The sequence below is a fragment of the Papio anubis genome, chromosome 5, assembly GCF_008728515.1.
Source record: "Papio anubis isolate 15944 chromosome 5, Panubis1.0, whole genome shotgun sequence".
NCBI classification, from domain to species: Eukaryota; Metazoa; Chordata; class Mammalia; order Primates; family Cercopithecidae; genus Papio; species Papio anubis.
In genome coordinates this window covers 60,906,968-60,977,353 of record NC_044980.1, presented here as the reverse complement: position 1 = coordinate 60,977,353, position 70,386 = coordinate 60,906,968, and the positions used below count along the sequence as shown (strand labels likewise).

General features: G+C 36.5%; 1 protein-coding gene across 10 annotated transcripts; it reads right to left on the bottom strand.

Annotated features, from left to right (window-relative positions):
- Positions 1 to 15,420: 15,420 nt before the first annotated feature.
- Positions 15,421 to 54,657, bottom strand: SREK1 (splicing regulatory glutamic acid and lysine rich protein 1). 10 transcript variants are annotated; one of them, XM_009208531.4, is made up of 13 exons: positions 53,971 to 54,657; positions 45,233 to 45,366; positions 39,715 to 39,838; positions 39,313 to 39,428; positions 36,697 to 36,861; positions 36,378 to 36,556; positions 35,052 to 35,182; positions 34,078 to 34,192; positions 28,642 to 28,761; positions 27,546 to 27,914; positions 23,472 to 23,567; positions 21,365 to 21,509; positions 15,421 to 20,316 (listed from the first exon to the last, which is right to left on the bottom strand). In XM_009208531.4, exons 4-13 carry the CDS (start codon positions 39,373 to 39,375, stop codon positions 20,167 to 20,169), a joined length of 1,533 nt encoding a protein of 510 aa, XP_009206795.1. In that variant the 5' UTR covers positions 39,376 to 39,428; positions 39,715 to 39,838; positions 45,233 to 45,366; positions 53,971 to 54,657; the 3' UTR covers positions 15,421 to 20,166. The 10 variants fall into 10 exon arrangements, with proteins under 10 accessions (XP_009206795.1, XP_009206796.1, XP_021795094.1 ...); XM_009208532.4 differs by having other exon boundaries at positions 21,365 to 21,506; XM_021939402.2 differs by having other exon boundaries at positions 36,487 to 36,556; positions 53,971 to 54,203.
- Between the last annotated feature and the right edge of the window lie 15,729 nt (positions 54,658 to 70,386).

The following is a 70,386-nucleotide window of genomic DNA, read 5'->3' as shown; positions in this document are numbered from 1 at the left end:
CCCTTCCCTCTGCTTGGGAATAGGAGAAAGTAAAGAGGACTATGTCTTCCAACTTGGATACCAGCTCAGCCACAGTAGGATAGACACCAGGCAGAGTTGTGAGGGCCCCATCCCAGGCCCTATCTCCTAAATGACATTTCCAGATACACCCTAGGCCAGAAGAGAACCCGCTGCCTTGAAGGGAAAGACACAGTCCTGGCAGGATTCATCACCTGCTAACTAAAGAGCTCTTGGGCCCTGAATACTCAGCAGTGTTGTGAGCCTTGGGTGAGACTCTGAGATATGCTGGCTTCAGGTGTGACCCAGCACATTCACAGCTGTGGTGGCTACAAGGAGAAGCTCCTTCTGCTTGAGAAAAGCAGAGAGAAGAGTAAAGGGGACTTTGTCTTGCAGCTTAGATACCAGTTTGGTCACAGTAGGGTAGAGCACCAAGCAGCCTCTTGGGATCCCCGATTCCAAGCCTCGGCTCTTAGACAGCATTTCTAGACCTACCCTGGGCCAGAAGGGAGCCAACTGCCCTGAAGGGAGAGATTCAGGATTGGTAGCCTTCACCACAAACTGGCTAAAGTGCCCTTGATCCTTAAGTGGACATTGTCACTGGCACTACTCCTTGTGGGCCTGTGATGATGGTTGACATGGGGAAAGACTCCTCTGCCTGGGGAAAGGAGAGGGAAGAGTGGGAAGGACTTTGTTGTATGGTTTCAGTGCCAGTTCAGCCACAGTAGAATAGAGGACCACATAGATTTCTAAGGTTTCTGAGTCCTGGTCGTGGCTCCCTGACACTATCTGTGGACCCACCCAGGGCCTGAGGGAACTTGCTGCCCTAAAGAGAAGGGCAAAAACATGGCTGGCTTTACCACCTGCTGACTGTAGAACCCTAGGGCCTTGAGCAAATGCAGGCAGTAGCCAGGCAGTAGTTACAGCAGGCCTTGAGCAAGACCCCATGCTGTGCTGGCTTCAGGTCTGACTCAGCACAGTCCCAGTAGTGGTGGCCACAGAGGTGCTTGTGTCACCCCTCCCCCAGCTCCAGGCAGCTCAGCACAGAGAGAAAAAGACTCCATTTCTTTGGTAGAAAGTAAGGGAACAAGAGTCTCTGCTTGGTAATCCAGAGAATTCTTCCATATCTTTTCCAAAACCACCAAGGCAGAACCCCTACAAGTCTCCAAGAACCATAGCATTACTGTGCTTGAGGTGTGCCCTACCAAAGATATGGCTTAGATAACACCACCAAAGTCCCTTCAAATACCTGGAAGGCCTTCTCAAGAAGAACAGGTGCAAACAAGCTCAGACTGCAAAGATACAATAAATACCTAACTCTTCAATGGCCAAACACTGATGAACATTCATAAGTATCAGGACCATCTGGGAAAACATGACCTTGCCAAATAAACTAAATAAAGCACAAGGAACCAATCCTGGGGAAACAGAGATATGTGTTTATTCAGACAGATAATTCAAAATAGCTGTTCTGAGGAAACTCAAAGCAATTTGAGACAACACAGAGAAGGAATTCAGAATCCTATCAGATACATTTAACAAAGGGGTTGAAATAATTAAAAAAGAATCAAGCAGAAATTCTGGAGTTGAAAAATGCAAGTAACACACCAAAGAATGCATCAGAATTCTTAACAGCAGAATTAAGCAGAACAAAGAATTAGTTAGCTTGAAGACATGCTTCTTGAAAATACACAGAGGAGACAAAAAAGAATACAACAGAATGAAGCACACCTATGAGATCTAGGAAATATCCTTGAAAGGGCAAATCTAAGAGTTATTAGCCTTAAAGTGGAGGTAGAGAGAGATAGGAGTAGAAAGTTTATCCAAAGGGATAATAAAAGAGAACTTCCCAAACCTAAAGAAGGATATCAACATTCAAGTACAAGAAGGTTTTAGAACACCAAGCAGATTTAACCTAAAGAAGACCTACCTCAGCCAGGCGTAGTGGCTCATGCCTGTAATCCCAGCACTTTGGGAGGCCAAGGCAAGCAGATCATGAGGTCAGGAGATCAAGACCATCCTGGCTAACACGGTGAAACCCCATCTCTACTAAAAATACAAAAAATTAGCCGGGCGTTGTGGCAGGTGCCTGTAGTCCAAGTTACTCGGGAGGCTGAGGCAAGAGAATGGCGTGAACCCGGGAGGCAGAGCTTGCAGTGAGCAGAGATTGTACCACTGCACTCCAGCCTGGTCGACAGAGCGAGACTCTGTCTCAAAAAAATAGAAGATCTATCTCAAGGCATTTAATAATCAAACTTCCAAAAGTCAAGGATAAAGAAAGGATCCTAAAAGCATTCAGAGAAAATAAAAAAAAATAACATACAATGGAGCTCCAATACATCTGCCCCAGACTTTTCAGTGGAAAACTTACAGGCCAGGAGAGAGCAATATAACATATTTAAAGTGCTGAAGGAAAAACAAAAATGTTATTCTAGAATAGTATATTCAGTGAAAATATCCTTCAAACATGAAGGAGAAACAAAGACTTTCCAAGACAAACAAAAGCTGAGGAATTTAATCAACATCAGACCTGCCTTATAAGAAATGCTAAAGGGAGTTCAATCTGAAAGAAAAGAATGTTAATGAGCAATAAGAAATCATCTGAAGGTACGAAAGTCATAATAGTAAGTACACAGAAAAACATAGAATATTATAACGTTATAATTGTGGTGTGTAAACAACTCATATCTTAAGGATAAAAATGAAAAGATGAACCAATCAAAAACAATAACTACAACAACTTTTTAAGACATAGGCAGTATAATAAGATATAAATAGAAACAACAAAAGTTAAAAAAGGGGGAGATGAAGTTAAAGTGTAGTTTTTATTAGTTTTCTTTTTGCTTGTTTATGCAACCAGCATCAAGTTGTCATCACTTTAAAACAATGAGTTATAAGATAGTATTTGCAAGTTTCATGGTAACATCAAATCTAAAAACATACAACGAATGCACAAAAAAGTAAAAAGCACCAGAGAAACTCACCTTCACTAAAATGAAGACAAGAAAGAAGGAAGGGAAGACCACAAAACAACCAGAAAGCAAAATCAAAAGACATAAAGTGGCTGAATGGATAGAAAACATGACCTAACAATCTGTTGCCTACAAGAAACACACTTCACCAATAAAGACATATATACTGAATAAAAATGGATGGAAAAAGATATTCCACACAAATGGAAACCAAAAAAGAACAGGAATAGCTATACCTATATCAGACAAAATAGATTTCAAGACAAAAGCTATAATAAGAGACATAGAAGGTCATTATACAGTGATAAAGGGGTCAATTCAGCAAGGGGATACAATGATTATAAATATATATGCACCCAATTTGGGAGCACCCAGTTTAGCAAATATCATTAGAGCTAAAGAGAGAGATAGACCCAAAACAATAATAGCTGGATACTTCAATACCCCACTTTCAGCATTGGACAGATCATCCGGTCAGAAAATCAACACAGAAATCTTGGACTTAATCTGCTCTATAGACCAAATGAACCTAATAGTTATTTACTTAACATTTCATCCAATAGCTGCAGAATACACACTCTTCTTCTTAGCACATGGATCATTCTCAAGGATAGAACATATGTTAGGCCACAAAACAAATCTTAAAACATTCAAAAATTGAAATAATATCAAGTACCTTCTCTGACCACAGTGGAACAAAACTAGAAATCAATAACAAGAGGAATTCTGGAAACTATACAAATACATGGAAATTAAACAATATGCTCCTGAATGACCAGTGAGTCAATGAAGATATTAAGAAGCAAATTGGAAAATTTATTGAAACAAATGAAACACAACATACCAAAACCTATGGGATACAGTAAAAGCAGTACTAAGAAGGAAGTTTATACCTGTAAGTGCCTATATCAAGAAAGCAGAAAAACTTCAAATAAATGATCTAACAGTCTTAAAGTACTAGAAAACCAAGAACAAATCAAACCCAAAGTTGGTAGAAGAAAAGAAATAATAAAGATCAAAGCAGATATAAATGAGATTGAAATAAAATAATACAAAATATCAATGAAACAAAAAGTTGAGTTTTTGAAAAGATAAATAAAATGAACAAATCTTTAGTCAGGCTAAGAAAAAAAAAGAGAATAACCAAATAAATAAAATCAAAGATGAAAAAGGAGACGTTATAACTGATACCACATAAACTCAAAGGATCATTAGAGGCTACTATAAGCAACAACATGCCAATAAATTGAAAAACCCAGAATAAATTGATAAATTCCTAGACACATACAATCTACCAAGATTGAACCATGAAGAAATCCAAACCCCAAACAGACCAATAACAAATAATGTGATTGAAGTCATAATAAAAAGTCTCCCAGCAAAGAATAGCCTGGAACCCAAAGGTTTTCCTGCTGAATTTTACCAAACATTTAAAGAACTAACACCAATCCTACTCAAACTATTCCAAAAAATAAAGGAGGAAGAAACACTTCCAAATTAATTCTATGAGACCAGTATTACCTTGATACCAAAACCAGACAAAGATACATAAAAAAAGAAACCACAGGCCAATGTCCCTGACAAACACTGATACAAAAATCTTTAATAAAATACTAGCAAACCAAATTCAGCAACACATTAAAAAGATCATTCATCATGACCAAGTGGGGTTTATTCCAGGGATGCAAGAATGGTTTGAAATATGCAAATCAATGTAATACATTATATCAACAGAATGAAGACAAAAACTATACGATCATTTCAATTGATGTTCAAGATGCATGTGATAACAAATTCAACATCCTTTTATGATAAAACAAAAAAAAACTCAAAAAGCTAAGTATAGAAATAACATACCTCAACATAATAAAAGCCATGTACAGCAGACCCACAGCTAGTATCATACTGAATGGGGGAAAACAGAAAAGCCTTTCCTTTACAATCTGGAACATAACAACGATGCCCACTTTCACCATTGGTATTCAACATAGTACTGGAAGTTCTAGCTAGAGCAATCAGACAAAGGAAAGAAATAAAGGGCATCTAAATTCAAAAAGAAGAAGTGCAATTGTCTTTTCTTTGTAAATGATATGACCTTATGTTTGAAAAAACTTAGACTCCACTGAAAAATTATTAAAACTGATAGACAAATTCAGTAAAGTTGCAGAATACAAAATCAACATTCAAAAATCAGTAACATTTCTATATGCCAATAGTGAACAATCTGAAAAAAATCAAGAAAGTAATCCCATTTATAATAGCTATAAATAAAATAAAATACATAGGAATTAACCAAAGAAATGAAAGATCTCTACAATGAAAGCTACAAAACATTGATCAAAGAAATTGAAGACACACAAAAAGATGAAAAGATACCCCATGTTCATGGATTGGAAGAATGAATATTGTTAAAATGTCCATGCTGCCCAAAGCAATCTACAGATTTAATGTAATCCCTATCAAAATACCAATGACAGTCTTCATAGAAACAGAAAAAAATAAAAATAAAAAAAAAAATCCTAAAGCTTATATGGAACCACAAAAGACACAGAATAGCCAAAGCTATCCTGAGCAAAAAAAAAAAACAAAACTGGAGGAATCATATTACCTGACTTCAAATTACACTACAGACCTATAGTAACCAAAATAGCATGGTACTGGCATAAAGACAGACACATAGACCAATGGAACAGAATAGGGAACCCAGAAACAAATCTATACATCTACAGTGAATTCATTTTTGACAAAGGTGCCTAAAACATACATTGGGGAAAGGCTAGGCCCTTCAATAAATGGTGCTAGGAAAATTGGATAAGAATAAAACTAGACCGCTACCTCTCACCATACACAAAAATCAAAACAAATTAAAAACTTAAATCTAAAACCTCAAACTACGAAACTACTAAAAGAAAACACTGGAGAACCTCTCCAGGACATTGGAGTGGGCGAAGATTTATTGAGTAATACCCCACAAGCACAGGCAACCAAAGCAAAGACAGACAAATGTAATTATCAAGTTAAAAAGCATCTGCCTGGCAAACAAAACAATCAACAAAGTGAACAGACTACCTACAGAATGGGAGAAGATATTTGCAAATTATCCATCTGACAAGGGATTAATAACCAGAATATACAAGGAGCTCAAACAACTCTATAGGAAAAAGAAATCTAATAATCCAATTTAAAAATGGGTGGAAGAGCTGAACAGACATTTCTCAAAAGAAGATATACAAATGACAAACGGGTGTATGAAAAGGTGCTCAACATTTTGCTTTCTGTTCCCAGCAATAAGGACTATTTGAATCATCTGGATTTGGTTAATTTACTATCCTAAATCTTTATTTGAAATAGACCCTGTGTGTTACATTTGACACAGCTGCCCACAACTGACTTTTAGCGTTCTCTGGATGCATCTTCATCTAGTTCTCCATGGTTCTCTCTAAAAATTCCCAGATTCCTATTCCTACCCATCCATTTAATGCAAATGTCTACAGGGTCTTTTCCTCGGACAGTTTCTCACATGCACTCTTGGTGAGCTCATCTACTTGCCTGATTTTAACTATCATTGTTTGAAGATTACTCCCAAATCTGTATCTCTAGCCCAGACCTCTCTCCTGAGCTCCAGGTCTATATCTACCACAACCTTCTGGAGTCTCCACTTAGATGTAGCAAGGTACCCCAAGTTCAGTACATCTAAACCCCATAGCCAGGTGTGGTGGGACATGCTTGTAGTCCCAGCTACTTGGGAGGCTGAAGCAAAAGGATCACTTGAGCCCCAGAGTTCAAAGCTGCCGGGAGCTAGGATCATGCCACTGCCCTTCTGCCTGGGTGACAGAGCAAGAACCTGTCAATGAATGAGTGAATGAATGACCCTACTTCTTGCCCTGGATTTCCCTACCTCACTGAGTGGCCCCATCATCCACCCACATACCGTCACTATAAATCTCAAGAGTCACCTGAGTCCTCCCACTTCCTCACTTGTGGTAGGCAGAATTCTAAGAATGACCCCCCAGTGACCCTTGCCTTTGTATATTCTCCTCTCTTTGAATTACGAATATGATTAGTTGCCATTCCCATGATTATGTTATGTTACATGGCACAAAGGGAAATTTTTTTAGATGTAATTAATGTTACTAAATCAGTTGACTTTGGGTTAATCATAGAAGAGATTATCCAGTTGGGACCAATTAAATCACATGACCCCATTAAAAGAGAATTTTCTCTGGCCAGTGGCAGAAAAGGAAGTCAGACAGATTCTAAGCATGAGAAGAATCTGATGTAAGCTGTTGGCTCGAAGATGGAAGAGGGGAATTTGAGAAGAAGGTGAGTAACCTTTAGAAGCTGAAAACAGTTCTCAGCTGACAACTAGGAAGGATGTGGGAATTGAAATCTGTCCCAAACCTAAATGGGCATGGAACTGGATTCATCCCCAGAGCCTCCAGATAAGAGCCTACCTTATCTGACATCTTGACTTCAGCCTTGTGGGATCTTAAGCAGAGAACCCAGGCAAGCCTTCTTTAACTCTGACCTACAGAACTGTGATGTAATTTTGGCCGGGCGCGGTGGCTCAAGCCTGTAATCCCAGCACTTTGGGAGGCTGAGGCGGGTGGATCACGAGGTCAGGAGATCGAGACCATCCTGGCTAACATTGTGAAACCCCGTCTCTACTAAAAATACAAAAAACTAGCCGGGCATGGTGGCGGGCGCCTGTAGTCCCAGCTACTCGGGAGGCTGAGGCAGGAGAATGGCATGAACCCAGAAGGCAGAGCTTGCAGTGAGCCGAGATCGCACCACTGCACTCCAGCCTGGGCGACACAGCGAGACTCCGTCTCAAAAAATAAATAAATTAATTAATTAATTTAAAAAAATAAAAAAAAAAGAAAGGAAAGTACTCAACATCACTGATCATCAGAGAAATGCAGATCAAACCTACAATGAGATTTCATCTCGCCCCAGTTAAAATGGCTTTTATCCAAAAGACAGGCAGTTACAAATGCTGGTGAGGATGTGGAGAAACGGGAACCCTCATACACTGTTGGTGGAAGTTTAAATTAGTACCATCACTAGGGAGAACAGTGTGGAGGTTCCTCAAAAAACTAAAAATAGTAGCTCATACTCCAGCCTGGGCGACTGAGCAAGACTCCGTCTCAAAAAAAAAAAAAAAAAAGTAGCTCATGCCTATAACCCCAGTACTTTACGAGGCCAAGGCAGGTGGATCGCCTGAGGTCAGGAGCTTGAGACTAGCCTGCTTAACATGTCAAAACCCTGTCTTTACCAAAAACACAAAAATTAGTCAGGTGTGGTAGCACTTGCCTATAGTCCCAGCTACTTGACAGGCTGAGGGAGGAGAATCAATTGAACCTGGGAGGAGGAGGTTGCAGTGAGCCGAGATCATGCCACTGCACTCGAGTCTAGGTGACAGAGCAAGACTCCATCTAGAAAAGAAAGAAAGAAAAAAAAAACCCTAAAAATAGAGCTACCATATTATCCAGCAATCCCACTGCTAGGTATGTACCCAAAAGAAAAGAAATCAGTATATTGAAGAGACATCTGCATTCCCATGTTTATTGCAGCATTATTCACAATAGCCAAGATTTGGAAACAACCTAAGTGTCCATCAAGAGACTAATGGATAAAGAAAATGTGGTACATATACACAATGGAGTACTATTCATCCATAAAAAAGAATGAGATCCTGTCATTTGTAACATAGAAGGAACTGGAGGTCATTATGTTAAGTGAACTAAGTCAGGCATAGAACGACAAGCTTCCGGTCGGGTGTGGTGGCTCACATCTATAATCCCAGCACTTTGGGAGGCTGAGGCAGGTGGATCACCTGAGTTCAGGAGTTCAAGACCAGCCTGGCCAACATGGTGAAACCCCATCTCTACTAAAAATACAAAAATTAGCTGGGCATGGTGGCAGTGCCTGTAATCCCAGCTACTCAGGAGGCTGAGGCAGAAGAATTGCTTCAACCTGGGAGGCAGAGGTTGCAGTTAGCTGAGATTGCACCACTGCACTCCAACCTGGGCGACAGAGTGAGACTCCATCTCAAAAAAAAAGAAAGAAAGAAAGACAAGCTTCACATGTTCTCACTTATTTGTGGAAGCTAAAAATAAAAGCAATTGAACTCATGAAGATAGAAGGATGGTTACCAGAGGCTGGGAAGGGTAATCAGGTGGGTAGAGGGGAAATGTGGGGATGGTTAATGGGTACAAAAAAAAAATAGAAAGAATGAATAAGATCTAGTATTTGATAGCACAAGTCACTATAGTCAATAATAATTTAATTGTACATTTTTAAATAAGTAAAAGAGTATATCTGAATTGTTTGTAACACAAAGGATAAATGCTTGAGGGGATAGATACCCCATTTACTCTGATGTGATTATTACACATTGTATGCCTACATCAAAACATCTCATATACCCCATAAATATATACACCTACTATGAACCCCACAAATATTAAAAATTAAAAAGGAACCAAACTAAAAGAAATAAACAATCCACAATCCAGTTGGAAATTTCAAGACTTTGAATTGATAGAAAAAGCAGACTGAAAATTATTAAGTATATAGAAGATTTGAACACCACTATCAAGCAACATGACCTAATTGGCATTATAGATTACTTCACTCAACAAAAGCAAGACACATTCAAGTGCATGCAAAACACCACAGTGGATTAAAACTGTGGACCGTAAAAACTGTCTCAGACAATTTCAAAGGAATTAAATCATACAAACGATGTGTCCTAACCATGATGAAATCAGTTACAGAAAGATCTTAGAAAATTCTCAAATATTTGCACACTAATTAATACACATTTCAATAACCCATGGATCAAAGACAAAAATCTAAGGGAAAATTATGAAGTATTTTGAACTCAATGAAAATGAAAATACAACATAGCAAAATTTGTCAGAATACAGCTAAAGCAGTGCTTTGAAGGAAATGTATAGCACTAAATACTGTATTAGAAAAGAAAGGTCTGAAGTCAATGACTCCAGTTCACACTTTAAACTAGAAAAAGAGGGCAAACTAAATCCAAAAGAAGAAAAAGAAAATAAATAATAAAGAGCAGAAATCAGTGAACTACAAAAGAAAAATTGATGACAGTGAAATCTGATTATTTGAGAAAATAAATTGATCAACCTCTAGCTAGATTGATCAGAATAAAAAGAGGAAGACACAAGTTAACAATATTACAAGTGAGAGAGGACATCAGTATAGATCTTACTTGTATTAAAAGGTAATAAGGAAGTATCATGAATAACTTCATGGCAATAAAGTTGACAACTTAGATAAAATAGACAAATTTCATTAAAGATACACAACATCAATGCTCATTTAAGAATAAATAAACAAGGGCCAAGCATGTGGATGTGTGCATGTAGTTCCAGCTACTCAGGAGGCAGAAGGAGGAGGATCTCTTGAGCTCAGGAGTTTGAGACCAGCCTGGGCCACATAGTGAGAACCCAACTCTAAAACAAAACAAAACAGAACAAATAAACCCTAAGAATAAATAGCATGAATAACTCTAAATCTAGTTTTAACATTGAATTTGTAGTGTGAAAGGCTATTCCAGGCACAGGTTGGCTTTTTTGAGGTATTCTTCCTAACAATTTGACACAAATTCCTTCAGAAAAGTGAAGAGAAGGGTATTACTTTCCAACTCATTCTATTAGGCAAGCATGACCCATATAGAAAAAAACTCAGACCAATTTAAATACATTTAATCAAGTATCAACATACGTTGAAATGAATTTGAAAAAGGTCTGGGGTTGGAAGACCAATTCGTAGGCTACAGAAACAGACTAAAAGGAAAATGGCAATTCTAATACTACAGTTACTTTTCTGCTAGAGTGATTCTACTCCATGTAACTAAAATCATACAAGGGCATACTTAAGATATTCCAGAGGAAATGCAGAATTGGGAGGACTTAGCAGATGTGACTGAGGGTGGGGACAAGATGGAAGTTGCAGGCATTCTCAGGAATATTAGGGGTTCAGTTCCAGGCCACCATAATAAAGTGAGTATCACAATAAAGCAAGTCACATAAATTCTTTGGTTTCCCAGTGCATATAAAAGTTATGTTTTATAACTATGGCCTATTGAGTGTGCAATACCACTATATCTAAAAAAGTATACATACCTTAATTTAAAATGCTGCTAAAAAATGCTAGTGATTGTCTAAGCCTTCAGTGGGTCATAATCTTTTTGCTAGTAGAGGGTCTTGCCTTGATGTTGATAACTGCTAATAAATCAGGGTAGTGATTGGTGAAGGCTGAGGTAGCTGTAGCAATTTCTTAAAATAATAAAGTTTGCCACACTGATTGACTCTTCCTTTCACAGATTTCGCTGTAGCATGTGAAGCTGTCTGATAGCATTTTACCCATGTAGTACTTTTAAGATCAGAGTCAATCCTTTCAAACCCTGCCACTGCTTTATCAATTAAGTTTAATTAATATTCTAAATCCTTTGTGGTCATTTCAACAATATTCATAGCATCTTCACCAGGAGTAGCTTACATCTCAAGGAGCCAATTTCTTTGCTCATCCATAAGAGGCAACTCTTCATCTCTTCAAGTTTTATCATGAGATTGCAGCAATTCAGTCACATCTTCAGGCTCCACTTCTAATTCTAGTTCTCATGCTATTTCTACATCTGCAGTGAAGTCCCTCACTGAAGTCTTAAGCCCCTCAAAGTCATCCATGTGGGTTGGAAGCAGCTTCTTCCAAGCTCCTGTTGATGTTTTTGTTTTTATTTTTATTTTTTGAGACCGTTTCCCTCTATTGCCCAGGCTGGAGTGTAATGGCGCAATCACAGCTCACTGCAACCTCCGCCTCCCAAGCTCAAGCAATTCTCATGCCTTAGCCTCCTGGGTAGCTGGGATTACAGGCATGCACCCGCCATGTCTGGCTAATTTTTGTATTTTAGTAGAGATGGGCTTTTGTCATGTTGGCCAGACTGGTCTCAAACTCCTGACCTCAACTGATACACCCACCTCAGCCTCCCAATATGCTAGGATTACAGGCGTGAGCCACCCGGCGTGGCCTCATGTTGATGCTTTATTCTCCTCCCATGAATCACAAATGTTAATGGCATCTGGAATGGTAACTCTTTCCTAGGTTTCCAATGTACTTTGCCCAGATCCATCGGAGGAATCGCAATCTATGACAGCTATAGCCTTATGAAATGTATTTCTTAAATAATAAGACTAAAAAGTCAAAATTACTCCTTGATCCATGGGCTACAGAATGAATATTGTTTGTATAGGCATGAAAGCATTTAATCTCCTTGTACATTTCCATCAGAGCTCTTGGGCAACCAGGAGATTGTCAAGGAACAGTAATATTCTGAAGGGAATTTTGGTTTTTTTTTTTTTTTTTTTTTTTTTGAGCAATAGGTCTCAAAACTGTATTTAAAATAGTAAATAAAGCTGTAAACAGATGTGTTGCTATCTAGGCCTTGTTCCGTTTATAAAGCACAGGCAGAATAGATTCAGCACAATTCTTAAGGACTCTAGGATTTTCAGAATGATAAATTAGCGTTGGCTTCAAGTCACCAGCTGCACTAGCTCCTAATAGGAGTCAGCCTGTGCTTTGAAGCTCTGAAGCCAGGCATTAACTTCTCTCTAGCTATGGAAGTCCCAGGTGGCATCTTCTTCCAATATAAGGCTGTTTCATCTACATTGAAAATCTGTTGTTTCATGTAGCCACCTTAATCAATGACCTTAGCTTCTAGAAAATCTACTTCTAGATAACTTGCTGCAGCTTCTTACATCAGCACTTGCTGCTTCACCTTACACTTGTTAGAGATAGCTTCTTTCCTTTAACCTCATGAACTAACTTCTGCTGGCTTCCAACTTTTCTTCTGCAGCTTCTTCACCTCTCAGCCCTCACAGAATTGAAGAGAGTTGAGGCTTTGCTCTAGATTAGCCTTTGGCTTAAACAAATATTGTGGCTGGTTTGATCTTCTATCCAGACCACCGAAAACAGCAATACAGCTGTTTTGCTTTCTTATCATTCATGTGTTCACCAAAGTAGTACTTCTAATTTCCTTTAACTTCTTTAAATTCAAACTCGGCTTTCATGCCTGGCTAACTGCATTGTACAAGAGGCTTAGCTTTCAGCCTGTCTGGGCTTTCCACATTCTTTCCTCAGTAAGCTTTATCATTTTTAGCTTTCAAGTGAGACACGAAATTTTGTCCTTTCCTTGAAAACTTAGAGGCCATGATAACATTATCAATTGGCTTAATTTTGATAATGCTGTGTTTCAGGGAATAGGAGACCTGAGGAGGCAAAGACAGAACTGCCGGTCAGTGGAGCAGTCAGAACACAAACATTTCTCAATTATTTTGCTATCTTATATGGGTACGGTTTGTGGACTCCCAAATCAATTACAATAGTAAGATCAAAGATCAATGACCACAGATCACCGTAAGAAAAAGTCTGAAACACTGCAAGAATTACCAAAACGTGACAGAGACACCAAGTCAGCACACACTATTGGAAAAACAGTGCCCACAGACTTGTCAGATGCAGGGTTGTCACAAACCTTTAATTTGTAAAAATACAGTATCTGCAAAGTGCCATAAGATGAAGTATGTGGCTGGGCCCAGTGACTCATGCCTTTAATCCCAGTATGAGGCCAACGTGGGTGTATCACCAGAGGTCAGGAGTTCGAAACCAGCCTGGTCAACTTGGCGAAACCCCATCTCTACTAAAAATACAAAAATTAGCCGGGCATGGTGGTGCACGCCTGTAATCCCAGCCACTCGGAACACTGAGGCAGGAGAATCGCTTGAGCCTAAGAGGTGGAGGTTGCCGTTAGCCGAGATTGCACCACTGCACACTGCACTCTATCCTTGGAAAGAGAGTGAGACTGCATCTCAAAAAAACAAAAATAAAAAAATAAAAAACTGTATGCCTGTAACGATGGCAATGTGGAATTAGAAAAATGGTAGTGCTGGTGAAAGACAATAAACAGTATAGGCATACACTTGGGATTGGAAATTCAATGTTTTATTTGGAATGAGATGAGTTTAGAGTTCTAGCAAGATACCCAGTACTGTAATAGCTGATATTCAGTGAGTTCTTAGTGTCAGATAGTTGAAAAGGTGACTGAAGCTCAGGAGAGAGGGAAACATGGTACTGAAGGTCATGCCTATATAATTTATTTCATTTACCACCTCTCATCATCAATTGTGGCTATTACTACATTAAATACAGTAGTATACTTTTTAAAAGAGACTTTTCTGCAAATCTTAGCATGTCCTTCCCAAGGTAAGAAAATGATAATTATAAAAACTAAATTACTATAATGGTACTCCTTAATTATGATTTGGTAGAAGTCTGCTGTTCAAAGCAGCTCCTATTCCAACCTGGCATTGCTTTTAAGAAGTCCTGTGGAGAAGGCCACACACACAAACCCAAACCCACTACCAGCAAGGGGTGCATTTTAAAGGCCTCTGCTCTCCCACCCCTACACATGCAGTTTAACACATCTGAAAACCAAAATGGCAGCTGGGCACGGTAGCTCACATCTGTAATCCCAGCACTTTGGGAGGCCAAGGTGGGAGGCTCACTTGAGGCCGTAAGTTTGAGACTAGCCTGGCCAACATGGTAAAACCCCATTTCCACTAAAAATACAAAAATTAGCTGGGCGTGGTGGTGGGCGCCTGTAGTTCCAGCTACTCAGGAGGCTGAGGAACGAGAATTGCTTGAGCCTGGAAGGTGCAGGTTGCAGTGAGCTGAGACAGCACCACTGCATTCCAGCCTGGGCAACAGAGGAAGATTCTGCCTCAAAAAAAAAAAAAAAGAAAGAAAGAAAGAAAGAAAAGAAAAAGAAAAGAAAAAAAGAGAAAAGAAAACCAAAATGGCTCATGTCCTTTAGCCACAGAAGGCAGCTAAGATAGCTGGCCTATGTAGATAAATCAATATACATAGCCTCAACATCTCTAGGCCAGCTAAGCCAACAGGTCAGGCAGGATTCTAAATTTATCTAACGTAATTTTTTTTTTAGACTAATAGGCTAATAGGCTGTCTTACCTAAGTGACCACCCTGAGCACACAGCTCTTTCACCAAATGGAGAGTTACACCTGTTATAAATGGGAGAAGGCATTCCACCTGCTGTTAAAAGACAAAGTGATAGTTTTCATTGTACAAATATCCTAGCAAGAAGCTGAATTTGTGGGGGCTGGGGGGGAAGGGAAATTCAGAGAGCAGCTATCACTTACTTGGGTACTGCAAAATGTTTAATATGAAAGCCTTGACTAGAGTTAACTGCCACAGAACACGAAGATTGCCCAGTATGCAAAACCTTCCATTTTTGGTAGTAATCTTGAACCCTGGAAAAGCCTATTATCCCCTTTCAGTTACAGAAATAAGATGTAAATATGCAAATAACTGTTCCAGAAATAGTTGAAATTACTACTCAACAGTGGCAAGATTTTAAGATTTTCATTTTATTAAAAATATAGCAACATAATAGCAGCATCATTTGATAAATCTTTACTAGTACCATTTAAAAGTAGTCCTACTCACAAATAAACACCACCTATGCAGCATGTTTATGTTTACATTCCAAACTCTTCCCTTGATAATCTAACACTGTTCTATTAACCTAATCATTAAGGAGGTAATTTTTTAAGCATTAAGTTGATCTACACAGCTACACAGTATACTCAAATTTCATACTTAAATCTACTGTAGAAATCAGAAATTCTTTAGTTTATTCCCCAACAGTGTGTTACCTACCAGTACCCTCAAAATGGTTGAAATCAACCTATTCTTTCAGTGCGATTTTTATGAATTTATACTTACATATATAGTTATGAAATTATGTCTAGCAAATAAAAATAAACCAAGAATACAAGGTAGTACTCCTCCATACCAATCCTGGAAAAATAAAATTTAGAGGTAAAATATGTGAAATCTCCCAAAAGTTGGCAATTTTCAAAATTAAAATGTTAACTAGATATAAATTTAAAAATCAGGCAACAGACTTAGAACCTTTTATAAACATTATATTAAGAAATGTTATATCTGATATAAGCTAATTGTAACAAACTGCTAGAAACTATAAAAGTACTTTAGAATGGAAGAAAGCTAGTTAGTAGTTACTAAATCCAACTGACTGAATATAACCAAAGTCATAAATGGCTTAGCGTTCACTTTTAAAATCATGTATTGCCAGGTGCAGTGCCTCACACCTGTAATCTCAGCACTTTGGAAGGCTGAGGCAGACGGATTGTTTGAGCCCAGGAGTTTGAGACCAGTCTAGGCAGCATGGCAAGACCCTGTCTCTACAAAAAAATTCTACAATTAGCTGGGCATGGTGGCACATGTCTGTGGTCCCAGCTACTCAAGAGGCTTAGATGAGAGGATCATCCATGCCCAGAAAGGTCAAGATTGCAGTGAGCCATGATCATGTCACTGCACTCCAGCCTGGGTGACAGTGAGACCCTGTCTCAAAAAGAAAAGTAGTAATAAAAACGTATTACTCTTCACGCAAAACCACCAATAAAAGTGTACTAAAAACAAACTCACCCACAAACCCAAGACTAAGTAGGGAAGTCAATTTTATTTTAAAATTTTATTACATTTATACTAAACTCCTGCTTCCAGAAATATAATTTAGCTCTTTCAAGAGCACTAGCTTTTAAAATTTGAAAATAAACAATCTAATTTTAAGTGAAAATTACATTAGTAAATAAACATGAGAAAATAATATGTATGTAGTAAAAATAAATTTAAACACAAGAAACACATGGGCACTGCACATTTACTTCGTAGGAATGGCTCTACTTCATAATGCACCCAGTTAAAATCAGATACTGTCTTCCAATGAAAACATAAATGATTCACTGAAATCATAAGTTATTCAATGCCATCCCTCCAAAGGGATTCATTTTAATTGCTAATTCAACAATAATTAAATCATGCTCTTTATTTCTAATAAGATTGAAAAAAAACTTAAAGGCCTATTACTCTACATTATAACTCTTGAATCTACACAGTATCTTCACTTGAGAGGGGAGTTTGATCAGGGTTCTAAGTTTTAAAATAAAGATAGCAACATAGACATAGGAATGACTGAAGGTCTTGAAAATTAATACTATCACAAAATAAATTCTCTTGGACCACCCCCCTGCCCCCCGCCGGCAAAAAAAAAAAAAAACCTTTTCATTATAAATGCCAGTGTTTATTTTTAATTGAGCATGTCAAAATTTAAGCCTCTGGCACTGCCAAAGATCAACATAGTAGGTACTGAACCTCTTGAAGAAAAGAACTTGAAACACAGAGATCACAAGCTGACTAGTGTTTGCAATTATAAGCTAATTAGATAGAAAATAACTAAGACAGTAACTGCAGAACTTCAGGATTTGAAAGTTTTGACACAAAACCGATGCACTAGCTTATGAACTGATGCACCATCTTATGATACTAGTTCAGTATACGTTGCTGAAAGGCAACAGAATTTGTCTACAATGATAAATAGCAACTACAACTTAAGGAACAGAGTGTACTCTACGTAATCAAGCTAAAAAAAAAAATTACAGAAAGTATCAAGTATAAAATGTCTGTCTTCTTGGCCTTACCTCAAGTTTATCTGACAACATCTACCTGGGATTTAAAAAAAAGAAGTCTTAAAGAAAAAAACAAAATACCCTGAAAGAAAATATACGAATGAAAATATGAGCTCTTTTAAGTCAACAGAGAAAGTATGTCTCAAACAGATACACACGTGCGCATACGCACACATGGACACACACACATCCCTCTAGACCTTAGAATGCCTTGCTTCCATAAGCCCAAATAAGAAAATGTTAAACCCCAATAACAATCTGATTTGTTTCTCCAGATCTCTTGTATTCCTACTCATTCTTAGCTTTTACAAATCAGTGTTTCAAGATTATAGTAAGATTATTTTAAAGCTGAATAAATATCAGCAAAGAAAATAATTAGCAGCAGGAACCAAATTAAATGTTAATTACCGACATAAAAAAACATGTAATAGGTCCAGAGTACAAGAAAACACTCATACCTTAAATGACTTGTTTCATAGACACCACACAAACACACACTCTCCACGTCACAACAATCTCAATGCCAACTAAAACAAGCAGGATAAAACTAAAATGCTTTTTTGAAATGCATAAACAAATATTTTCCTCTAAAATACTTAGCTTTATTAAAGAAATGGTACTAAAAATAACAGATTCCAACAACATTTGCTCTATTTCTACTTATATATCATAAATAAGACAGCTGTTGATGCAAGACACACTCTTTCACAATCTTTCCATATGCACCCAAGCATTCTTGTATCAGAATAAGCTGTTTACCAGCCAACCATATGTGGCTGAATGATTAAAATGACCATCTATACTTTACATAGTAAAGCATCTTCCAAAATTTTAATGTACACAGTGACAAAAAGGAAAAACAAACAAAAAAACAGTAATTCTGAACACATGAAGAGTGATTAAGCAGCTTCATAATCAAATCAGGCTTCATTACTTGCAATAAGGGCAACTCTTTCCATTCCCCACCAAATACTAAAGTTTCAATCTTATTAACATTAAAAGAAAACTCTAGTTGAAACCAAGTAACGAACATGCTATTCAGCTTTTTAGATCTAGAAAAGTAACTCTTCCCATGAGGTAAGGCAACTGAGTAATATGATTGTATTAGATTGCATTAAAATAATTATACTTAATTTTTTAATACACTAATTAAAAGGTATTACTTTTTTGAAAATACAATAATAATGAGTTCAGAAACCACAAGTTATAGTACTGGGGAAAAACATTAGCAGTGTTGTCACTTTACTGTTTGCATACTTTCTGTAAAAAGTGAGCCTAAGAATGATGGATGACCTGTATCTTAAACTCAAGTAAACGTATCCTTAAACATAAAACCAATAACCTCCCATATACTCCTAAGTCCTTAAGTACAATTTCTGCACATCATTTATGAAAAGATGATTGAGAGGTAATAAGGCCATCCAATGTAGAGAACTAAAGGGTTTCCTTCTATTTAAGGAAAATAAGAACACGTTTCATTTTCAATTATCACAGTATAAAACTGATGGTCCCAAAGCTGCATGACTCTAATGTCATTCTTGAAAACAGGACTTCCTTCTCATATCAGGTGAAATCAGTAAGAAGCTGTTCTGACATACCACTTACACACTTCTCTACAGGTATGAATGAAATATCCATCTAGATTCCGTATGAATTGAGAATGACTAGCACATATAAAATTCTAGAAAACAGTATACCACATTGTAGAAGGCACTAAAGCTTCAGCTTGTGCTCCCATAGCCCATTTTGAAAAGCCAGTTTTCTTTTTATAAGGGCACCTTTGCCACCTACAGCTGACAAGACACACTGCAATATTATTCATAATAAGCTTGGAAATGTCAAGAAAATTTAAAAAGAAATGCTCATTTTGCAGGTAGACCCAATGATTCTAAACACTGAATACTAATTCATTATTAGTATTCAACACAGTTGCTCTTCCTTTTGAAAGAGAACAGTAGCATGCATTGTCAGTTTTTGAATCCACTTATTTAAGCAATTTTAATCTGCAAAACTATTTTAAAGAAAAACTGTCCTAAACAGTGAGCCAAAGAAAACACAATAGTGAGAATTTAACACAATCACCATAAGTCCTGTGAAGTAAATGTTAAAACTTCTTACATACTTTGCACTTACAAGGGTGTGTATATATTTGCACCAATTTCAAGCACATCATCAAACTGTATATACTGAAATTAAAAAAAAGTAAAACAATACAAAATTCAGTAACTAGCATTTTTTAAAAGAGCCTCCAATGCTTATCTCCAGTCTTTAGGGATAGTACAAACTTGGATCTTTGATGTTCAATTTATTTGCAATGGTTCTTGGCAAACACTAACAAATCACATGACAAGTGTGTCAGCCACCATGGAAATACACAGATTTTTAGAAGATGAGTTTGGGTAACATCTGTTATTTTCATGATGTCCATGCTTTATTTTCTTACTCAATAACAAGATGGTCACAAAGTCATCTAACAACTGGAAAAGCTGTTAGATCCTATCTTTACGCTCAACTAGATTTCTTTCCTGTTTACATCTTGTTGAGAGAATTAAAAGCTTTGGATTTGATTCCAGCATTGAGTGCAGAGGTACACTTGTCGGTCCTATACTGCTTCTGTTTTGGTAGAGAGGTTTTCTTCACTCAGCTGACAATTCCCGTTGTGCTGTACTTTGTTTTCCTCAGTCCTTGGTGCATCCTTGTCATCTACTTCTTTGCTCACACTTGAATCTGGTTCTTTATTGTGCTCCTTCTCCTACAAAGAGTAATTAACGTATGCATTTACTATTTTCCTCAAGAACTGCCTCCTATTATGACAAAAATGTGAAACTTTATCTTTTGCGAATTAAAAAAACTGGGTATTATTTTCTCCCATTACGTTTTCACATGTAAAGAATACGCAAACACTATCAATTTCCCCTTTGTATTCTCATAAAAAGATGGACAATCCATGGAAATTAAATTAGGATTGGTGAAAAGAAATTTTAAGCAGGTACTCAATAAATGTTGCTGACAGACTTGAAAAAGTGAGACAGATCTATTGAAAGAGTGAAATAATTTCCAAGGATGCCAGGATATATTTTTAATCTGGAAACCAATGCAGCAAAAATAAGGAAATGTAGAAAAGGAAGTCATTATGCCTCCTGGAAAAGGCTGTTCAAGAACACTCCAATTTCTACCCTCAATTTAAACGAGAATTAAATAAGAACAAACAGTGCCTGGAACATCGTAAATGCTTAATAAATGTTATCAATGTTATTGATGATGATGATAATCCTCTACCAGTATTATAGTACATAAAAACTGTAAGACAGATGTTCCAAAATTCATAATTTCAAAATACAAATATACTTTACCAGTGTAAGTAACTTAATTCACAACTACTTATTTATCCAAGTGACAAAAAAGCTCACTTGGTGGAATGTGGTTTTCCATTAGGTATTCTAACACAACAAACCTAATGTTAACCACACAAAGTCTTTTCAAATTTGTTAAAACATAAATTGAGGAAAATGGCATCAGGCAGAAATACTATCTATATAAAATCAAATACATTTGTTACTGTTGATTTCTTAAATTTTTCTTGCATGCCACGTTATGATTTAATTTAGTTTTATTTTAGTTTTAATTGGCTCTTATCTCTTCAACATTTAGTTTTTTTTAATTACCAATTAAATATTTTAAATATTTTAAAATGCCAACAATGTACAAGACACTGTTCCCCAAAGAGCTTTCAGTCTAAAACCATTTGTATGCAATAAAGAACAATCTCAAGTGCCAGACACCGAATGACTACTGCTTACTTTAAGTGAAGTACTGTTCTTCTCCAACTTCTCTTTCCCATCTCTATCATTAGAACTCTTTCTCATAGACGTTGAACGTTCTCTCTCTCTTCTTTCACTGATGTGGTCCCTTTCTTTTTCTCTCTTTTTATCCTTCTTATTTCTGCTATAAGAATATTGATATGTCAGTTAAATTCTAAGCAATTGAAGATCGATTATATTCTTGACAAGATATCCTTTTCTAACACTGGATATCTAAAATAATGCATTGTTAATAAGCATTAACAGTAAGCTGGTTTGCAAAGTAACATAAATGAGACCTACAACCTGACCTACTCCACCCTTACCCCAGTTAGTTTCTTAAGGATACACAAGTCATTTTGGCAGAGGCACCATACGTTCTCATAAAACACTGTTTGGTATAGCCTATTTAACAGTTTTCGAATATTCATGACTTGTTTATGTACTGCAATAAGGAGAAAATAAAACCAAATGAATATGTATCTGCCTCATTTTGCAAAGAGAAACAAAGAAAAGACAATCAAATGATTGGTCAATTACACAGGATGAATGGGAACAAGGCAGAAGGAATGGAGACAGGAGTGACATTTTCTGAATGTATCTGTTCGTAAGACAAAAGTTTTGACTTTCCTGGGTAAAGCATTTGTTTCAAAAATACAAATATGGCCTGCATCTACAGTATCCTAACCCTTCCGTTATTCTCACAAAAGCCAAAAACCTATAAGCAAATTAACAAAAGATCCCTCTGCTGGAAAATCACAGAAAATCATCTAAAAAACCATAACAATTAGTAAGGCAGTGGGATTAAAAAAATAAATATACAGAAATCAATAACTTTCCTACGTACAAACCTAACCTCCAATTAAACATAATGAAAGAAAATACCTCATTTCCAACAGCAACAACAAAAATTTCTAGGAATTAAGACATGCATAAACCCTGTATGAAACAAACGCTGAAATACTCCTGAAAACACTAAGGATGGCCTAATAAGATATACCACATTCCTTGTCTACAGCCATTATCACCCTGAACGTGCCCAGTCTCATCAGACACACCACATTCCTGGACAGAAGACTTGTCATCATAAGTCTATAAAACCACAAAAGTTCAAGAAAAACAAAAAGTTCTATCATAATCTTGGAATAGGAAAAGCCTTTTATCAGTTTTTGACTCACATAAGAAGTCATAGAAGAAAAAGAGAAAGTTATTTTAAAAATGAAAAACCTTTGTAAAATCAAGTCTCACCATTTTTTAAAAGAAACAGCAAACTGAGAATGATATTTATAATCACATCACTAAACAATAAACTCCCTATAATAAAAGAGTTCTTGGAAACAGAAAAGGAAACAAAAAGGCCAACAGAAAAATGGGCAGAGTATACAGACAATTCGCAGAAAAAGAAATACAAATGGCTTTCAAATGTATGAAGTGGTCACTTCTCTCATAATTAAGACTGCAAACTGCTGCAAACCCTTATAGAGGATAATTTGGAAATAGCTCTCAAAAATTACAAACATGCTTATTACCTAACCTAACAATGCCACTTCTTCAGATTTTTCCTACACACATGCACACTAAAAACAACTTAAGTCCAAAGTTATTAATTATAGCATTACATAATTTATGGTAAGAAAATTCAAAAAAACCCCTTTTACTGTAGCCTAGGTTAAATAACCAAGGTACTGCCATACAATGGAAGCCTATGCAATTATAAAAAGGAATTGAAGAGGCTCTCTCTGACCTCGTCAAGTGACAAAAAGACTTCCTGGTAGTTAAATGACAAAAGCAAGTGCACAACAGTGTGTATTTTGTGTTACTTTTTGTATTAGAAAAAAATGATACATGCTCATCTTGTTATCTGTATATGAAACTGGAAACATATACAAAAAAACCTCATGAAGTCATTACTTATGGGGACAGTGTAGATGGGCACGAGTGGAAATTGAGACTTCCTGATATATAACTTTTTATCTTTAATTTCTGAATGATGCATATATATTATTCATTCAAAATATAAAGTTAAAAAATAAAGAGATAAATTTAAAATTTTTAAAAATATTTCTTGCTTTCTCCTGTTTAGTTTTAGCACAAGTTTCCAACCTACCTCCTAGGGGACGGAGATCTAGAAGATTTCCTTTTTATGGTTTTTGACGTTCTTGGCGATCTGGAAGAACTCCTGCTCCTCCTCCTACGCCTTTCCCTGAAAGCCAAAAATACATCATTTTTAAAAACAGCAATTAAAATAAAGGGCAATTCAAATATACAAAAGCAAAAGGGTCCTTGATATTCTCATATGAACAGTATTTTTTAGAGGCCAGTTTAAACTTATGTCCTTTATGAACATGTTCAATTACCTAACTTTAGAGTGGGTCAAATTATGAATCATAAATTTTACAGACTGATGAAAACATCATCTAAGACTTCATATTAGGAAGGGTAGAAGACCTCCTCCTTTTCACCTCATTTACTCGAACAATTTCTTCAGTAGAAAAAATATTAATGGTGTTTCTGCTTCTCTCAAGTATGTTCTTTCTCAGTAGCTAAAACATGTTTTGTTTATCAAATACTTTGTCAGGTATCTAGCTCCTCACTGCCCCACTGTGGATTATAATGAAGTAACAGGCCCTTTTCAAGAACTGAAACATAAATTGGCTTGTAAAATGTGAACTTTCTATACCCAATTATTAACAATGTCTACTTTAAAAAGCATTTACATTACTATCATTTTAGAGAAATTGTTTTTCCCTCCAACCTCCTATCATTTCATTACTGTTGTTCTATTAATTCAAAATTTAGTGTAAAAGCTGCTTAGATTTAAGCAAAATAGTTACAATCTGAGATGTAAGTATGACAGGAATAATTATAAAATAGATTACGTTTTTATTATTAACCATTTTGCTTATCAGATTAGCAAATGATACATATTCTACACTACTTCAACTCAAAAACAAGGAACTTCACTAGGTCTATAATTTAAGGGATATGGTATGAGGACATATCCAATGATCTATCTCACAAGTTCTGATCATCAGTGACCACACAGCTGAAAAACCAAATCCTCTGGAATTCATGTTATCCTTACCATCTCAGGAAACTGATTCTAAGAGACTAATAAAATATTTTCAAAGTTTTTCATTTCTAAAATAAAAAACGCTCACACGGTATATATAATAGACATTAAAATACAAAGTTCAAGAACTCTGAGAACAGAAGTCAATTCTACCTCTACCTAAGACTCTCTCCTCCACTTTTATTCCCAAGACACTCCAAAATTACACTTCCTAAAATGGAAATTAGATACCTTATTTCACTACATCAATGCCATTCTCTTAACAGCTCAGCCTAAGAACCAAAAATACTTTTTACATAGCATGTGAATGTCAGTGTATTCCAGACTTTAAGATTACACAAAATGGCTCTGCCTTGATCAGTGTAATTGTTTTACTTATTTGTTCAGAAAGCAGTATGTACAAGTGGATGTCTAATACCCACTAGCTGATGATAAGGAGAGGAAAGTCCCCATAGACAACAGCAAGCTAGAGAATTACTTGAGAAAGAAATAGTATTAACAACTAAAGTTGGTGAGATTTAGACTTAAATTTGAGTTACACACCTTACCCAGCTACACAACCAGGATCATATTACTTAACCTAATCTGTTTTTTCAACTGAAAAATAAAGACAATTAATAATTTAAGTCTTACGAGGTTGTTGAGGATTTAGGATAAAATCTGTAATGTACAAAGCATAGAGTGTGACACAGAGTAGGTGCTCAATAAATACTGTTTTCTCCTTCCCTTTCTTGGTATCACCTTTATTGACAGTAACTTTTAATCATTAAAAAATTCTTTAATATCATTTTCTTTAAAAGTATAAATTAGGAGACAATGTTAGAAATAAGAATATTAACTATTTTTTGAACAGTTAAAATATTTTTCATTTAGTAACAAATCAGAACATCTGAAATGCAGAAAAATGCTAAAAGACAAGAAATTGTAACTCTTGGCTTGGCGCAGTGGCTCAAGTCTGTAATTCCAGCACTTTGGGAGGCTGAGGCAGGTGGATCACCTGAGGTCAGGAGTTTGAGACCAGCCTGGCCAACTTGGTGAAATCCCATCTCTACTAAAAATACAAACATTAGTTGAGTGTGGTGGTACACGCCTGTAATCCCAGCTACTCAGGAAGCTGAGACAGGAGAAATCGCTTGAACTGAAGAGGCGGAGGTTGCGGCGAGCAGATATCGCACCACTGCATTCTAGCCTGAGTGACGAAGTGACACTCTGTCTAAAAAAAAAAAAAATTCAAAGAAAGAAATTGTAACGCTTTACCAAGCTCTTCTGAAAGCATGAAATATTCCAAATTGCTGCCTTTATGAACTAATGTCAGTCATCTTTTATTCTCAAGGCCCCAGATGTTATTGAAGAATACATTTGAGCCAGGTGCGGTGACTCACACCTGTAATCCCAGCACTTTGGGAGGCCAAAGAGGGCAGATCACTTCAGGCCAGGAGTTCAAGATCAACCTGACCAACATGGTGAAACTCCGTCTCTACTAAATATACAAAAATTAGCCAGGCATGGTGGTGCACACCTGTAATCCCAGCTACTCTGGAGGCTGACGTACGAGAATCACTTGAACCGGGAAGGCGGAGGCTGCAGTGAGTCCAGATCATGACACTGCACTACATCCTGGGCAACAGAGCAAGACATTGTCTCGAAAAATATATACATATATATTTAGGAATGAATGTGAACACTTGAACTTTCCTCTACACCAAACAACTTAAAATGGCCCAAGAAAAAGTTAAATATTCCCATGTCATCAGAAAAAGTAAATTCAAGTTATTAAAAAGGAATTAAAATAGTATTTGGTGCTGTGAAAGGTAATGTCTAAACAATCACAGAAACACAAAGGCACGTGTGACTCAGAATCAACAAAATCACTTTGCAGTAAAGGTGCAGTTACAAGGCTCAAACCGATACCCACAGCAAATGAGGTTACATTAATTCTTCAATTTGTGGTTCAACGTGCTGAAATAAAGCAGTGATCTGTTTATTTTCAGCCTTGTTTTAACATATACTATTGCTTTCAACTTTGTGCTTCTGAGGTAGTCTTTAAAAGTAAGTACCAAGTACTAGTGAGAGAATTCTCAAACTTAATCTCTAAAATAAACTAAAAAGGTTACTATACTTCTTGTACAGAGCGTCAGCTTCCTCATGTTTTAAAACAGTGATGATAATAATCTTCTCCCAGGCCTGTTGTGAGGATTAAACAAGGTGAGACATGAAAAAGTCTGCTGACATGATGTCTGGCATATAGTAAGTGCACAATAAAGGTCTACGATTATCTTTTATTATCTAGTCAAAGGCTGGTATTAAAAATAAACTACTAAAGCACAAGTTTTAAAAATGGGAAACATATATTCCTTTATCTCAAATTATTTTCTATTAAAAAACCATCTTAAGAATATCTTTAAAAACGTGCTAATATATATTTAATATTTTTAAGATAGTATAGTACAAGTTAGGAACTTCCATTTATAGTCATGGTATCATCTGAAGTAAAGGATGTAGGTTTAGATAATCTCAAATCTCAAGGTTGTTCTCATTGTTCAGCTGTTACTATGGCAACCTGCTGCCACCTGGTGGTAGTAAACCTATTAATAAACTGAAATCACAGTCTTAAGGAAAAACTCCAACCTCTAAAACTGACGAAATAAAACATAACCAAAATTTAAATGTTATGCACTTAACAAAATAAGGATAAAAATTAACTTAGGTGACAAAGAAAGCTAACACTGCAACTTCAGAAACCATTTTACATATTAAAATTAATCACACCATTCAAGAAAAGTCCAGGAAAAAAGAGGCAAATTCTTACTGTGCATTTTTTAAAAAGTAACCTTTCCCTGCCATCCCACCCTCTAAGAAAATAACAATTATTATTATTCTATTAAAATAGTGGTTACAGAGAATAGCTAAAACTTTTCAAATAATGTCCAGTATCATCTCTTTCTCCACTCTGCTAGAGAAATGTTTACTCTGAAATTAGGAGAAAATGTTTTTATATTACTTTACAGATTCCACTTGCATACAGTAACCTTTTCTCCCTCCGTAAAAATTTTTGTTTCCAATTGTCATCAGCAAATCCCTTTGTAAAAATTTTAAGCATCATCAAACCTGCTGGAACTACGAGATCTTCGCGATGCATTATAACTCCTGGGTGGTGTTCTGGATTTTTTATCCTTCTTTCTTTTTTCATCTATCTCTTTGGATCTGTCTTTTTCTCGTTCCTTTTCTTTGTCCTGTTCCTTTTCCTTCTCTTTGTCTCGATCCTTTTCATGCTCTTTTTCCCGTTCTCTCTCTCTGTCCTTTTCCTTGTCTTTTTCCCGGTCCTTTTCCCGTTCCTTGTCCCGGTCTTTATCTTTGTTTTTACCCCGTTCCTTTTCTTTTTCACGTTCCTTTTCCCTCTCTCTCTCTTTTTCCCTGTCTTTCTCTTTCACTCTTTCCTTTTCCTTGATCTTTTCTCGAGTGTCTTTTCTCTTGTCCCTTTAAAAACAAAAATAAATAAATTCGTAACTAAAATAATTCTACCACCTCCAAAAAGACCTCTCTCTCTCTTCAACAATTACCAACACAAGACAATTTATAGCAGCTACAGACATTTACATATACATTTTCATGAAACTCAGGTGTACAAGAAGCTGCTAAACAAAGCTATTAATATTATACAAGCTGAAGTGAGTAGTTTGGAAACCTCATGAGTCACACTGACATCAGATTCAAATCAATAGTAATCAATATTAATACTAGATTACTAAAACAATAAAAAAGGTTTCATTTCTCTCATTAAAAACCTAAACTACAACAGATTTTTTTTTTTTTTTTTTTGAGACGGAATCTTGCTCTGTCGCCCAGGCTGGAGTGCCGTGGCCGGATCTCAGCTCACTGCAAGCTCCGCCTCCCAGGTTCACGCCATTCTCCAGCCTCAGCCTCCTGAGTAGCTGGGACTACAGGCGCCCGCCACTTCGCCCGGCTAGGTTTTTGTATTTTTTAGTGGAGACGGGGTTTCACCGTGTTAGCCAGGATGGTCTCGATCTCCTGACCTCGTGATCCACCCGTCTCGGCCTCCCAAAGTGCTGGGATTACAGGCTTGAGCCACCGCGCCCGGCCTACAACAGATTTTTAACAAATGAAGCCAATTAAAATATTATCCCTGAGCACTAATAGAACTCTGAGGAAAAAAAAAATTATTGTTAATTTCTCTAAAACTCACCGTGAACGCGAACGACTCCTTGACTTCCGTCTCTCCCTTGATTTAGAGCGTTTTTTATGTGGGCTCTTAGATCTTCGTCTGTCTTTCTGTCTTGAACGTGATCTATTATGGGATCTACTTCTAAAGAAAAACAAATTGTTAGAATATCAAAACTTATTCTTAGAATTTCAACTTTTAAGAATTTACGATCCTTCAAACAAGAAAACTTAAAATCTGTCCTAACAGTATTTGACAATATTTTTTAATTTTCTCTTAAATAATACTTTAGTTACATAATCCCAACGTTTATTGGAAACTTTCCTGGATATTTCACTGTCTGGAACAGAGACAGAAACAAAGAATTTAACAGTTATTTCGTGTAGTTTCAGATGTGGCTTTTGCTAGTCATTTTGTGCCTCCAATCAGTATAGAAGATTTTTCCCTGTTAACTTGCATGTAATCTGGTCACAACACATCATGATAGGGAGTAGTGGTTACATGGTTCAGTAGTTCCTGTGAATGTGTACTGTTTGTCAACAAACAAAAAGAATATACAAAGAAGCACAGCCCTAATGACAGCGCTACTGTGACAGGAAAATAAAAATCATTAATCATAAGTTAAAACTAGATATAATCAAATATTGGATTTACAATGCCTTGATTTAACTATATCAAGTTAAAAAATTATGTGTAACTACAATCACAGCTACCGGTTGAGTATCCTTTATGTGAAATGCTTGGAACCAAAAGTATTTTGAATTTCACATTTTGGGAGATTTTGGAATATCTGCATTATATACATACACACATGTATAAAACTGGTTGAGCATCCCAAACACACAACTGAAAAATCCAAAATGCTCCAGTAAGCATTTTTTTGAGCATCACGAAAGCGTTCAAAAAGTTTTGGATCTTGAAGCCTTTTGGATTTCAGATTTTCAAATTTGTGAGTCTCAACCTGTATGAAAAGAAACCTTTAACTGCAGGAAACGTTCAATTGCAGGGAAGGTAACTGTTATTCTAATTTGGACTAGGCCCCCTTTCTCACTGAAAAAGTGTTTTGAGAATTTGATTTTTTTCATAATGAGGTATCCTAACTACTTACTAAAATGTTAACAAAACAGAAGCACACAACTTAAATAGCAAAGTGATTAGACTCAACAGCTTTGGAGTCTGACAATCTGGCTCTGAGAGGCAGCTCTGCCACACACTACCTGTGAGAACTCCGGCTAGTCACTTAACCTCTCCAAGCCTGAGTTTCTTCCTCTATAAAGTAGATTAGGAATCATACCTACATCTCTTAGGGCTGTCATGAGGATTAAAACTGATGATGTATGTAAAACTGTGGAGTACTCTCTAGCAAAAAGTAAATGTTTAAAACTCTTAACTCTCAATGTCATCATTATTAAAAGTTAACATTAAATGTAAACTTTATATCTTTATGTATATATTCCAAGGAAGCTGAATGAACTTCCATAAGTATCCTTTATACAGCTAAAACTCATCTTGATAGTCATGTTTTAATAAATTAACTTAGAACAATTATCAGTAAAAGAAATATAGTTGGGCTGGGCATAGTGGCTCACACCTGTAATCCCAGCACTTTGGGAGGCCGAGGCAGGTGGATCACTTGAGGTCAGGATTTCAAGATCAGCCTTGCCAATGTGGTGAAACCTGTCTCTACTAAAAATACAAAAATTAGCTGGGTATGGTGACATGCACCTGTAGTCCCAGTTACTCGGGAGGCTGAGGTGGGAGAATCAATTGAACCCAGGGGGCAGAGGTTGCAGTGAGCCAAGATCGCGCCACCGCACTCCAGCCTGGGCAACAGAGTGAGATTCCATCTCAAAAAAAGAAAAGAAAAAAGAAAACGACCATGCTTTGTGGTATGCTCTGAACCAGAAAAACCTCCAAATAATCCTCATTAATAACAAAATCATTTTTTGTTTTTAAACACATTTTTCAGTTTAGTCAAAATGTTGATTAAAATACTAATCAACACTACAAATCAAAATTTCAATAGCTAATTTCCATTTAAACTACTCATCTACTATTTGGCTTTAAAAATAATATACAATTGTCTTCATTCCATATATATTTTTTTAGCCTCATTTGGTTCAACATACATTATTTTTCATTTTTTTCCAAAGACACTAGATAAGAAATCATATACCACGTTTTTAATACAAAAAGATAATTCATAGCTTACTGAAATCTTTATCACTAGTAACTTAAGAGCCATGAAGGTTAAGGAGTAGATGTTAAGGCAAAACTGAAAAACTGAGAACATTATTAGTCCATTTACAGATATCCACACAGGGTAATCTTTTAAAGTGCCTTTGTTTCTATATACTTAATAAAAAGTCTTACTATAAGATTTGTTTTAAGCTGTCCTTGCTAAAAATACAATTCTTTTGTTTTCCTCAAAGCAATGCTTTCCAACCTTAAGCAAAAAAACTTACTTTAAAAAATTAAGTATAACTCTCATAAATAAGTTAATAATAAAAAGCACTGATCACTTGGCTTCCAACCTTACCCTGCAGCTGAGATGTCAAAAGACAGTGACTAAGAGTAATTATTGCATTTTAACTGTGACATTAAATATTTTCATGTCAATCTTACCCACTAGTAGTTTTCTGATTAAGAATGCTAAAAGCAGTCAAGAGCGGATCTAATCTAACTAAAGATTTATCACTAGTAGCTCTCATTTTTAATGAGAAATTGTATTCTGAAAATGTAAAATCATATTTTTAAATTAAACTGTAAATAAACAGCAACTTACCATTATGCTGCAAAGTTCATTTGTAAATCAGTTGTTTCCATTAAAATATTATAAAATGTCTAGCAGTTCCTGTGCTAATCTATAAACTTAAAATTGTAACAATTATAGTACTATCAATCTTTTCTATGTCTCAATAAATAAAACAGGCATCAAAACTTGGACAAAATGGAAACATACCTCCCTAGTCCTAGCCAAGGTCACAGTGACAAGAAACTCCTTCCTCTCTCTAACCATAAGAAGGGGAAGGAACAGGGAAAGGCTGTGGGGGGGAGGGCTGCGAGGTAGGAAGCATGGCTCTAGAAGCATTTGAAAAGGGTGAAAAAGTAGAAGGTGGGCCTTTAAGTTAAAGGGTTCCTGCAACCCACGCTCGTGCTAAGACTAATAGGTCAGGGTGAGATTCAAGAACATCAACTTCCGCTAGTAGAGGAAGAAATGACATGAAAGGCCTATCATCCCCTTCCTGATTTCTGGGGGATAGCGGGATCCTTCCAGGTCAGAATCTTCAAGTCAAATGTTTTTAGGTAAGGAATTTTTTTTTTTTTCTCATTTAAAGAGAACTCATTCTCTTTTGTATTTGTTCATGAACTTAAGGCTACATTTCCACATGCATGCACAAAAACAGAATATGCTGACAAAAATATGTATGTATGTATACATGCCAGTTAAGAACATGTATACCACGCCTGTAATCCCAGCACTTTTGGAGACGAAGGTGGGAGGATCACTTGAGCTCAGGAGTTCGAGACCAACCTGGGCAGTATGATAAAACCCCATTTCTACAAAAAATACAAAATTAGCCAGGCCTGGTGGTGCTTGTCTGTGGCTCAGCTACTCAAGCAGCTGAGGTGGGAGGACCACTTGCGCCTGGGAGGTGGAGGGTGCAGTGAGCCCAGATAGAGCCATTGCACTCCAGCCTGGGCAACAGACTGAGACTGCATTTAAAAAAAACAACAACAAAGGAACATATATACATTATTTCTAATGCTACGTAGACCTTTTGTGTACATTTGTATAGACAGATCTACACAAAAGTACTCCCATAAATAAGAATACTAATCAACAAATTTCAGTTTAGACTGAATAACCCCTCCCCCACAAACCCTTGGAGGGGGGAATATCTGTATATACTTAAAAACAAAAACCTCACAGTAGATAGCAAAATTATTTGCTATAATTTCAAAAAGCACATAAAACTTCACTTAGATCATCAAAGAAACAACAATGTTATTAATCATCAAGTTTCAACTCGTTCCAGTCTTGGACATTAGCTCTCTCTTACAATCAACACAATGAGATTCAGGTCATCAATCTTCCTCAGAAAAGAAGTTGTAATATTACTCTTCAGACCAATTCTATTATTTCCTTGATTTCCTTTACCCTCACCACATCCTGTCAACGTATGGAAATATCCACAGTCTAGTACCACTGCAGCTTCTGTTGCACTATCCTTTCCTAATTTTGGCCTCTGCTGCACTGCCTTATTTCTTGTACATGAAACAACCTCCTTCACTTGGTTCTGAAAGTGCCTTACTGTAAGTCCTTGGATAAAGGCAGTAAAACCAAATTCTAAAGGAGATTTTGCAAACTAAGGATAGACAAGTATACACTAGTATATCTGGTGTATACCTGTTCACTAGAATCTAAGAAAGAACATCCTATTTTTCCTCATTCTTTGAATCTCCTTGATCAACACACACAAACACACAAAAAAGTAAACTGAGCCTGCTGGTAAAACAATGGACAATAAACTGGTTCCTTTTCCCTCCCCCAAATCCTTTCTCCTTCTTTAAAACCCCAACATACACAGATATACTCTTCCCTCTCTGTTCTCTCAAGGCATATGTATGAGTACATATGTACATATAACATGTAATTAGGATCCACTATATATATTTTCACATTTCAACAACAGCCCCCTCCGTACCTTAAAAAACACAACAAAATTTGTAACTTTAGTAATGATCTTTAGGGTACTTCCAATCAAGATGGTATTGCCAAGTTTGCATTTTGAGGTTCCCTTTATACCAAAGAAATGACAGATAAAGAAAATCAAAAGGACAAAGCTATGATGAAAAATAAGAGAGCTTAAGCAAAGTACTGTAACTGAAGTTGAAACTGCATGTTACTCCTGTGTTTCAGGTCCAAAAGTGGGCAGAGGAGGCTCTTATCACCAGCAATACCAAGGACTCAAAGTGTTCCTTTGGACACATGGTAGAAAAATAGGGAACTGTGCGAAACTAAGATCTGGGGTGTTGTTCCCCAGACCTGGAATAGACTGGGAAAAGAAAACAAAAAAGCTGCAACTTGAGCAATTATTTTCAGCATAGTCACTAAGTATGTTCCCTTTTCTCGACATGAAGAATGAAAACAGCTTTTGTCACTTCTACATAAAGACTAGTTTACTCTTAGAAAAATCTGGAATAGAGTATCTTTAGACACAAAACTAATTTCTAAAAATAAAAATAAGTTCAAATATTTAAAAATTAAATATCATTAGACAAAATTTCATTCTCAACTACAGAATTACAATTAGAACAGTATTTAATGGTGATCACACTTCAGGTGTACACTACTAAAATTTCTAAATTCTGATATTTTGACAAAAACTCATCAACTCTTAATATTTTAAATACAAAACTAAAATAAAATTTAAATATGACAGCAGAAATTCTCACCTGTGCTTTGATTGTGATCTTTTCCTTCTAGAATGTGATTTTGAGCTAGACCTGGATTTTGAGCGAGTATGGGAACGAGATCGACCGCCTTTTCTTTCATTGCTCTTTCCAGACTCTGGGAGGAAAAAACCACTTTGCAGTGTAAGCTCAGAACAATTAAAGATCCCAGTTAATAATCAGGCACAAGTGGAATGTACCACATATAGTGCAAGGGGCCTACTCTCTGTACATCCTCCTCCTTCAGAAACATCCAAGAAAGTCATTGCATAAACTCGTTGAGTGCAGCCACCCTGCAGCAGTACATATAAACCAGATGATTATAAACAGCTGTTCGTAATATTATGTTGCTGCCGTAACGTACGATTATAACATGTCTGTAATTCCTGTGACAGTGATTTTAAGTCCTTTCTCCACTTATTCTGCTAGAATTGAAGCTTAAATTCCGAGTGTTGATTTAGAAAATCTGCTCAAATGTAAACCACCTAGATGTTTTTAGAATGGGTTTTTAAATTATTTTCATTAGCAACACAAAAGTTTGAATAGGTGTTCCTTTACCTTGCTAAAATACAGTAGCTGTATTTTTTTCTAAATCACGGGCTCTCTTTTCTATTTTCAAAATTAAAATGTTGAGGAAAAGTAAACCTGCCGAATCACAACATCTTAAATATATTTACTCTTTTTAGCCTTGCAATAACATTTTTGCTTTCAGCAAATCATTTTTGAGCACTGATTTTGCTATGAAAATTCAGGGCTGATTAGCTCAGACTAAAGTGCCTCAATTCAGTATCACGGAAAAGAATAAAATATGTGCTAAGTTTTTCTTTGACATGAGTACGCTACTTACTATTTCTTGAGTTTCAGTCTTCTTGTTTGTAAAACGAAGAGACTGAACAAGATGATTTCTAAAATTCCTTCCAGTTCTAAGATTCTATGATCTTTAAACTATGACCTATGTAACAACGTTATGGACTTACCTGGTTCAATAGCTGCTGAGATAAATGACTGAGCTTCTCGTACTCGCTTCATTACTTCTTCTAACTCCTTAGCTGCAGCCTGAGGTGTCATCTCAGGGGGTTTTACTATTGCATTGTTGGAGTGATTTATTCTAAATTAAAAATATTAGCATATCACAAATACACACATTTTATAAAACAAACATTTATATGATACACATATTTATAAATTTGAGGACATCTCAGAAGCACATGAGAATGATATAAATACAGAATACCCAAAAGCAACCTCAAAACCATGATTAATCTCTCATCCCCACTTCCTATCATTCCTTGCTAATATAACCAAAAACGGCAGAAAAAGAAAATTGGACCCTAGCTAACTTAATTCAAACAGACAAGATTAAGTGCTTTTCCACAGCTCAGAATTAAAATAAATTAAAATGCTGATACCAATATGAAAATGAATTATTTGTATTTTCAGATCAAAAGATCTTATTGATATCCTGTACACTCTAGAAGAAGTGAAAGCTATCTGTATATTATCATATTATGTACATCATTGTAACCAACCCTGAACCATGGCTGAGTCAGACATAGCTTTGAATGTACAAGGCACATTCTTCCTCTACGAGATAAGAATGCCTTCTCTGATGCACATGAATGGATGTCATGTGTCTTGCTTTACCCCTTCCACACTGAGAAGACAAGTACCCACTAACAACAATTAGTTATCATTTAACAGAAAAATCCTGATCAAATTGTGTAACTAAAGCAATCTATGAAATTCAAGCAAAACTATATTTGCCTCAATAATCTGCATGAAATAGAGTATCCGGTCTGGAGTTCATCTCGAAGGCTATATCAACGTTTTACAAACAAGGATGTAAGCAAACCTTAAAAGTCAAAATGTCTGGTTTAAAACACTTGTGGGCACTTATAATTTCCTTCCGGAGATTTTGAATTTACCACAGTTATTACTGGAAGTACTATAGTTCAACCTACATGTTAAGTTGCTCAATTAAGTCTAGAGTCATAATGTAAAACTAACCTGATTTATTAAAGTCTATGGAAAAAGACCTACAACTGTTGTGCAAGGCATATAAATAATGTTAACATTGAATTAGAACCTAGAAAACAGAAAATGAGAAAATAAATGTCTCTAAATAAAGGAATTTAAAGACTAAAATGGTAAGTATCTCATGTATTCATTTATACTTAACACAAAGTCTTCCTTTTCACAAATTGCCAATTACTATTAAAAAGAAAAAAAAAAGCCTTAATTACATCAAAAATACTTTAAATTTTTTCAAAATCATTAAAATTTCTTTGTTTAGGATTTCTTACTTCAGTGGCCTGTCTCCAAACATAACTCCATTAAAAGCAAGGGCCCTTGGTACAGAATTTTGGTCTGCAAATTCCACAAAAGCAAACCGAGTTGGCTGAGTCTCATCACCTGCCATCCGTACAAACTTCACTTCTCCAACTTGTTTAAAAAATTCAAGTAGCTGATCAGCTGTCGTTGTCTAAGGAAACAAAGTGACACTTTGATAAAATACATCCATTTAAAAAATCAGGTAAATATTACTGTATCCACTGATACGATTTTTAAGAAGAGAAAAAGAATAAGGGCTACTGCTGCTTTGTTTCTTCCTAAATTAGTTACCTGGGAATTCAAATTTCCAACATAAACCGTTCTCCTAATTTCATCTATTTTGGAAGGATCCACGTTTCCCATAAGTGGTGGCTGTGGTATCTCTCCAAGTGTTGCAATGTTGGGGTCTAGTGCTGCTGCTGGTATAGCTCCCAAACTGCTAAGTGAAACACCAAGCTATCGAAAGAAGAAAAAAAAACACACAGAACACATATTTTCTATTAGTATCCAAAGCTACCATTCTCTAATCTTGAAAAGAATGAACTCAACAAGAATGAAAGGAGACTAGGGACTCCAAACTTTAACTCATATATATGTCTGACTTATTAAAATTAGGTCACATTAGTTTTAAATGTAATTCAAAATATATTTTACTGTCTGGATATTTTAGCCACTTTTAAACTTGACCCTAAAAAACAGGCTGTTTCTCATTACTTGAGGTAGCTATGTTCTATAGTTTCCACAAACAATGAATTATTGAATATTGAACCATTATTCCCAGGGAAAATACAGGGTGAAGTTCCTATGAGCCTCTAGTCACATTTACATTAACTAATAAAATATTTAACCTTATTTTATATGTGCTTCTGTTTAAAGACACCTTATCTGTTATATACTGTCGATTCATTAACACTGAACTCACAGCCAGCAGCACCACAACTCAGGCCTGAATGAAGCTTATCTAATACATGTATTTAATATTTTCTCCATGAGGCACTTCACAATCTTCCTGTACTTAGGAATACTAGACAGCAGTTTGGCACCACACTTGTGGGCCCATCTTAACAGTGAAATCACCAACAAAAAGTACAATTCGAAGAACATAGCACTAAACAGACTACGTGCCTGTTTACAGCCTGAGTGCCAAAACAAGAAGATTTTGACCTCCATGCATATAGACGAACCCAAATTTTTCATCACTCTGTGTATGTCCACAAATGACCACAAAAGTGCTGCAACTGTTGATGTGGGGTTTCAAAAAAATTTTACTTACTAAGTGAATTCAAAAATACAGAATTCACAAAGAATGAGAATAAACTGTACCTTGGTCATTGAAAAACACAGACTATGCGTTCCTAATAGTCAACAATTATCATAGCATCGAATTTAACTGAAGTAGTAACTTAATCCTCATATCAACCCTAAGAAATGGATATTATTATCATGCTGAAAGTTTACCTAAGAATATATATCTAAAATATTGAGCCCTTATTTATGCCATGGTAGGAAAAGGACAAAAACCTTAAAAACTTTGAATAATCTTTCTATAACTACTAAATTCAATTTTTACTTTCAGCATTAAGGAACGTATTATTTTTAATGTGAACGTAAACTAGAAGAAATACAAGATCTCAGAATTTGAAAGCAGAAAAAAATTTTTCAGAATTAAAAGAGCTTTCAAAAAAAAAAGACAACTCTTTTCATTTCCACTTTGCTATTAGAGAACATTTTGACCATTAATGACTATATATACAAACATGGCGCAGAACTAAGATTTAACAACTGTTAAGTAACGGCACTTCCTAAAGGTGAAAGCAGAAGTTTAAGAAATCAATGTCACTTATTATCGCAGCAGCCAGTCTGATCTTTTTAAAACATGTCAAATCATGTCATATCCCTGCTTAAAACCCATGAATGGTTTCTAATTACCTTAAGAATAAAATTCAAACCCCTCTTTCGATGGTCTAAAAAGCCCTATGATAATCTGTGTCCTATCTATCCCCTCCAATCTCAAACACTCATGACCCTCACTCACTATGCTTCACCCATACTGACCACCATTCTGTTCCTTGAACACATAAGTTCAATTAAAAAACATTTCCCCCTAAGAATCAGAATGTAGGTCTTTAGCATAGCAATGTTATGTAAAAACTACAAATCTAAAATTTTGCACTTCAAAATTTCAGGAACCACTCTTACAATCTAGATAAATTAACTACAATCACATAGTTCATTTCTTAATTCAATCCCTATCCAACACCACAAAGCTAGATTCAACTTCCAATTAAGGAGAGCTTTCTATTTTGCTTTAGGTTGCCTTCTGAAGAAAAATGGCACTTCTTTTAAAATAAATATGGCCAGAATTTTTTAAACAAAAACCAAGAGCCAGTAACAGTAATATCCTTTTTAAATCCCACTTGGAAATCACTAAGGAAGCATTACTAAATTATGATTTAATTCTGCATAGTTAATGGAAAAATATTTTGCCATGTTTTCACCTTATCACATTTTCTCAATATCAGACAAAGGCCTATTTTTTCCCATTACCAAAGTTGTGGATTATTTCACATATTTTAAATGGACTTAGTCCTCATTAACTGAGAAATACAGTTACCTAGATAATCTATGCTATTTAAAATATTGAGTTTTAATAACTGATTTTCTAATGAATAATCTATTTGGATTCTCAAATTTAAATGAATCCCCTATTACTTCAGGAGTAAATCCAAAACACAGTTTAAGTCAGTGATAAAGTGAAAAAAAAAAAAAGTTTAAGCAGTGATTTTTGAATCCTCTCCATTTAAAAAAAAAAAAAAAGATCCAAATGCAAATAATTTGAAGCTCTCTATTCAACTGGTCACATAGTTTAACGTTCACCTCTTTCATAAGAGGGCTTATAGTACTTACAGTAGTCAAAGGATTTGGGGTCGGTATTGGAAGCAATCCTGCACCAGGCATCAGACTTGTCATGGTTGGAGCAGGAGCCAATAAAGAGAGGGCTTTGGATTCCTCTGGGATTTTACCTGCAGAGGCAAGTTCCAAACATTACAAAAAGCAGAAACACCACACAAACTTTACACTATGATTTTATAATTACCCTTGCAGTTAAAAAATAATAATAATAAATGTATCTATCTATCAGATCCGTATAAAGAAATAAATAAGAACTTAAGTCTTTCCTTTTATCCTGCTCTACTAGGAAAAATAAAAGTGAGCAAAACTTCAAATATTAACAATCTCATTAATGGAATATTATTTTAAAAACTGAATAATGTAGACAATTATTTAACACTTTGAGCTATGGGTCACCTGTACTGGAAACTTAATGTTCATGAACCAAACGATATCAAGCATGGACGCTTTCCCAGGACGGTGTTTTCGCGGTGATCGAAAGTTGTGTTACACATGACAACCGTTCGTGTTGGCTGCATCACTAATAGCACACAGAACATCAGATACAGAAAAGAAGAACATTTTTTAAAGTTTAATCCCCAGAAATGGCAAATAACCAAATTAGTCAAAAAAAAGAAAAAGAAAAAACAAATATGTGCGAATTGAAATTTCTTAATGAGTGCCCCTATCCTGTTACTGAAACTACCTATTTGTGATGCAAACAATTTTGATAACCCTCCAACAGATTCCATTTAATTTCAAATAGAAAACAAAAACTTACTCCATGTAATCAACTTCAATGTAAAAGAAAGCCTACATCCATTCAGTTAATAAGGCATCTCACCAACATCGGAGATGCCTAAAAGAATTCAGTTCCAAAAAATTTGCCTTGGGAAACTACTAAAAATGTTTTAGGAAACAAAAAAGTTCCCTGGTTTCAGAAAACTTCTTAAAATATTAACTTTTAGAACCAATTTATGTATACTTATCTGAAGGGGGAGGTTAATGCCTTAGAGCTTGCTTAAAAACATTTTAACTGCCTAATAAAAATAGTAACACTAAAATAATCTAATAACATTAACTAGGAAAAAAAAATCCCTACAACCTAAAAAAATGAAAAACTTACTCTGAAATAAGTACGATTTGTCATATTCATTTCTGAATTCTAACCAATTACTTCTGATAAGGACTGCAACTTTCTCATTATTTTTCCTTATCCCCTTAGGCAAAAAAAAAAAAAAAATTCTTAAATAGTCGACTACATGTGGATATATTTAGAAGAACACTCAGGCGGTAGCTGGTGAAGCATTTCCATTATTAATTCTCCAAAAGTGTTTTAAAAGACAATGTACAAAAGCATGCTAAACTGAAATATAGCATATGTAGTAAATTTTCACAAGCACCATGCCTGGTTTCAGTTGTAAAAATATTTAAAACAACCAGATGTGCAGAGATAAATCCCTAAACAATATTATCTGAATATATCTCTAAACAGGGATGGAACTCAAGTCAGAATTTAAAACTTGATTTAAATAATGGCTATGCCTTCTTTATAGGAAGCAAATAAAAATTACATTTTATTAGCTTTAGCAAATGCCTACTATTTTCTAACTTTGCAGCTTCTAAGTTTATGTTATTTTATTAATTTCAAAAACAAAGTTATCTTTATTATTTCAGTATAAATTCTGGAGAACAGATTTCTTAACATGCATCAACAAAAGGCAGGTGGGCCTTATGGAAAACATCAAATAATAATCTGCTTTATATGTATTAGTTATTGATAGTAACACATGTATTTATATATACCCACATATACACTATACTATTTATATTGATTTCACCTGTTTTATCTGTTATAAATTGGTATCTTAAAAGGTTTGTAAAACCTGCACATTCTTGATAAATTGAGGTTTTGAGGCAGAAACTCCATCTTCACTACCTTAATGTATGCACCTAAAGAAATTAAGAGTTCTAATCTAGTAATGTTCCAAATTTAATATCACTTGTCCATTAACAAGCAAAACTACCTATTGAAGACATTGTAGAAAGACTATACAAACAAAAAGGTATTCAACACCGGCCAAAAGTTGACTACTTAGTGTTATGAAGTCTTTTACTTTTAGCTTAAATAAAATATCAGTAGGTTGTCAGACTCTCTCACTGCCTTTCACAAGAGTAATAAACTACTATAAATGTGTAACTCCACTATAAGCACATTTTTAAACAAATTAACTGTTAATTACCATTCTAATTACTCTATATACTTATTCTAATTACCTAAAGGTAATGGTAAAAGTACTTTAAGAAAAAGCTCCATTGCTTAATTTCCAAGACAGAATTCTACCAAATTTACCCTCCAAATAACAGAGTTTATAAAAGTATAAAACAAATAAGCATTTAGCATTTTTCCCAAACTATACTCCTCAAAATCAACTGAGGAAAACATCTCTCACTGTATTAAAGTAATAGTCCTAATCTCAGAATCCATTTAGAAGCTAAAAACCTCTGAAAAATATTCAACGAAAAATTCAAGCTAACAAAAACCTACATGCAAGTAAGCTTCTCAAATATCCATTCCCCACATAGGCAACAAAGTCTTCGTAAGTCAAGGAAATAAGTTCTATAATAAATAACCATTATAAAAATGAAAGGCTCTTCTCCTCTACTCCCAGATTGTTATATTTACTTATTTTCCTTGACGATTTTGTATGCCTAAAATTTCAGGGGGAAGGACAAAAATTAGAAGCTATCAGTTTTTATGAGAGATGTATACTAGGGGGAAAAAAAAACAGTGGAAAAATGTTGCACTGAGATCAGAAAGTGTTCCTGAGATACTTATCAGTGTTTTAATGTTTCAAGAACAAAATGTACCTTATCAGTCCATACACACGAATTAAGACTCACACTGAGCTTCACAACACTGTATCCTAATTTACCACATGAAAATTTGCTTTATCTTAAGGTTGAGCTCTGCTAATCATCTCCCAATATAATTTGCAACACGTTATGAACCCTTAATGAAATACCATTTACAAAGAACTGGGAAAACCAGTTCACAAGTTAAAGTGAAAGAGATTTAACAAAACAAAAACAAAAACAAAAACAAAAAAAGGGACAAAATAAAGAAAAAGAAATGAAATTAAAGTAAAACAATAAAAAACAGAGACAGGGCGTCCATCTTCTGCGGTTCAGACTCCGATCTCATTTCCCCAATGAAGATTTCACTTGACGGCAGGTTTAGTGGCATGGCAAACAATGCCTAACTCAGGCAAGTGTAACAGGTCTGCCTTGGCCAGTCTAGTCATCTAATAATGCACAAATATCACATAGAGAAAACATACAAAACCAAATTAATAGTCAAAATCCATCTACTAGAAAATGTGGACATAAAGTTATGACTGATGATTAGGCTGACACCCTTGTTATGTTTGACCGTATCTTTTTCTACGTGTTAACATTTATAAAAAGAAATCTGAAATGCACGCAACAACAAAAAGAGGTCATATTTGGACAAGTATAATGAAAGCATATTTTATTTTGAAATGGCATGTTTTATTAACAAAGGCTAAGGCTTAATATGCATGAAACTGTTACACATCAAATGTTACTTTTACAACTTACAATCTTCTCACATTACTGTCTGCACTAAAAAACAGCAATTCAAAGAAACTGAAAAAACTTCTTAAAATTTTTTCTATGGTTTTTCTCACTTATGATGCTGTTTGTTCAACATCAAGGAAAGGATGCAGTCAGTGAGGTCAACAGAACACTGCTTGCTTATAGCACCACAGCACATCTCCTCTTACAGTACTCCACTGGAATACTTTCCTTTGGTTATTTCACACTCACTCTGCTATCTCTGCTATCTTTTTTAATACAATAACGCACTATTTCTTTGCTTGTAGTGCATAATCAGACTTTTAACAGCTCACTGTGAAATTCTCAAGGTTCCCTAAATTCATCTCTGCTGTATTTAACACAACTAATGAAAAACATATATTTGAATGTTTCACCAATACCAATTGCAGGTTAGTGTTTTAAAATATTTACTTACTTATAAATTGCAATAAAAGTATGCTTAAATTTTTCTGTTCAAAAACGGTAAAACTGTCCAAGTTATAATATTAAAAATATTAAAAAGGTACATCTGACTGTGCATTTATTCATCTCTATCAAGTAAAATAAACAATAAAAGGGACATCTACATACCCATAATCTTGAACATTTATAACAAAATACAGTAGGGCTTCTCAGATATATGAAAGATTCTATGGGAATATAGCAGTTTCCAACCAAGCAACACTGATAAAATTATTCCTTCCAATTAAGTAATAAGCTAACATAATAAAAGATCCTGTGTTATTGGTGGCATTAATTTTCTGATATAATTAATATTCCACTTTAATAAACCTTTTACCTGATTTCTTTTTTCCCAGGCAGTTTCTCAGTATGAAATTTCACTACAAAGTTCGTAGAACGAAACCATTAACCAGCTCCTTTCCCACCTCACCAATCTGGAGCTCACTGTAGCCTTACAGATCAGCAGATAAAGATATATTTGGCCAATAATGAACTTTAATCCATTTTTATCTTCCTTACCTACTCTAACCCCCAAGCATGGGAAAGACACTTCCAAGTTTATCTGAAAAATACTGAGAATGTCCTATTCTGGGACTTCAAAAATGCCAGCCTGGTACTCACTATATTATATATATAATAATGATCTCATAGTAACAATTAAGGTAAATTATCTTAAGAGTGTACTTGAAAGTATAAATTACAAATGTTTTTCTTATAAATATCACTTAACCCCAATTTGCCAAAATGTGTACATTGTTTTCATTTGTAATAGTATTAATGTTTTTGTAATGTTTTTGACGTCCCAGAACAGGCATTCTGAAATACGCATAAAACCTTGAAAGCGCAGCAAACTGCTTATTATATGTTATTTTAATGGTAGCCTGGCCACTAAAAGAGGTTTTAAAAATTACATATGAAAGCCCATCAAACTGTTTCCCATAAACTTTTATGTTTAAAACAGTTTCAGTTACAATCATCCACCGGAGAAAATCTACTTAAAGACATTTTAATTTATAATAACCCAATTCTAAAATCCTGTACACACGCTAGTCAGTGCTCTGAATAAAAGTTTATTACACACCAGAAGTGTCAAAATTCAGCACAGTCTATTATACGTGAGTGGCTCTGTAAATAGAAGTTACTAAAAAATATTAGTAATAATTAGTTCTTAAAGCAGTTTAGGTCATAAAATTTAATGGATACTTTAAGGCCTTTGTTCCTATCTTCAAGAACTATTTCCTTTATGGAGGCTTTGGAAAATTGCTTTTCTTTTTTTCCAACACTCCTCCTGCCCCTTTTTGGGGCCAATAAAAGAAAAAATTAAATTCCAGTTGCAAAGCAAACAATTACACTGAATATAAAATAATGATCTCATAGTAACCATTAAGGTAAATTACCTTAAGAGTGTACTTGAAAGTATAAATTACAAATATTTTTCTTATAAATATCACTTAACCCCAATTTGCCAAAATGTGTACATTGTTTTCATTTGTAATAGTATTAATATTGAACACACAGGGTATATGCTTAATTACACATTTAAAGTAATTTCCCATATCAATTTTTTTTTTAATTTCAGAAAGCTTTCTTTGCAATCTGCAAATTGACTACAGAAAGCCAAAGCAAACCAGAAGCCAATTTATGAATGTTAAATCGTAAAATCTCAAATGTACATAAGTCATAAATTAACCATTTTAATAATACTATTAGGTAAAAATGTTTACCTTCTCCAAATTTCATTCTTACTTTCACACACACACCAAGAGTATTGTCTACTTGCCAATCTCTAGGAAAGCTAAAGGCAATAACAGACAGGACAGAAATTAAAATAAGAGGAAAAAAGTGAGATACCAACCTTCTGCACAAGGAACAACTATCAGAGCTCTGTCAATAAAAACCGTGTTAGTTAGATGCTGGGCCACGCCAACACTTGATGGATCACGAAACTTAACATAACATACTTTGGAGGAAAAAGCAAGAGGTGCGTTGCTGCAAGATAAAAAGAAAAACAATTGAACTAATAAACATTTGCTTGGTTTTATCATTTTCACTTAAAATTTCTTTCTTAATCTTTACATAATCTTACGAAATTAAGACTTTAAAACTTTTTGTTGTTAAGGATCATTAACACATAAAATAGTGAAACTTAGTCATTTAATGGTGATTTGTCTACCAAGACAGAAGGCAATCGAGGCAGGCCTATTGCGTTACTTCTAAAACTTGGAACTCGAATCAATCCTTAATCCGAGTGAAATGTAAAAAAAAGGTAATTTAACCCAAAAATTAACCTAAAAAGTGTATCATATGTAAGCAAAAATCCCTTTATAAAAGCTCCAATCCTCAAGATTTCAAATTTTATCATCATTCCAACGCTTCTTAAATGTGTTTCCCAAGCATTTAGATGACTAAACTTCACAACAGTCTTAGAAACAATCAGGTAATATGGAATTTAAATTAAGGTCTTTTGCATACACCAGAGCTGTACAGTGATATGGTTTTCCAGACAAAAGATTTTACAAACAAAATCTTACATATTTTATAGGCAAAACAGCATAGACTCTAATTGGTCCTACTTGATTCAGTTCAACCCAGGCAGGCCTATAGTAAAAATGAACCAGACAGCACAAATGAAAGGAGCCTTTCCTAAAATGAATACATCCTGTTAGATTCGAAAATACACTATCCTCATGGATAATCATTTTGTCAGCCTATCCATAATTACTTTTCATTAAAATCTGTAATTGTTTAGCAGGACGAAACTAGGTATATATGTAAACTGTAACATAGATTTTATCCTAAAATCTATTTGAAACATTTAAGATTTTTCACACTAAAAAAAGAGAGATCACTTGAAAAATACATGACTTAATAGTCAGTTACTTTTGTTTACAAAACAGGAAAGAAAACCGACTACAATTCTGGAACTAGTAAATGGCAAAGTTAACATCTAACATCTAATCATCTAACTCCAAACTTCATGCAACTGTAATCATTCAACTAATCAAGAATCTTTAAACCATTCTGATATACTATTAAATTAGCAATTCCACAGTCATTTTTAAAATCCAAAAATCCAGATTTCTTTGTAATTATTCACGTTCAGAAACAAATCCATCTTTAAACAATGTAGAATAACCACATTAATAATGGTTAAATTTATATACTTATGCTATTAACCAAACAATGTGATAATAAAATGTATCTGCATTTAGAACTTAAAACTATTAACATTATTAACACAATTAGTAAGGCCAAAGTTGAAAATAAAAGATGTACCTCTTAGCATCCAACTCACTTCTGCCTAAGGGCAACCAATTCAGGATTCACATCAGCCCTCACCGAAAATCCCTCCTTACTCAACCCAATACCTAAGACAAATCAATTTGTGTACTGACACTGAGGTAATCATATCCACATCCAGACTTAACTGACCACCTTTACATGACCAAATCGCCAATTCAGGCCTCTTGTGAGCTCTAGACTCCCAGGTCCAAGTGCCTGCTGGAATATTACACCTTGACAGTCACTAAGTAAGTCCAAAATACATTCATCAACCTCCTTCCTTACCAGTCTTGCCCTCTGTCCCCTATATTCCATATCTCATCATATTACCCAAGTCTGAAAGATACCATCATATTACCCAAGTCTGAAACCTAGGAGTCACTAGAGTGACCGACCTAAGCGCTGCCCACCAACTACTTCCAAAGCTCTTTCCAGGTACACAATAAAATTTCCTTTTTCTGTTCCTTTAAGTTAGGTGTGGCCATGTAACCTGCTTTGGTCAGTTAAATATGAGCAGAACCAACATGTGTCACTATTCTGAAGAAGCTTTGAGAACCACTATTTGGCTCTTTTCCTCTGCCACAATGACTGGCAACATTCAAAAGATGGTTGGGACTCATCAACTTCATCCCAGAATGAATAACCACAATGAATAAAGTTCCCACCCCCACGAATTTAGTCTTAAAAATAGTATTTTGTCAGCCAGGCAGGGTGGCTCATGCCTGTAATGCTAGCACTATGGGAGGCAGAGGCAGGCAGATCACCTGATGTCAGGAGTTCGAGACCAGCCCAGCCAACATGATGAAACCCCATCTCTACTAAAAATACAAAAATTAGCTGGCTGTGGTGGCACACGCCTGCAATCCCAGCTACTTGGGAGGCTGAGGCACAAGAATCGCTTGAACCTGGGAGACAGAGGTTGCAGTGAGCTGAGATCACACCACCGCACTCCAGCCTGGGCAAGAGAGTGAGACTGTCTCTCAAAAAAGAAAAAAAAATTGTCAAACTACAAAGATTTGAAGTTATTTCCAAAACTCTACTTATTCTAACTGAAAAATTATCCTTGACCTTTCTGTCCTCCTCATCCAATTGGTCAATAAATCCTGCTTAGAGTACCTTCTAAATATTTGTCACATTAATTTTTTCATCATTCTCATTACCAATGCCTTAATTCAGACCCTCATCATTTCTCATGTGGATTACTAAACAGCCCTTAACAAATCACACAGCACCCAACCTCAAATCCTTATTAATGGTCTTCCACAAAAACTCCCACAGTGATCTTTCTAAACACTAAATTTCACTGTGTCACTCCACATATTAAATTTCCTTAAAGTACTATTCTGTTCTTGCCTCATCATGTAAATGATGATAACCAAAAATTATACCTGTGGTTCCAACAACACATCACAAACATAAGGATCTTTATATATGCTGTTCCATTTGGTTATGGTATCCTAACTCCCATTTTGAATGCTAATTCCACTATTCTTCAAGGCTCAAATTTCCAAGTCTTCTGGTAAACCATCTTAAGATACCACAATCATTAGGTACAGCCTCCTACATGTGCTACCAAGACGTTCTATATTGCTTCGGCACAGGCCTTAGCATGGTTTCCTTATGTGAAACCCTCAACAGATCCTGTAAACTTCTCTAGCCACAAGTGATTAGTCACCAGTCTCAAGGGCCCATTTCCCTGGCTGACCAGCAACCTATAATTTGGGAAGTCAGGCTCAACCAAATGCACTAGATCAATCAATCAGGTTCTCTCTATTGGGCTGGAAGGTGATTTACAGTAAGCTGTAAGCCAAATGATGAGTACAGAATAGGTATGCAAAGAAATAGAGTAGATAGAAATAAACCGAATTGATAATAAACACTGGAGAGAAAGAAGCAGACAGTCATCTTGATTGCTGATACCCTTTCAGTTCCCAGTCATAGTTCCCATGAGGCCTGGCTGTACTACAATCTTTATTTTTCAATGTAGTGAAATCTTTCTTTTTAATAATAATGTCTCTTCTTGATCTACCTTGGGTAACACTGTTTCTGTCCTTTGTAACCGAAAGCAGTCTATGATTACAATAACCTACTAAAGCCCTAGCAATTCCAACATGAGTAACTCTTTTGCCTCTGAAACCTTCAAGAGCCTGACAGTCATCACTGAAGCAACAATTCCTAAATTGACCAATCCTTTGGTGAAGGAATGTAAACGTAAGAAAGAACTACTGAAAACTAAAACCACATTTCCAAATACCCCTAGTTGAAATCTACTTCATTTCAAATTTAAAACATCCACAGAAATATGCACTCTGAGTCTGGATTGTAATGTAACTATACGTGAAGATACGCCACCAACATTTCACAAGCCTGGGAACTGGTTAAAAAAATGTTGGTCTCTTCTGAACAGCATTATAATGGAAGTATGCATACTAGGTATGGCTACTCCACTAATTTAAGCAATGTTTTTTGTTTGTTTGTTTTTGTTTTGAGACAGAGTCTCACACTGCCGCCCAAGCTGGAGTGCAATGGCGGGACCTTGGCTCACTGCAACCTCCACCTTCCACGTTCATGCGATTCTCCTGCTGCCTCCCAAGTAGCTGGGATTACAGGTGCACACCACCACACCCAGCTAATTTTTTGTATTTTTAGTAGAAACGAGATTTCACTATGTTAGCCAGACTGGTCTTGAACTCCTGACCTTGTGATCCGCCTGCCTCAGCTTCCCAAAGTGCTGGGATTACAGGGGTGGACCACTGCACCCAGCCAATTTTCTTAATTTTCATTTCCAATTACCTTCCTTAAAATAGAATAAAGATCAACTTACATTTACTTTATAAAAATACAAATATTTGGAATTTTCAGGAAAGGTAACACTATTTTATTTTGACCATTATAAACTACAATTATTAGAGTGGCAAGCCAACATACAGACAGCTCATCAAACAAATGTGTACTTGCTTGTGCCCAGGAGTTCAAGACCAGCCTGGGCAACAGAGGAAGACCTTGGGGGAAAAAAACAAATAAAAGCGGGTGACATATTCCATTTGGTCTAAATGTATGTATCTATAGAAACAAGCAGGCCAGGCACAGTGGCTCACATCTGTCGTCCCAGCACTTTAGGAGGCCAAAGCAGGCAGACTGCTTAAGCCCAGGAGTTTGACTCCAGCCTGCGTAACATGGTGAAATCCTGTCTCTACTTACTAAATAAATAAATTAAATAAATAAAATTTTAAAAATAAATTTTAAAAAAGAAAGTAGCAGTACCCAAATTTAGCAGATTTTAGTTTGATCTCATTTGTTGACTTAAGTTTTGGTTTTTTAAAATACAAAATCTTACCAATTTTTCAAAAAAAATTAAAACTTCTCACTGGGTAGTAAACGCAGAAACCAAAGAACCAACTTTTTGGGCATCAATTAAATTTCTTGGCCCTAATGGGTTATTTTGTCTTTTATTAAACATAATAATAGCACTATACAATATTTTTAAAGCTAATGAGGTAATAATATGTCCAATATTTTATCAGTACATTAATATATACATCCTTTAGAGGACAGAGGACCTACCAAAAAAGATACGCCAAAACATGAGCAAAGCATACAGTATCATGTACAAAAATATTAGTTGGTGCATTATTTATAACACGGTTTCTCCACTGGGCTTCAGTGGCCCTATGGATTAGCACAATTCCTCCTGCTTAAGACTACTTATGCATTGCTAACATTTACCCACTAAACGCCTACAGGCCCTCCAATCATTGTTGACAATCAAAAATACACACCTACCAATGTTTCTAGCTAAAATCCACTAATCTGAAATACCAAAAAAAGCAATCAAAATATCCAACAATAGAATTTCAAAAACACACAATACACTCAGAAATTACTAATCTCTAAATATTATTACTATAAATAAAACAGCAATATGGAAAATGCTTATGACAAATTAAGTGAAAAAAGTTTAAAATCACAGTGTATGATTCCTTTGATTACACTATATTACATATGTTACATAATGATAGCACTATACAATTATTTTTAAAACCAATGAGGTAATATGTCCAATATTTATTAATGCATGTGAAAAGGACTGCAGGGAAATACATGGAAATGGAAAGAAGCTTTGATAGAGTGGTGGGATCACAAGTGCTGTTTCCTTTCCTCTATTTTCTATAAAGTGGTTTTAGTGGTTATTTTTTTTTTAAACTAAATAAACTTAAATAAGTAGTTGACAGATTTTTCCATTCTTTCTTAGAACTTTTGAAGACCAGAGAAGTGAAGGAAATCAAGCAAAAAAAATTAACACAGGAAAAATATCTAGTGTAACAAATCAGGATAGGCTTACCCTTCAGGGTTTAGTTATCTGAAGGGGGTCACGGGGAACTTACAGGGTGCAGATAATCCTGTGTGCTGGTTATACAGGTATATGTCTACTTTGTAAAGATTCACCAATCTGCGCTTACCATCTATGCACTTCTCTGTAGGTACATTAAACCTCAAAGAAAAATTTACCGAAAAAACAACAAGGATTTCTTACTTGTGTAAGGAAGTTTTCACAAGCTGCGAGATTGATTTATCGTACAAAAAGTTAATAGTAATTCTACATATTTATCAACTGGCAGCACAAAAAAAGGATGACAAATTGCAAATAAAAATTAATGCTTACAGTGAATGTTCACAAGAATTCCCTAACCTTAAAAAATTCTTAACGTTTAAAATATAAAGATGAAACTCAACCACTGCATCATGCCAAAAGAATTAAGTTTAAAATCTGAATTTTCATATTAGCAACTTAAGTCATTTTTTGTTTTTAAGAGATAGGGATCTCAATATGTTACTCAGGTTGGAATCAAACCGTGGGCTCAAGCTATTCTTTCACCCACCACAGCCTCCTGAGTAGCTGGGACTATAGGTGCACACCACCACACCTGGCTCAATCATAAAATTTAAATGAGAAACTATTTTCACATTCTATTACTGTATTTCCAATATACTTGGAAATATATATATGGAAATAAATATATGAATATATTTCCAATTTTAAAACGATTTTCTACTCGGTTCTAAAGATGTCATAAAATAATTTATGTGACACTGTAAAACAATATATTTTCAATACAACTACTACTATTGCAATTTTTATCCATTTCGGTCCAAATCTGCAAACACGTCTTCTAATATAAGGACCAGGCAATGACAACTTCATTACGAAGCAGAAAACCTGTGAATAAAGCATGTTAATATTGCTTTAAAACATGAATGAGGGATCTAGTATTGCACTTACGGAAAAACTAGTTAAGGATTTTGCCTGGCCTATATACGTTACATGTATGCAATAATTTTGTTTTATGTGTTACAGTTTGTGACACACACTACCGTAATCTTTCATATGTTTAAGTACTTTTTATTCTCTTTGACTTTTAAACTGCAAGTAATAACACCTGATTTCAAAAAAGTAGCCCATTACTGTCAGTTAATAACTGGTAATGTGTTGTCACCCAAACCCAGGTTTCAACCAAATAAATGTTATGTTGATAATGAAGAACATTCTGCAATATATTTCTTCTACCTATGAGATACCTTATTACCACAGCCTTGAAAGCAAGATTTACAAAGGTTCATGTACAAAATATTTTACTGATTGATTCCAATGCCTGCAGGATACGGCACTCACCCCAAATAATTCTCAATTATTAAGAAATGTTCTGAGAGTTTAAATTGAGATGGCTGAAAGCATTTCCAAAAGTTAATTAAAGCAATAATGCCATGGTTAATCAATCAAAATGTATGTGCGTGCACTTATGCAGTATTCTCGTCAAAAATGTACTACCTGAATCTCGTCATGAAGAAATATAAAGAGAGAGATATATATATGCACATATCTCTATATATCTCATCTATATAAACTCAGATTATGGGTCATTTTACAAGACAAAATGAACTACAGAACAAAATGTCAATGTCACAACTTTCAAATGTTTTAAAAGGTGACGGGACTGTACTAGATTAAAGGAGATAACTATTAATACATGGATTACTTGGCATATTCAAGGGAGACAGTATAATTATATACTACATCAAAAACAGACAAAAAAGCATTATTAGAATAACTGGGGAAATTTTAATAATCAACTGTAGCCAAAAAAAGACAAAATGCTCGTGAAGGGAACATGGATGTTCAATGTATTACTCTTTCAACTTTTCTGTATGGATGAAATATTCCAAAACAAAAAGCAGATAAGAAAAACTTAAAAAGTAAAAAATAACCACACAACTTTTACATAGCTATGCAGCAGCACTGTTATAACCTAAGATAGAAAACTAAAGAAAAACAGGTCTAAATGCATCACTAGGAAATAAATCAATTTCTTTTTTAAAGAAAGAAATCTTGGCAATTACCCCTTCCCTCAAAGGATTTTGATATAATGAACAAAAAACAGAGGATCTTAATACTGTAAGATCTACTATCAAAAAAAAAAATGTTTATGTGTGCAAGAATGTGAACAACCTGCAAACCCCTTGCGAGTTTTCTAAATAGATAATATCGTACGAGGGAAATTTTACCATTCCAAAATACACCATCTGGGAAGTGGCCGTGAGCCGTGAATGCCAGCCAAGATCTGGATTTTAAATGTATACGGCAGGGATAACCCTGCACCGACTGACACTTTTTCTGAAAGCTCTGGGACAGTGTGACCTTTCAGGAGGAAAATTTAATCTGTTGCCAAAACGGCGAACAGACATATCTTTGGGAACATGGATGCGCTCGGTTAGATAAATCAAGATGCTAAGTTTTGTGTGACCGTCCTGGGAAACAAATACAGCCCCAGTTCCATCTTGTCATCAGCAGCAGGCTTTCTCGTCAGCAAAACGGCCTGACACCAAGGCCTTAAAAACCGGGCAGTGGCTCACGCGCGGTCTCCGCGATTTTCAGAGTGCAAAAACGCGATGAGGCGTTTGCCATGAGGGCTGTTCCGGGCCCACCTGCGGCCATCTTAAGTTCGGGGGGAAATGAGGAGGAGGGGGCACGGAATTCGAAGACCCATGAGCTAACACAAGTCCCGGAGGCACGGAAAGGGCAACCATTCTAAATCCTTGGTAAGGGCTCCGTGCAGTAGTTAACCCCCCAAATCCGACTAGTAAGGAGACCCGGACGGCGGAACCCGGTGCCGTAATCAAATATGGGCACTAAGGTAAGCCCGGGCGATCACGTGACACGCACCGCGCGCCCGCGTCCGCGCTCTCCCCCACGCCTCGGCTCCCGAGGTCTCTATGGCGCCCGCGCCCCTCCCCCAGCCGAGCTCCAGCACTTACTCCGGGGGGTAGAGCCGCAGCTCCTCGATTTCTCCTAGGAAGGAAAAAAGCGTCCGCATCTGCTCACTGGTCACCGCCGACGACAGATTCGTCACCTGAATCACCGACGTGGGGGTGAGGCCGAAGCCTAAGCCCAAACCGAAGCCGCCGCCGCTGTTCATCCCGACCCCGCTGCCGCTGCCTTCCCGCTCCCCAACGTCTACGACGCGTCAGCGACGGAACCGGGAAAGCGGAGAACGCGCGGCCGCGAGCGCGCTCCCGCTGGCGAATTCACAGCGCCGGGCAGATCTAGCCGCCCATTTCACAACTCCCCTGCTCCCGGGGCTGCGCGCGCCAGCCGGAAGCGTCGCCCCGGCAACCCGGCGGGTCTCGCGGGGCTGCGGCTTCCTGCTCCTGGGTGCCTGGGGCTGTTGCTGCTGCTGGTTTCTCCGCGAGTGTTTTGTTTATCGGTGTTTTTGTTTTCCCCGAAAGTCGATGCGAATCTTGTGCTCCTGTCTACCTGGTTCCTTCCGGTCTCGGACTGGGAAACCAAGCGGCCTGGCCTGGTGCGGGACTGTAAAGGAGGAATGACTCTTGGGTAACACAGAAAAACACTTGACCAAACTATAGGGCATCTTATCACATACAGGCAGCACCCCAACTCCAACTATTTAAAAAAATTGGCAAGCGTCCTAATTGTGAAAAAAACAAAATTTTACAAAATGTGTAGGTTCAGGTTGAATTAAGGAAAGAGGCAGTAAGATGAAGGTTTATAACCTGTATTTACTCGCTCTTTCCACAGGTATTGATGTTTATTGAGTGCTGTGTCCCAGGCACTATGAGGCAAGGGCACGTAACAGACAGTTACAGACAGTTCACATAGAACTTGCAACCTAATGAGAGACAACAGTAGTGAGTCCAGGGCAGCTGCTCCCAAAATGCCCTCCGCAGATCCCTAAGGGTACCGGGACCTTTTCAGTGGGTTGGCAAGGTCAAAACGATTTTCATAATAATATTAAGAGTTTGTTGACCTTTTTCACTTTGTTGACATTTGCACTAGTAACGTGAAAGATTAAACTGCTGACACCTTAACAGCAATCAAGGCAGTGGCGCCAGTCTGTACTGGTAGTTGCATTTTGTATTCTTCACATCATACATTTCAGGTTTTACAATATGCTAGTTTCACTTTAAAAATGTCCTTCATAAAGAACTAAAAATTATATATATATTTTCAAATCCATCCTTGCATACACGCCTTTTAAAGAATATGTGTGAAAAAATGGAAACTACTGCCGCTACATGCCCAAGTGAAATGGTTGTCTCCGGAAAAAGCACTAGTGTAGCTCTGAATTTTCACGGGAAAATACAAATTTTGTTACACTTGTATCCACCAACTTAAGCTTGACAGCTTTCCAGTACTTAGAGACTTTTCTAGTAAGAGAAGCATGATATTAACAATTTATTTTTGACATTATATAATGAAATATGTCAACATTTTTGTGATATTTACAACTTAGTGGACACCTATTTTTCAAATGGCCAGTGGGTGCCGTTACAAAGGCAAAAAGATTCTGGTATGTGCAAGATAGACTGTTGGATTTCAGTACTTAATTGAAGTGGTTTCAGATTCAGTCCACACTGCAATGCAGGCTAAGAAACTACCACATGTAAGTTTGGTACAGTATCAAAGAATAATATCTAGAACTACTTGGAAAGGCTATAAAATAGTTTTCCTTTTTCCAACACCTTATCTTCATGAGATCAGATTTCCCCCATATATTTCAACCAAAACATATCACAACAGATTGAATACACAAAAAACTCACGATCACAAAGAAGGAAACGTCAGACACTGGTCTACTTGAGGGTGGAGGGTGGGAGGAGGGAGAGGAGCAGAAAGTTATTGAGCCCTGGGCTTAATACCTGGATGATGAAATAATCGGTACAACAAATCCCATGACATGAATTTACCTATGTAACAAACCTTCACATGTAACCCTGGATCTACAATAAAAGTTTAAAAAAATAAAGAATACATACATAGGAGAATTCAGCTGTCTTCTATTAAACCAGACATTAAAAAGGTTTGAAAAATGTAAAACAATGCCACTCTTCTCACCAATGTTTTGGGAAAATATTTTATCATAAAAAAGCATCATTTTTGCCTTAGGTCTCAGTTTCTAAGGAAAAAAATGCATTATTTATATTAACAAAATGGGCTTATAATTATTTTTAAATGAATCTCAAAGCACCAAATTTCTCAGGTTTAATTTCTAATATGGATAGTAATAAAAGCATTTTAGAGTCCTTAATAATTTTTAAGAATGTAAAGGGACCCTAAGATCAAAATGTTTGAGAATTATTATTACCATAGGGATAAGCGTGGGGGGATTCAAAGCACACAGGAGGGCCTCTTAAACTGAGTTCTAATGGAAGACCCCAGAAGAAATATTGCTTGAGCTGAATATTGAACAAATAGGAATTACCCAAGCAGGGAGGGAAGGAGGAGCAGTAAAGAGCATTCCAGACGGAGCATGTACAATATACAAAGGCAGGGAGGTAAAAGAGAGCTCGAGTGAGGTCCAGAAGATTCTAAGTCTATTATTGCTGGGCTGAGAATGACTAGAGATGCGTGCACAGGAATAAGCCTTTATGAAGGATATTATTTGTCGTGGTAGAGGTTGCTTTATCATAAGCAGGAAGACCTTGGAGCTGAAGAATGACCGTGATCAGATTCACGTTCTAAAATGATTGGCCATGCGCGGTGGCATATGCCTGTAATCCCAGGATTTGGGGAGACTACTGCAGGAGAATTGCTTGAGCCCAGGAGTTTGAGACCAGCCTAGGCAACAAGGAAAGACCCCGTCCCTACCAAACAAACAATAACAGCAAAAAATCAGCCAGGCATGGTGGTGCATGCTTGCAGTCCCAGCTACTGGGGAGGCTGAGGTGGGAGGATTGCTTGAGCCTGGTGGTTTGAGGCTACAGTGAAAAATGAGTTGTGATTGTGCCACTGCACTCCAGCCTGAGTGATAGAGTAAGACCCTGCCTCAAAAAAGGAAGGAAGGAAGGAAAGAGATGACTGTCACTGAACCTGGAGATACATTGGAAAGGGTGCAGACTAGAGGCAAAGAAGCTGAGTAGGTTATTGCAATAATCTGAATAAGCTATAATGAGGTCTTGAACAAAGGTAAGAGGTAGTAGTGATGGGAAGCAAGGAACAGCCCCAAATTTGAGGATCATTGAACTCATTTGAAGACAAAAGGAATAAAAGCTCTCCACTGAGAAAAATATATATGGGGATACACTCAGTTTTAGCTACAGTTACTGATGCTTTCTGATCCTCCTGAAGTCCAACCATAGATCTCTCAGATTAACAACTAGTTTTGAACAGTTCTCAGACTTCAGTGTGCATCAGAATCAGCACGTCAGCATGTTACAACAAATTGCTGGCCCCATCTCCAGAGTTACTAGTTCATTAAGTCTGGAGTGGGGCCTAAAATTTTAAATTTCTAACAAGTTCCCAGGTGAGCTCCTTCTTGTGGTCTGCAAACCCCATGTTGAGAACCACTGGTTTAGAAGGTTGTAAAAGCAGTATTCTTATTGGACTTAATCTACTCTTGACAGTAAAGCAGAAGGAGGAGTTTAGATTTATGTCTTGGAGGATTAAGTAAACAGTGCATAATTTAGGTCCAAAAATATGAAGGAAGAGCAGCTGTGGGAGGAAAGAGCAGAAAATATTGAGATCCATTATGGACAACATTCTGAAATGAAATTTAGGAAAGATGTCTAGAACTAAGATATAGCACTTGACTTAAGATTGAGATGAGATACACATATGCCGGGAACGTTTGTAGCAGGAAAAGTGCTGTGGACAACATTAAACAGACAAATACAACAAACAGCCAAAAAAAAAAAAAAATCAAGCCACAAGAAAAACTGGGAGGGAGGATAGTCACAAAATGTAAGGGAAGAAAAAGTTTTTGGTTTGGGGGAGGGGGGTATTGCTGTTGTTGTTATAGAGATGAGGTCTCACTATGCTGCCCAGGCTGGTTTCAAACTCTTGGGCTGAAGTGATCCTCCCACCTCAGCCTCCCAAAGTATTGAGATTCCAGGCATGAACCACCATGTCTGGCCAGGAAGAAAACATTTTAATATGGAAAAAGTGAGAAATGGGGTGGAAAGAATGGTGAAAAGTGTCAAATTCTGCAAAGATGACAAGATTAGGGAAAAAATATGCCCACTGGTAGATACACTGTGACTACTGAGACAAAAGCGACATGAACATGTGTGGAGAAGAAGAGGTAACAGTATCCCTCTATAAATCGCTCAGGGAAAGTTACCAACCCTGGGCCTATCCCAGCTCTGCCACTCTGGCCAATGTGACTATCCTACCATGGACTTCTGAGATACATTTTAAAATTCCAACCTCCATGCCATGTTCTGCTTCCAAACTCTGTAATCATTCACATGGCTCCAATTTTCGCCTGTTTCTTTATCTCCAGGCCTCTTGATTTCATCTGCATGCTGACCTAACACCTTCAAAAACAACATCATAGGACCAGTAATGGCAAAGTTTCAGTGAAAAAAAATAAAAAGAGCTCCTCACAAGGAGGCTCAGGCCCATAAGAGCCAACCAGAAACCAAAAATTCAAAAAACTAAACCCCAGTAAATGAAGCAACAGAAAAAAAAACACGAGAAAGATATACATTACAGATTTTAGGTACTTACCAGACTGAGAACCAGGAGGTGACTTTGGAGAGAGCAGTTCTTGGGTGTACAGGGACAGGAAGAGAATGCTAGAGCTAGGAAAGTATGTAAGATAAGGGTGGGTTGTACGTACAAGAAGAGGCTTTGATGACTGTTAGTCTTCTTGTTTTGGTTTTGAATGAGTGGGATCTGCTATGAATCTACTCTATGGAATCTGAAAGGAAATTCTAATAGTAGGGAATAATTTAACAGTAATTTCAGGTAAGGAAAGATCTGTAAGTAGTCTTATGTTTGAAAGAGGAGTGCTGATTATATTCTTAGGAAGAAAGCTAAATAAGTCGTACTAGAAATAATCAGAAAAAGAGTGAGAACTGTGCATACATAAGTGTGCATGTGTGTGTGTGCATGCACAGGTGTAATGTATTTTGGAGTAGTACTCTTCCAAAACTGAAGCAGAAACTCTTCAGTGCTAAACCACATGACCTTTGCCTTTCAGGATCCAGAACTCTCAATCTGTGATGTCTCTAGTGGGCTAGTTCTGGAACCTTATCATTGGCATTACTTTTTACTACTAAAGAAATGACTCTAACTTAAACCGAAAAAAAGTGTACACAATGATGGCAAGGGTATTTCATGGCATGGAAGAAATAATTGCACAACCAAATCTTGATTTGGGATGTGACTAAGGCATGTTTAGAAACCTTAACAGACTTTGACTATGCAAAAGAAAACAAAATATATTACAAGACTAAAGTACCTAAAAGATTTGCAAGAAGAATTGCACAAATGTTAGAAAAGGAGGTGACCAGGGAACCTCTAAGAACTTTGGCAGCAGACATTCATAGACCACCTCAAGTGTGTTGTTGATAAGGTAAATCAACTCCAGTAACACCCAGCTCCTGCAAGCACTGATAGGCTTTTTGTCTCTATCCATACATTTGCCTCTATCTATACATTTGCCTCACTGGAAAGTGTGTATAAATGGAATTATACAATATATAGTCTTTAATGTCTAGCTTCTACCATTGAGCATAATGTTTTTGAGGTTCATTCATGTTGGAGCATGTATCAGTAGTTCATTAATTTTTGTTGCTGAATAGCAATCCATTGTTGAATATTCAACATTTTGGGTTTTATTCATCAGTTGGTGGACATTTGGATTTTTTCCAGTTTTGAGCTATATGAATAATACCATTGCAAACATTCACATACAAGCCTTGTTTCTCTTGGGTAGATATTTATGAGGGGAATTTCTGAGTCTTATGGTAAGTTTAACTTTTTTTTTTTTTTTTTTTTTTTTTGTGACAGGGTCTCCCTCTGTCACCCAGGCTAGATAAGTGCAGTGGCTCAATCATGACTCACTGCAGCCTTGACCTCCCAGGCTTAAGCAACCTAGTAGCTGGGACCACAGACACCTGCCACCACCCCTGGCCTAGGTTTAACTTTTTAAGAAACTGCCAAACTGTTTTCCAATGAGGCTGTACCATTTTACATTCCCACCAGTGATGTGAGAGCATTACGTTTGTTCCATATCCTTACCAACACTTAGTATTATCATCCTTTTTGATTATAGCCATCCTAGTGGGTATGTAATGGTATCTCATTGTGGTTTTCATTTGCATTTCCCTAATGGCTAATAATGTTCAGCAACTTTTCGTATGCCTGTTGTCCATTCATATCTCTTCTCTGATGAAATGTCTATTCAAATATTCAAATGTTTTGTCATTTTCAAATTGAGACATTTATCTTTTGTTATACAGTTGTAAGAGCTCTTTGTAATTCTAGTTGCAAATCTGTAATTTTTGCAATTCTAGTTGTAATTCTAATCTTTGTAATTCTAGTTGCAAATCTGGACATATGACTTGCAAATATTTCTGCCCAATCTGTAACTTTTATTTTCATTTTTTAATGATATCTTTTAAAGAGTAAAAGGTTTTTATTTTGATTAAGTTCAAATTATCAATGTTTTATTTTGTGTATTATGTTTTTAGTGTCACAACTAAGCAATGTTTGTTTAATCTGAGGTCACAAAGATTTTATCCTGTGTTTTCTTCCAGAAATTTTATAGTTTTAGCTCTTATATTTAGGTCTTTGATCCCTTCTTGATTATATTTTGTGTATTTTGTGTCTGGATCTATATATTTTTTTCCTTCATATGGTATCAAATTGTTCTAGCACCATTCATTGAAAAGACTATACATTCCCCCATTAAATTGTTTGGCGCCTTTGTCAAAATTCAATTGACTATATGTTGAAAGATTTATTTCTGGACTCTCTTTGATACACTGTCTTACTTACTGTAGTTCTGTTAGTTTTAGAATTGGGTAGTATAAGCTATGCAGATTTATTCTACTTTTCCAATTGTTTTAGCTATTGGGTTCTTTTCACTTTCTGGATCTGCTTGTCCATTTCCTAAGAAACTCCACCAGGATTGTGATAAGGATTGCACTGAATTCATAGGTCAATTTAGGAATAATTGTCATTTGACAATACTGAGGCTTCCTGTCTGTGAATATGGAATGTCTGTTTAGTTAGGTTTTCTTTCAGTATTGTGTTCTACTGGTTTTGCACTTCTTTGTTAAATTTATTCCAAAAGCATTCTTTTTGATGCTATTGGGAAAGGAATTGTTTTTTAATTTTATTTTTGGACTGTTTGTTAGTATATAGAAACCTACAATTATTTTTGTATACTGATCTTTGATATGGTTTGGCTTTGTGTCCCCATCCAAATCTCATCTCAAATTGTAATCCCCACATGTCAGGGGAGGGACCACGTGAGAGATAATTGGATCATGGAGGTGGTTCCCCACATGCTATTCTCATGATAGTGAGTTCTCACGAGAGCTGATGGTTTTAAAGTGTGGCACTTCCTCGTTCGTGCACACGCTGTATCCTGCCATCTTGTGAAGAAGGTGCCTGCTTCCCCTTCTGCCATGATTGTAAGTTTCTTGAGGCCTCCCCAGTCGTGCAGAACTGTGAGTCAATTAAACCTCTTTTTTTTGTTATAAATAAATTACCCAGTCTCGGGCAGTTCTTTGTAGCAGTGTGAGAACGGACTAATACAGTAAATTGGTACCACTGGGAGGGGGGCACTGCTATAGGGATACCTAAAAATTGGAAGCAACTTTGAAACTGGGTAACAGGCAGAGGTTGGAACAGTTTGGAGGCCTCAGAAGAAGATAGGAAGGTGTGGGAATTTGGAACTTCCTAGAGACTTGTTGAATGGTTTTGACCAAAATGCTGATAGTGATGTGAACAATGAAGTCCAGGCTGAGGTGATCTCAGATGAAGATGAGGAAGTTACTGTAAAGATCTAGCAAAGACACTGGCAGCATTTTGGTCAAAACCATTCAACAAGTCTCTAGGAAATTCCAAACTTTCCCACATCTTTCCTGTCTTCTGAGCCCCCCAAACCGTTCCAAATTCTGCCTGTTACGCAGTTCCAAAGTTGCTTCCACATTTTTGGGTATCTTTATAGCAGTACCCCATCCTTTTGTCCTGAGACCTTGTTAAACTAGTTCTGGTAGCTTTTTTGTTGATTCTTTTGGATTTTCTACATATAGGATCACATTGTCTATCAACAGGAACAATTTTCTTTCTTTCCTTCTAATGTGTATGCTTTTATTTTTTCTTTTCTCATTGCATTGACTAGAACCTTCAGTACAATGTTGAATAGAAGTGATAAAAACAGACATCCTTGTCTTATTTCCAATCCTTGGGGAAAACAATCAGTGATTCACCATTAAGTATGAGTCTAGCTCTACATTTCACTGATGTTGTAGTTTTTAAGACACCATTTAATAGGTAAGGAAATGCCCTTATATTCCTAGGTTATCGAGGGTTTTCATCATAAATTAATCCTGGATTTTTAAAATGCTTTTTCTGCATCTACTGACATGATTATATGATATTTCTAGGATAAAGTCCACGTGATTATGATATGTAATCTTTATATGTTGCAAGTATATAATTTATATGTAAATATGCAATTTATAATATGTTGGCAAAAAAGTGTTAAAATGCCTTATTATCCTTTCAATTTCTGTAATGTCAGTAGTGATGTTCCCTCTTTCAATTTTTTATTTTTTTTGAGACAGGTCTTGCTGTTGCCTAGGCTGGAGAACTGTGGCATGATCATAGCTCACTGCAGCCTTGAACTCCTAGGCTCAAGATATCTTTCCACCTCAGCCTCCTGAGTAGCTGGGACTACAGGGGTGTTCCACCATGCCCAACTCATTTGTAAAATTGTTTGTAGAAACAGGGTCTCACTATGCTGCCCAGGCTAGTCTTGAACTCTTGACTTCAAATGATCTTCCCACCGTGGACTCCCAAAGTTTCTTTCAATCTTAATATTGATAATTTGTGGTTATTTTTTTCTTTGGTTGATCTAGATAAAGATTTATCAAATGTGTTGATCTTTTCAAATAAGTGACTTCGAATGTCATTGATTTTCTCTATTTTTTTTTTTTGTTTGTTTCTATTTCATTGATTTTAACTCTGATCTTATTTATTTATTTATTTTTTTGAGACGGAGTCTTGCCCTGTCACCCAGGCTGCAGTACACAATCTCAGCTCACTGCAGTCTCCGCCTCCCATATTCAAGCGATTCTCGTACCTCAGCCTCCCGAGTAGCTGGGATTACAGGAGCCTGCCACCATGCCCAGCTAATTTTTGTATTTTTAGTAGATACAGTGTTTCACCATGTTGGCCAGGCTGGTCTCGAACTCCTGACCTCAGGTGATCTGCCTGCCTTGGCCTCCCAAAGTGCTGGGATTACAGGCATGAGCCACTGCGCCCGGCCTGATTTTATTATTTCTTTAGTTCTGCTTGCTTTGGATTTAATTTGCTCTTTTTTTCTACTTTAAGGTAGAACTTACCTTGAGACTTTTTGTTTTCCAATATTGTCACTTAAGGTATGTATTTTCCTCTAACCACTGTGAGAAATACTTCATTTATTTCTCATAGTGTTGGGCAAAACTGCTTAGAAGTAGAAGTCTCACCAGAAGCCTATGATACAGGTCCAAATTTCTTTTTGTTATTGATTTATAATTTGTGTTGGTTAGAAAACATACTATGTATAATTTCAGTTCTTTGAAATTCATTGAGATTTGTGTTACAGCCTAGCATATGTTCTATTCTGAAGACTGTTCTGTGTGCACTAGAAAAGAATGTCTATTATGCCGTTGGGTGGAGTGTTTTTAAATGTACCTCAGGTTGACAATGTTGCTCAAGACTTTTATATCTTTGTATGACATTCTGTGCAGTATCCCAGCACTAGAGAAGCTGCCCACGCTGCAGAAGAGTGGTGATAGGCAAGCGTGTACACTACAGGGGCTGTATTCTGGTGAAACCAAGCATTCTACCAGAGCTGCCCAGTGAAAGACACCACAACCAGGAAGGAAAATCCTTTCCTGTTGTAATGATTCTCCAGCGCCTTCTACTGACAAATTTTGACATTTTGCCATCTGGCAAAGGAAAAATATTTAAAGTGCTCAGATTCATTCTCACAGAGCTGACATTCAAGGGTGAATTTGAAGCCAAGAGGCAGTAGACTGATAACCGAACCTGCCTCCCCTGCGGTGTGTGGCCATTAATGTCCCTGCTATGTTTTTTTAAAAATATTTCTCTTATGTTTTAACTTGCTTCCTAGGTGTTGTCCCTCGCATAACCTGGCAGTCAGCCACTGATCAGTCTGAGGCTGTACCAAAATTCCTAAAGCCAATAGGGTTTCCAGCCCCTATCAATGGGTTTATATGTGAGTTTATGAGTACATTCAAATTCAGGCAGTTTTGAAGTCTGTCCCAGGTCTTAATTCTTACTAGGCCCTCTCAGGTCTCCCTGTACATGCATGCAGTCCACAGTCAGCCAGAGATGTGTGGTGTGGAGAGCTTGTCCAGTCTCTCTTGGCTCTCTTATTGCCAGAATATATCACTATTCTATTTCTCGCTAGTCTGTGGGTCTCCTACTCATCCCAACCAGAACCAGAAACTAAGATTTGTAGAATTGTGGACCTATCCCTTTCACTTCTTATCAGGTTTGCTACTTTTATTAACTACACTATTAGGTGGTGTTTTCTGCCCTTTGCTCCAAATCAAGTCAACCTCCTTTGGCAGTGAAGCTGCCACCCTCCACAGTCAGTCCTACCCTGCTGGAACCTCCATGCCACTGGAGCATGGAGTGGGATGAAAATGGGAGTAGCCCCAGGCAAGAACCCCACAGACTCCCGCTGCTGGCACCTGAGGTTTAACAGTGTTTCAGGAATAAGCACTTCTCAATTTGTCTGCCTTTAGTCAATTTTCCAGAGCGCTTGAATGTCTGGTTCTGACCATTTCATCCAGTTGTTTGTTAGGAGAGCATTTGCCAACCTCTTTACCTCACCATGGCCAGAAGTCCCTGCCACTGGACTTTAAAAGGAACATTATGGACAACTTAAAAGGGAATTTAAAGGGGGCATTTATTCACTTCTGGGAATAGTTTCATGATAAATACTTGTCATTTATATGAGAGTCCCAAGGAGGACCCTGCCATATGACCAAAGCTCTAGAAAGATGAATTGTGGATTTAAATGACACAAATTACTCTCATTACTTGTCAAATTTTCTGTGATTTACAAATGAAGAAACCAAAGCACAGAGAGTTCTACTCAACTAACATGTGTTGAGCATAGAATGTGTCAGGCATTATTCTCAGTGCTAGGGACACACCAGAGAGCAAAACAGCCCCTGCCTTCATGGTAACATTCCAGCGAATTAAATTCCAGACGCTAAGAAGCTTGTCCAAGGTCACCTAGCCAGTGAGTGATTACTCCAGTCTGTTTGACCCCAAAACCCTTTTCATTTTTCCACGATGCCCCCTCAGTAACAACTCAGGTGGGAATGATGCTTTTCAGTATCAAGTGAACTTTCAACATTTCAACCTTACTTAATCCTCGGAAGAAATCCATGAAGTAGAAGTTTTAATGAAAGTTAATCTGAGGTATACTTGAGTAACTAGATCTTGAATTAGAAAAGTTGAATTAAAAAAAATTGCAAAGTAAATTTCATGTGGACTTTTCCCTTTGTACCCTAAGGGAAGCCAAACTATTCCACAAAACAAACTTAAGTTTCTCTACCTCTAGAGGCAAGAATGTATTTGTTTGAAGCAAAGAAAACCAAGTTAATCACTCTGGAAACAGAAATTCAATGTGAAGTTTTTAGACCTGAGTTTAATTAAGACCTAATTATTTTTAGCACCGAATTATCTAAGAGTTTTTAAAATAAGGAATCGAGATGGGGAATAGGAAAGAGCGGTGATGTTTCTTCTCTAAAAGCAACATTTATAGGCCAGGTGTGGTGGCTCACACCTGTAATGGTTTCACTTTGGGATGCCGAGGGGGAGGATCACTTGAGCCCAGGAGTTTGAGACCAACAGGGGCAATGTAGCGAGACCCTGTCTTCACACACACACACACACACACACACACACACGCACAAATGCTGAGTGTGGTAGCACATGCCTGTGATCCCAGCTGTTTGAGAGGCTGAGGTGGAAGGATCACTTGAGCCCAGAAACATGAAGCTGTAGTGAGCCATGATCTAGCCTGAGCAACAGAGTGAGACTCTGTCGAAAAAAAAAAAAGAAAGAAAAGAAAGAAAGAAAACATTTATAAAGTCTGATTACAAAAGTAATATATCTTTGGGCCAGGCATGGTGGCTCACACCTGTAATCCCAGCACTTTCTGAGGCCAAGGAGGGAAAATTGCTTGAGCCTGGGAGTTTGAGACCAGCCTGGGCAACATAGTGAGATCCCATCTCTGAAAAAATAAAAAAGGTAATACATCTTTGATATTTTTAAAAATATACAGAAGCACAAAATAATTCATCTAATGTCTGACTACTCAGAAGATTTAACATTTTGTTGTATATACATTTAGTATTTTGTGTATGTGTATGTATATTTATATTATACATTTTATATATGTGATATATAAACAATACTGTGCCAGTCCCCTGGATTGGGTTTTGTCCTTAGTGCCCATCTTTCCTCTATTGTCTGTCTTAGCTTTCTCCCTCATTTTGCTAGAGTATATCCCTAGGTAACTTCCTAAAAGAATTTGTTTCACTAAAATTCCTGAGTCCTTATATATCCAAAAATGCTCTCTTTATTTGACAGCTTGATTGGTGTTTGATGGATTGCCTCGGTGGTACAGAAAATTATTCAAAATAATTTTGGAATCATTGCTCCTTTCTTTTCTTTTTATTCTTTCCTTTTTTTTTATGATCCAAAATGTAATTTATTTATTGAAGTAGTATGATGCATTTTAAAAGTCATAGACATGTAAATGAGATAATTATCATTTTTAAGTGACAGGGCTAATTATTGATATTATGATGAATTTTATATTCAGAGTACATATACACCTGTAACAAAAGATTATGTTTCCTTGCAATAATGATTTTCACTTCCTTCTTTTTTTTTTATTTATTTTTCATTATTATTATACTTTAAGTTCTAGGGTACATGTGCATAACGTGCAGGTTTGTTACATATGTATACTTGGGCCATGTTGGTGTGCTGCACCCATCAACTCGTCAGCACCCATCAACTCGTCATTTACATCAGGTATAACTCCCAGTGCAATCCCTCCCCCCTCCCCCCTCCCCATGATAGGCCCCGGTGTGTGATGTTCCCCTTCCCAAGTCCAAGTGATCTCATTGTTCAGTTCCCACCTATGAGTGAGAACATGTGGTGTTTGGTTTTCTGTTCTTGTGATAGTTTGCTAAGAATGATGGTTTCCAGCTGCATCCATGTCCCTACAAAGGACACAAACTCATCCTTTTTTATGGCTGCATAGTATTCCATGGTGTATATGTGCCACATTTTCTTAATCCAGTCTGTCACTGATGGACATTTGGGTTGATTCCAAGTCTTTGCTATTGTGAATAGTGCCGCAATAAACATACGTGTGCATGTGTCTTTGTAGCAGCATGATTTATAATCCTTTGGGTATATACCCAGTAATGGGATGGCTGGGTCATATGGTACATCTAGTTCTAGATCCTTGAGGAATCGCCATACTGTTTTCCATAATGGTTGAACTAGTTTACAATCCCACCAACAGTGTAAAAGTGTTCCTATTTCTCCACATCCTCTCCAGCACCTGTTGTTTCCTGACTTTTTAATGATTGCCATTCTAACTGGTGTGAGATGGTATCTCATTGTGGTTTTGATTTGCATTTCTCTGATGGCCAGGGATGATGAGCATTTTTTCATGTGTCTGTTGGCTGTATGAATGTTTTCTTTTGAGAAATGTCTGTTCATATCCTTTGCCCACTTTTTGATGGGGTTGTTTTTTTCTTGTAAATTTGTTTGAGTTCTTTGTAGGTTCTGGATATTAGCCCTTTGTCAGATGAGTAGATTGCAAAAATTTTCTCTCATTCTGTAGGTTGCCTGTTCACTCTGATGGTAGTTTCTTTTGCTGTGCAGAAGCTCTTTAGTTTAATGAGATCCCATTTGTCAATTTTGGCTTTTGCTTCCGTTGCTTTTGGTGTTTTAGACATGAAGTCTTTGCCCATGCCTATGTCCTGAATGGTACTACCTAGGTTTTCCTCTAGGATTTTTATGGCATTAGGTCTAACATTTAAGTCTCTAATCCATCTTGAATTAATTTTCGTATAAGGAGTAAGGAAAGGATCCAGTTTCAGCTTTCTACTTATGGCTAGCCAATTTTCCCAGCACCATTTATTAAATAGGGAATCCTTTCCCCATTTCTTGTTTCTCTCAGGCTTGTCAAAGATCAGATGGCTGTAGATGTGTGGTATTATTTCTGAGGACTCTGTTCTGTTCCATTGGTCTATATCTCTGTTTTGGTACCAGTACCATGCTGTTTTGGTTACTGTAGCCTTGTAGTATAGTTTGAAGTCAGGTAGCGTGATGCCTCCAGCTTTGTTCTTTTGACTTAGGATTGTCTTGGAGATGCGGGCTCTTTTTTGGTTCCATATGAACTTTAAAGCAGTTTTTTCCAATTCTGTGAAGAAACTCATTGGTAGCTTGATGGGGATGGCATTGAATCTATAAATTACCTTGGGCAGTATGGCCATTTTCACGATATTGATTCTTCCTATCCATGAGCATGGTATGTTCTTCCATTTGTTTGTGTCCTCTTTTATTTCACTGAGCAGTGGTTTGTAGTTCTCCTTGAAGAGGTCCTTTACATCCCTTGTAAATTGGATTCCTAGGTATTTTATTCTCTTTGAAGCAATTGTGAATGGAAGTTCATTCATGATTTGGCTCTCTGTCTGTTACTGGTGTATAAGAATGCTTGTGATTTTTGCACATTAATTTTGTATCCTGAGACTTTGCTGAAGTTGCTTATCAGCTTAAGGAGATTTTGGGCTGAGACAGTGGGGTTTTCTAAATATACAATCATGTCATCTGCAAACAGGGACAATTTGAATTCTTCTTTTCCTAACTGAATACCCTTGATTTCTTTCTCTTGCCTGATTACCCTAGCCAGAACTTCCAACACTATGTTGAATAGGAGTGGTGAGAGAGGGCATCCCTGTCTTGTGCCAGTTTTCAAAGGGAATGCTTCCAGTTTTTGCCCATTCAGTATGATATTGGCTGTGGGTTTGTCATAAATAGCTCTTATTATTTTGAGGTACGTTCCATCAATACCGAATTTATTGAGCGTTTTTAGTATGAAGGGCTGTTGAATTTTGTCAAAAGCTTTTTCTGCATCTATTGAGATAATCATGTGGTCCTTGTCTTTGGTTCTGTTTATATGCTGGATTATGTTTATTGATTTGCGAATGTTGAACCAGCCTTGCATCCCAGGGATGAAGCCCACTTGATCATGGTGGATAAGCTTTTTGATGTGCTGTTGAATCCGTTTTGCCAGTATTTTATTGAGGATTTTTGCATCGATGTTCATCAGGGATATTGGTCTAAAATTCTCATTTTTTGTTGTGTCTCTGCCAGGCTTTGGTATCAGGATGATGTTGGCCTCATAAAATGAGTTAGGGAGGATTACCTCTTTTTCTAGTGATTGGAATAGTTTCAGAAGGAATGGTATCAGCTCCTCCTTGTACCTCTGGTAGAATTCAGCTGTGAATCCATCTGGTCCTGGACTTTTTTTGGTTGGTAGGCTATTAATTATTGCCTCAATTTCAGAGCCTACTATTGGTCTATTCAGGGATTCAACTTCTTCCTGGTTTAGTCTTGGAAGAGTGTAAGTGTCCAGGAAATTATCCATTTCTTCTAGATTTTCTAGTTTATTTGCGTAGAGGTGTTTATAGTATTCTCTGATGGTAGTTTGTATTTCTGTGGGGTCGGTGGTGATAGCCCCTTTATCATTTTTAATTGCGTCGATTTGATTCTTCTCTCTTTTCTTCTTTATTAGTCTTGCTAGCGGTCTGTCAATTTTGTTGATCTTTTCAAAAAACCAACTCCTGGATTCATTGATTTTTTGGAGGGTTTTTTGTGTCTCTATCTCCTTCAGTTCTGCTCTGATCTTAGTTATTTCTTGCCTTCTGCTAGCTTTCGAATGTGTTTGCTCTTGCTTCTCTAGTTCTTTTAATTGCGATGTTAGAGTGTCAATTTTTGATCTTTCCTGCTTTCTCTTGTGGGCATTTAGTGCTATAAATTTCCCTCTACACACTGCTTTAAATGTGTCCCAGAGATTCTGGTATGTTGTATCTTTGTTCTCATTGGTTTCAAAGAACATCTTTATTTCTGCCTTCATTTCG

Bases quoted from the DNA above. Each gene is read 5' to 3' on its own strand.
- SREK1 (XM_003899750.5), bottom strand. From the start codon at position 54,131: ATGAACAGCGGCGGCGGCTTCGGTTTGGGCTTAGGCTTCGGCCTCACC. The intron at 34,193-35,051 runs GTAAGTCCATAA...TTTTCCTCCCAG, and splicing joins CTCAGCAGCTATTGAACCAG to AGTCTGGAAAGAGCAATGAA. The intron at 20,317-21,364 runs GTAAGCAGTAGT...TACTCTTTGTAG, and splicing joins AGAACAGTACTTCACTTAAA to GAGAAGGAGCACAATAAAGA.